The 68,567-nt window shown below is 63.6% G+C and overlaps 2 protein-coding genes, 1 long non-coding RNA gene and 1 other non-coding gene across 9 annotated transcripts in view; 1 reads left to right on the top strand and 3 right to left on the bottom strand.

The window, feature by feature from the left end:
* Nucleotides 1–19,865: 19,865 nt before the first annotated feature.
* On the bottom strand, nucleotides 19,866–36,553 carry PDGFA (platelet derived growth factor subunit A). 6 transcript variants are annotated; one of them, XR_004968241.1, is made up of 9 exons: nucleotides 36,177–36,553; nucleotides 35,170–35,299; nucleotides 33,671–33,767; nucleotides 29,430–29,534; nucleotides 27,642–27,829; nucleotides 23,107–23,233; nucleotides 22,489–22,556; nucleotides 21,899–21,995; nucleotides 19,866–20,908 (listed from the first exon to the last, which is right to left on the bottom strand). XR_004968241.1 is itself a non-coding variant. In XM_036313403.1 (8 exons), exons 1-7 carry the CDS (start codon nucleotides 36,518–36,520, stop codon nucleotides 22,501–22,503), a joined length of 1,047 nt encoding a protein of 348 aa, XP_036169296.1. In that variant the 5' UTR covers nucleotides 36,521–36,553; the 3' UTR covers nucleotides 19,866–20,908; nucleotides 22,489–22,500. The 6 variants fall into 6 exon arrangements, 4 of the variants coding, with proteins under 4 accessions (XP_036169296.1, XP_036169299.1, XP_036169295.1 ...); XR_004968240.1 differs by having other exon boundaries at nucleotides 21,899–22,147; XM_036313403.1 differs by lacking the exon at nucleotides 21,899–21,995.
* A 241-nt stretch (nucleotides 36,554–36,794) lies between these two features.
* Nucleotides 36,795–40,359, top strand: LOC118658214. Its single transcript, XR_004968242.1, has 4 exons — nucleotides 36,795–36,950; nucleotides 37,441–37,570; nucleotides 38,084–39,443; nucleotides 39,794–40,359. It is a non-coding gene; the product is annotated as an uncharacterized LOC118658214 (long non-coding RNA).
* A 10,079-nt stretch (nucleotides 40,360–50,438) lies between these two features.
* The window catches only part of PRKAR1B (protein kinase cAMP-dependent type I regulatory subunit beta), a 58,218-nt gene continuing 40,089 nt past the window's right edge, over nucleotides 50,439–68,567 (bottom strand). The window contains exons 8-11 of the mRNA XM_036314779.1: nucleotides 64,278–64,338; nucleotides 62,865–62,986; nucleotides 52,199–52,280; nucleotides 50,439–51,856 (exon numbers count right to left, since the gene is read on the bottom strand). Of these exons, the coding sequence (XP_036170672.1) occupies nucleotides 51,684–51,856; nucleotides 52,199–52,280; nucleotides 62,865–62,986; nucleotides 64,278–64,338 (438 nt within the window). The 3' untranslated portion in view covers nucleotides 50,439–51,683. The remainder of the gene's footprint in view (nucleotides 51,857–52,198; nucleotides 52,281–62,864; nucleotides 62,987–64,277; nucleotides 64,339–68,567) is intronic.
* Nucleotides 58,035–58,147, bottom strand: LOC118659552. The gene has a single exon (XR_004968637.1). It is a non-coding gene; the product is annotated as a U5 spliceosomal RNA (small nuclear RNA).

The following is a 68,567-nucleotide window of genomic DNA, read 5'->3' on the forward strand; positions in this document are numbered from 1 at the left end:
CCAGCCGCAGGCCAACCTCCGTGGTGCATCCACGGTGCCTACTGTGTGCCTGACGAGGGCTGGCGCTGGAGACCCTCCAAGACAGAGGCCCCGGCCGAGACGAGCGCCTGGTACGTCCTGAGGGTGGGCTTTGACCTCTAACCGTGAACACACAGACAGTCTCCGCCCAGCGAGGGTGGGCTCAAGGCAGAGAAGCCCCAGGACAAAGATGAGAAAGACACAGCGGGCGGAGGAGCCCAGACCTGAGGCACCGTCCAGGCCCCGGGAGGCGGTGCAGGGAGGCTGGTGGGTGTGGCCCAGACGTCCTCCCCGCTCCCAGGTCTCTGGCCAAGGCCTGCAGCCTGCAGCACCCAGAGGTGCTTAGGGTGGTTCAGGCCCCTCCGGCGGAGTCTGGGGCCACCCTAACGCGTGATCTCCAGCATCAACCAGCTGACGTGGGTCCCTGCTTGTTGCTAAGACCAAGCCGACGCTGGACGGGAAGTAAGCGCCCTGGAGAAGCTCCACAGCGCAGGAGCCCACGGCCATGAAGGGAGTGGCAGCCGGACGCGGTGCCCACACAACCAGAGACCCTCCTGCCCCCTCTCTGCCCCGCCTCTGCCTGGGCCTGAGTCTGCCAGGAGGGACCCTCCCCTGAGGTCCTTAACAGCAGGCACCCAGCCGAGCCCTGGATGTGGGGGTGGAAGACCCTCAGAGGGCAGGGCAGGGCCTGGGGGCATTGGGAGAGCCAGGAGGATGGGCCTGGGCCAGAACTTTGACTCTCAGTTGCCGTTTCCAAAGTGTGTGCCCCAGGCGTTCCCGTCCCAAGAGCCTCCTGGGGTCCCCTCGCCTGGAGTTTGTACAGCCAGCCCAGAAGAGCCGTAGCCACAGCTGTAAATGGGGTGACTGCAGCCCTTCTGGGGGGTCTGGGGGAACCTGACCTTGTCCAGAACAGCATCATCCTGATGCCAACAAGGGAGGAAAGCCCACAGCCCCCATGTGCTGCTCCTCCGGCCACAGCAGTGACCAGGGATCTGTGCAGCACGGGTGTGGGGGGAGGCTCAGGAAAAGGGGGGGCGGAGCGGGGAGGGGGCACCCAGCCTGTGGTTAACACGGAGGCGTGAGCTCAGCCTGGGACGGGCAGTGTGGCTCCATCTCATTCGAGTTTAGTGATTTAACGGCCGAGCATCCGTGCAATATTCATGCCATAAATATTTCCATTTGGGGGTTTTAATATGTCATAGGAGGCTCCTCCCTGACCCCAACCCCCAAAACAGAATCCTGGGAAAATCTCTTTCCACAGTTTCCCATAAGGCCAGGTGCGTGCAGCCAAGGCCGCGTGCAGACAGCGGTTCCCAGGGACACATGGGGCGGCTGTCGCTCTGCGGCCGAAGGGGGCTGGCAGGTGGCTCTCTGCGGCCCCGAGCCCGGAGCCTGCAGCGCCTGGCTGTCAGCTCCCGGGGGCCAGGACCCCAGCTCTGGGGGAGGGCGTCAGCCCTCAGGACGGCAGCCAAATCCAAACCAGAGAACATGGGAATGCAGCTCACAGAACAGCGTCCACTCGCAGAGGGTGAGACAGTGGGCGGGGCTCCGGCAGGCGCGGACACACCCACCCTGAGCTGAGCACTCCAGTCCAAGGCTCTGGGACCAAACTCCAACCCCAGCGTCAGAGCAAACCACGACTGTGATAAACCCCTTCCCACCCAACCGCCCCCCTGCACCCCATCTGCCTGGGGCCTGAACCAAAGGCCTGCAGGGCTGGGTTCGGGGTGCTGGTGGGCAGGGAGTGGGGAGCACGAGGACAAACCAGGCACAGGGGAAGCCAGACCAGACCCCCAGCTGAGCGCAGGGCCCTGGCCAGTGGGAAAGGATGTCCATTCCTCCGTCTTCCTGGCGGCCCCTCCCTCTGCGCCTGCTGTGGCCTGCTGTTGGTTAACCTGAGGTAGGAAATGTATGGAGTTCCCATGAGGCAGCTGGTCGCCAGCCTCCACCCTCACACTGAGAGCAGGAGAGACCCTTCCCCACAACCACGACAAGGTCCCCCGGCCTGAGGGAAGCGCGGGGCTCAGACCAAGCCTCTCCCAGCCCCCACCCCCTCCCCTGGCCCCCTCTCCCTCCCCCAGCCCTCTCTCCCTCCCCCAACCCCCACTCCCTCCCCTGGCCCCCTCTCCCTCCCCCAGCCCCCTCTCCCTCCCCCAGCCCCCACTCCCTCCCCTGGCCCCCTCTCCCTCCTCTGGCCCCCTCTCCCTCCCCTGGCCCCACTCACCCCCCCCCCTCCCGCCCCAGCCTCTGGGCCCTGCTGGCTCTGGCTGCTCCTGCAGAGCTGATGTGGTCATTGGCCTGGGGCCAGGGACAGAGCAGGTGTCACAGGCCCATCCTGGGCCCAGCTTCGTAGATACCGGCAGCCGGACTGTGCTGATGGCCAAGGGCCCCGCCCGTGTGCATGCGTGCACAGGAGAGGAGACCGCAGCCAGCTCCTCCCAGAGCCCTGGGCGCTGAGCAGCCCGTCCGACCACAGGCTAGTGCCCCGACCTCACGTACAAGTGGCCGAGGCCACCGATGGTCTTCAGGTGCTGCCTCCGGGGCAGCCAGGGCTGCCTGCCGGTAGCAAGCATGGCTTCCTCTAATAAAACAAGTCATCGAGGCTGGGAAGCCACAAGAGGAAACAGCTGTGAGCTGCTGGCTGCGAAGGCGGGTTCGACACCCATCCTCAGCTGGCCAGCTCCTCCTGCGGAATTCTGGCTTCTGGGCCATTTTCTTACAGTTGAGTGCTCTGGGCCGTGGAGCGGAGAGCAATAGAGGCCGAGGGACGCATGCACGGAGTCACACACACACACACACACACACACACACACACACACACAGATCGGACCGGCCACCACTGCTGAGTCAGATATCCTGGCACAACTGTAACCACAGACACAGAAGAGGCCAGAGGTTAAATGCCGGATGTCCACAGATGTATGTAAGGACATTCCTACGGGTTCTACTCAGAATGGCCCCAAACGTCCAAATGTCCTCCACCATCTCCATCCTCACTTCCATCACTACCTTCACCTCCATCACCACCTCCACTATCCCCACCTCCATCACCACCATCATCATCTCCATCCTTACCTCCATCACCACCTCCACTATCCCCGCCTCCATCACCACCTCCACTATCCCCACCTCCATCACCACCATCATCATCTCCATCCTTACCTCCATCACCACCTCCACTTCCATCACCACCTCCATCACCATCATCCCATCACCACCTCCATCACCACCTCCATCACCACCTCCACTTCCGTCACCACCTCCATCACCATCATCCCATCACCACCTCCATCGCCACCTCCACTTCCATCACCACCTCCATCACCACCTCCACTTCCATCACCACCTCCATCACCATCATCCCATCACCACCTCCATCGCCACCTCCACTTCCATCACCACCTCCATCACCATCATCCCATCACCACCCCCATCACCACCTCCACTTCCATCACCACCTCCATCACCATCACCCCATCACCACCACCATCATCACCATTACCACCACCACCACCCCCCCCCCCCCCGGAACCTATTTCCTTTGAGATGTGGGTGAGGATTCTGGTCCCTGGGGTCTGCAGATACTAAACTCTGAGACAGGTCTTCAGACTCTGCTCTCTGCTCTCGTTCCCCCAGCCCCCCAGGCCCTGGCCAAAGCCCCGTCCCAGATGCTGAGATGTGTCCACTGGGAGCCCAACTAAAGGCCATCCTGAGACCCGTTCCCAAACTCTCCACAAACAACACGCCTGGATGCTCCTCGTGCGTCTTAAGGACCCACAGGTGTTAGCTTTACGGTGATTACGCGACTCGTGTAAAGCTCCCGGCTCCCCTGGGAGCCAACAGAGCCCGAACGCAGACGTCTGTAGCCTTGTCCACATCTGACATGAGACCGGCCCCGCCGAAGAATGACTAGCACCCATAAACGTTTTATGAGGCCGGTGGTGGAGTCTGTGTTCAAAACGATTCTGTTAGCTCCGCGAAGTAAGTGCTTGTTTGGATTGGATGGCTCCCAGAGTAAAGACAGAGGTTTCCGCAAAGCCCTGGGCTGTAGACTGAAGAGAGAAAGCGGGTGTCAGGACACGGGGTCCAGCGATGCGCCCCGAGGACGCCCTCTCTTCTCGGTGCCGCCCGGCCCAGACACAGACACGGTCTCGAGGCTGGTCCATGGGAGTTCCCATGCAGGCACGCCGCGTGTCCCCCGGGCAGGACCCTCTCCCTGGGACCGGCAGCCACACAGCGTCCACAGCTGCTGTCCACTGTGGTAGCTTGTCACGTGTGGCCACGTACATTCAAACAAATTAAAAATAAACGCGATTTTAAACGTTCGGTCCTCAGTCACACAGACCACACTTTAGTGCACAGGAGACACACGTGGCCAGTGGCTCTGTCCATGTGATTGAACACATCCATCATCCAGAAGGTTCTATGGAAAGCGCTGGTCTAGAGGCGAGAAGCCGGACAGGAACCCCGAGGCATCCAGGCTGGGGGTCGGGGAGCCACGTCGCTACGACCCGGGTGGCTGACAGCCACAGCTGGCTATCCTCAGTGCTGGACATCACGACCTCCATCCCCACCTCCATCACTAGTGGGGGAACCTGCTCCCCACCCCCTCCAGCTTCCGGGGCCCCCACAATCCCAGTGGCCCAGGCTTGGAGACCCATCACCCCCATCTCTACCCCCACCACCGCATGGTGTCCGCCCCACGTGGCTGTGCCTACAGCTCCCCTTCTTTCCAGGATGAAGCCCCCCTCCTCCAGCAGGGCCCCTGAACCAATTGCATCTGCAAAGACCCTATTTGCACGAAGGCCACAATCACAGGAACCACAAGTGGATGTGACTTTTGAGGGTCACTACTCACCTCAGGAGCCCCCACCCTGCAGCACCTCTCGCTCGTCTCACCACGTGTGTCCAGGTGCTGACTATGCCCGCCTCACCACGTGTGTCCAGGTGCTGACTATGCCCGCCTCACCACGTGTGTCCAGGTGCTGGCTATGCCCGCCTCACCACGTGTGTCCAGGTGCTGGCTATGCCCGCCTCACCACGTGTGTTCAGGTGCTGGCTATGCCCGCCTCACCACGTGTGTTCAGGTGCTGACTATGCCCGCCTCACCACGTGTGTTCAGGTGCTGACTATGCCCGCCTCACCACGTGTGTCCAGGTGCTGACTATGCCCGCCTCCAGGTCATGAGCTCCTGGGGAGACACCTGTCCCGGTCACCAGGGCGCACCCAGGGCCTGGCTACAGAGCACGCTCAACAGACACCGCTGGCCAAACAGACGAACAGGGAAGGAAGGAGGGAAGGAAAGGGGGAAGGGAGGGAGGGAGGGAGGGAGGGAGGGAGGAGGAAGGACACAGGGCACATAGTGGGTCTGACTGTCACACCCCCCCACACGACAATTCCAGCTCCAGGGAGGTGACCGGGACGGAATCAGCCTGTGCCAGGCCTCACTCCACTGGGCGATGGGGTGGAGGGGGGCAGGGGGGCCGCTCACCAACTGAGCCCCACATTCTCATCGTACAATAGGGTGGGGCTCATCTCTCCAGGTCGACCTGGAGGGCTGGTACGTCGGTGGCCAGGCCCCCAAGATGGTGTTGGACAAGGACTGGCCTCACAGAAGGTCTTCTCGCCAGACAGCCCAGGAGCATGGGACCAAGCCGCGGGCCACTGCGTCGCACCGCCCTGGGGACCAGCCACGGAGCCGTCTGTCTACGGGGCGGCCTGAAGCCTGGGGACCCGGCGGCTCCTGCCAGCCCCGAGTCACGGGGGCTGGGATGGGACCGGCCAATGGAGGAGGCAGCTGGCCGCCCGGGAAGCTTCCGGAAGGCAGCCACGCCAGGCGGGTGCTGGGCCTCCTCACAGGGCCGCCCCCGCCAGGCCAGGGGGTGTCCCTCCCCCTGGCAGCTCCCCAGGCCTGGGCCGCGAGTTTCCAAGGAGCGTAAACTGTGTCTTACAAATTAAGATAGCAACTTCAGTGCCGTTAAAAATAGCCCTGCTTACTCAGGCCGCTCAGAATTCTGTGGGAAAGAGCCCGCTGGCTGGAGGGCCGGCCTCACGGGCCTCACACTGGCTCTGGAGGAAGCATGGGAGGAATTCGGGCGGCCGGTGCCCCGCAGCTGGTGGGCGACCTCGGGAGCCATGCGCCCTGGGTGACAAGGAGGGGACCACTCCGGGCCCGGCGCCTGCCCCAGGGGGTGCAGCGCTGCTCACAGCTCCCCTGGCCCCTCATTCTCTCACGTTCTCTCCCTCAGATGGCCTTTCCCAGCCTCCCCGCTGCCCGGGGAGCAGTCCCTGGGCTGCATTTTCATGTGAAGGGAAACTTGAACATGCAAGTACACGCGTGTGCACGCACACAGAGCTACTCACCAGTTAGGATGCTTTTGGCTGCAGGTACAGAACCAACTCGAAATGGCTTCAAGTGCAACGCTTCACGTGCCAGGAAGTGCCCGTCGGTGCCCTGGTTGGTTGAGTGACCTCACAGGACCTGGGGTCCCTCCTCGTCTCGCTCCACCATCCTCACGCGGCCTCAGTCCTCACAGCTCTTTTTCTTTTGGTTAATCCTCACTTGAGGATAATTTTCCATTGATTTCCAGAGAGAGAGCAAGGGAGGGGGAGAGACAGAGAGAGAGAGAACCATCAATGTGAGAGAGACACCTCCTCCATTGGCTGCTCCTGCACGCCCCACACTGGGGATGGAGCCCGCAACCCGGGCCTGTGCCCTGACCAGGAATCAAACCCCGACCTCCTGGTCATAGGTGGACACTCAACCACAGAGCCCCGCTGGCCGGGCAGCAGGAGGTGTCTGAGGCTCACAGGTTCCCACAGGAGAGTGAGGCCAGCACTGCGGGGGTCTGCAGGGAAAGGAGTGTGGACATGTCTGCAGGCGGCCAGCGTGGCCGGGGCCGGTGTCTGCTCCCTGGGAGCGCGGTCCCAGGGGCCTGTGTGCCGACCCTCCACGTGGCTGAGCATCTTCACGATTCGGGGAAAGACTGAAGCTCCGTTGTTGTTTTTATTCCATTAAAACAGAAAATTAATTCATCCGCCTCTCCTGACCTGGAAATGTCGGAGATGAATTATTCATCTCCCCAAATGTGCAGAAATGCATGGGGTCCCCTGAAGCGGGGCTGTGCGCCTGAGGGCTGAGAGTTTGGGAGATAAGACCTCGCCCGCCCGCCCGCCCCGCCCCCAGGTCAATGTCCAGGGGAAGCAGCGTGGGGACAGCGTGTTGTCGGGAGGGACCGGCGTCCCGGACCCCAGGTCTGACTGCCCTGCGGCCCCATCACCCCTCCTCCCGCCAGCACCCACTTGTCTGGTCTGTGAGATGAGTTTGCTGAACCGGACAAGACCCCCCGAGGGCTCCTGCGGGCTCTCCCCGTTCGCCTGGGAGGGCCATGCTCTGTCCTCTCAGCCGACAGCACCCTTGGGGGTGGGAAGGTCAGGGTGACCAGGAGCTCTTAAGGGGGGGCGGAGTCTGTTTTATTGGGCCCCCTCCTCCCTGTGCAGTACCTCCTTGGGGTTTCCGTTTGCCTTTCTTGGTGGCTAATGGGGTCGGGCACCTCCCTCTGTGCTTCCCTGCACCCATCCATCTTCCTGGTGAGGCGGGAAGTGGCGTTTGGGCACTTCCTGTCTGTCCCTGGCTCAGGAGACCCCCACGAAGACGGGGAGACCCCTCCTCTCCCAGGGGTCTGCTGCCCAGCAGAGGCAAGCGCCTGACGTGCGACCCAGTTTGGGAAAAGGCGACAGGGCGAGCGTTGGCCGAGGGCGGGTGGGCAGCTCTCCTGCCTGGACTCCCACCCGGTCCCACCCCTGGGGCAGTTCCGAGGGGCCAGCCAAGCCCCGCGTTCACATGAGAATCATGGCCGCGGGGCCCCCCGTAGCCCATGGGCCTCAATAAACGCCGTGAGGCCTGGGCCAGCGCTTGTCCACGCGCCCAGGCGCAGGAGCCCCGGAGGCGGCCCCGGAGAGGAGGCCCCGGAGAGGAGGCCCCTGCCTGCAGCCCCCACAGAGACAGCAGCACCTCACACCATCTCCAAAGATGTCAGGTTGGTTTATTTTGTAAAAAGCCAGGCATGGGGCCCCTCAGCCTCCAGGGCAGGGGCTGGCTGTGGGGGGCCAGGCAACCGCTGGGTGGCTCCGGCCGCCTGGACCTCACCCGCTGGGAAGCCAGGGTCCAGCTCTGTGTGGCCTCGAAATGGGTGAGTCAGAAACCGAGCTCAGGGACTGGCCAGGGACCCACATGGGCTCGCTGTGGAGGGTTCACCAGCAGCCTCTGCCCCCCACTTTCCCAGGATCTTAGCTGCAGTTTGAGGAGCACTTTCAGATGCTCAGCTGAGGGCTGCCGGGGACCGGGGGTCGGTCGGAGGCCAGCTTACAGCTGCTGGGCCGGCACGAGTGGGTCCAAGACCAGGGGGCAGGTGGGCGCGGGGTGTGGGTCTCTATGCATCCAACACCTCAGCCACTGGATGGGCAGGTGGATAGATGGATGGACGGGCAGTGGGTGAGTGGACACAATGCATGCAGGGGCACCAGCCCGGCCAGGGCGCCGGAGGGGAGAAGGAACCCTCCCTCTAAGAGCAGCACCCGGCGCTTCCAACCAGGTGGCAGCAAGAAGCCCAGGGCTGACCAGCTTTGCCAGGGGGAGGCTGCCCTGCCCTGGGGCCGGGAGAGGGCAGGCCTGCCCATTCTGGGAGCTGAGACCACAGGATCGCAGGCACCAGATGGAAGGCCAGGGCTGGGGTCAAGGGCTGGCCTCCTCGCCCTCCAGGTCGCCCCTCCCTCGCACCTCTGCCCAGGCGACAGGCTTCCGAGCCTCCCCGCGCAGCCCGGAGCAGCCTCTCCTCCCCGCAGGCCAGGCCAGGCTGCAAGCGAGGGTGGGGGCAGAGGAGGCATTCCCCCCAGGTCACCGTATTTGGTGGGAAGGAGGCACGGCAAGCCCAGCTGGGGGACAAGAAGGAGCAAGCCCAGGACAGGACCAGAGGGGAAGCAGCGAGTTGGCCAACTCCACGAGGAATCGGAGACGAGAGCAGCCATGTCCACGGCAGCCCCCTTCCTCTGTCCTCCGGCCACGGGAGGCAGCCACGGCTTCCCACAGACATCAAGCCAGGCCACCGTTTCCCACAAACCCCAGTGGAATGGGCCTGGCAGCCACAGCAAGCCGGGCAGGTCCCTGGCACAGGAGCTGGGCCGTGTCCCCACCCAGCCTCTCATACGCTGGCCCCGGGAGCACCAGCAGAGGCAGGGAGGCCAAGGGGGGAGGCGTGGCAGCAGGAAGCTGGCACCTGACCCGCTAATTGACTGGTTCCAACAGCTCTGAGGAGCAGCCGCCTGCCCCCCGCCCCCCGGAGTGCGGCGTCTCCTCTGAAGAACGGCTTTGTCTAACTGGTTTCCAGTGTTTGGAGAAGGAAGGCCGACCTCACCTAATCTCTCCATCTTCTCTCCTCACGCTCATTAGCAGAGCCTGATAACAGGTGGTCTGGGTCGGGAGCAGAGGAGGGGCAGAGGGAGAGGGCAGCCCCACGCCCGTGCCCGTGCCCCACCTCCTCCTCCACACCCCGGTCAGCACTGCTTCTGCTGGTGCTGAAGGCTGCCCACAGCTCGTCCTTCTTCCTAGGAGACCCTTCCCCCTGCTCACCCTCCCTGCTTGTCCTGGGGCTCCTGCAGTGGATGTCTCCCCTGAACCCACCAACAAGGCGGGGTCCCTCCCCAGGCCCTGCCAGCCCCCGAGGCAGAAGACCTTCATGGCTAAAACCCAGTCTGGCCCAAGTTCAAATTCTGACTCCTGCACTTACAAAACTTGGGGCAAATTCCTTTCTGAATTTGCCCCTCATTTTCCTCCTGTGAAATAGAGGTGGCTCATGGCACCTACCTCATGGTGGTTGTGAGAATTAAAACATTTAGCATCTGACATAACCCAGCGTCAGGATCCAGGCAGGCCTACCATGGCTGCCCCTCCCCTTCAAGCCCTTACTTCCATCTGCAATGATGTGATTCGTGTGGTTAATCCTGGACTTTCTCCCTTAGTTGCCATGAAGACAAAGATTCAGGAGTGCTGGACACAGCAACAGTCCTCTGGAAGGTGCCAAAATGTTTGTTGGGTGAATGAATGATAAATGGGTGGGTGGATGGATGGATGGATGGGTGAATGGATGAATGGATGGTGGATGGGTGGATGGATAGATGGATAGATGGATGGATGGATGGATGGAAGGCTAGATCGATAGGTGAATGGATGGATGAATGGTGGATGAGTGGATGGTGGATGGATGAGTGGATGGATGGATGGTGGATGGGTGGATGGTGAATGGATGAATGAATGAATGGATTGATGGATTGACGGATGGATGGGTGGGTGGGTGGATGGATGAATGAATGGATTGATGGATCGGTGGATTGATGGATGGATGGGTGGATGGATGGGGAATGAATAGATGGATGGATGGATGGCTAGATTGATGGGTGAATGGATGGATGGATGGAAGGCTAGATCGATGGGTGAATGGATGGATGGATGGTGGATGGATGGATGAGTTAATGGTTGAGAGACTCATGGAACCAGAGCACAAGCTCCATCATGTCCAACTGCGGTTCATGCCAGGGGCACCTAGCCCAGGCCTAACAAGAGGACTTATCTTTCCGTCTGCACTGACCAGTGCTCGCTGTGGAATCGGCTGACCCGGGAGCACAGCTGTGTGGAGTAGGGTTTCCAGCCTTGCACTCCTCCAGGCTACTAGCCAGCAGTCCCGTTTCCAGGACAACCGAGCTCTTCCACTTCCCGCGCGTTTCTCAGGAGAGGACGAGGAGACAATGTTCCCCCGACAGGCAGCTGGAAGGCATGACAGGTGCCCGGAGGCCCTGCCGTGAGGGCCCGGGACCACGGTACTCGGCCCTGGTGCGGCCTGGGCCACGTGTGCTCAGGACAGAGTCCGTGCTGCTCTTCAGAAGCCAGACCAGTCAGGGCGGGGCAACCCCCTGCCCGCCGCCGTGGGCTCCCCGCAGCCCCTCCTCGGCCCACCTGGGGCCCCTTCCCAGCCACGCAGGCCGGCTCACGCTGGAGTCACCCAACACTGTGGGGAGAAATCCTTGACTGTCTCCCTGCTTGGGAAGCGATCATCTCGAGGCTGCAGCTTCCTAAGGCGTTGCCATGGAGATGAATTTTCTGTCATAAATAAAAGTATTCTGGGGTCAGGAGAGCTCAGGCAGAACTAGGACAGATTTTGAGGAGGAAAATGCCAGCGTTTCTGAAGCACATGAGACGATCGAGCTGCTTCTTCCCGGAGGCTGTTTGTCAGGCTGTTGTGAAGCTGGCGCCAGGCCCGGCCAGCCTGACGGACGGGGGTCTGTCCAGCCTGGTGGTGGGTCCATCCCGTCCCGCCTCTGCGCCCCCTCTTGTTATCCGTGAGCCCCTCCCACCTGGTCAGGGGCTGGAACGTCTCGACCTGGTGCTTGAATCAGGCTACGTTCTTGGGGTGAGGGCTGTGGGAACCAAGGATGGGCAGGTCCCTGGGGTCCCCCAGGCCACAGGACGAGCCCGTGGTGTCGCTGTGTCTCACACAGGCTGCTCTCCCTCGCTGGCCCCGGCCCAGCCCAGCCCCGCCCAGGATTCCTGGCGAGTTCCTCCAGCCTCAGAGGTGCTCGGGGCACTCAGGTGCTTCCTGTGGGGCTGGGAGAGGCGTGGCTTCCCAGGTGCCAACCCTTCCCCACAGACACCAGCTCCCTTCCCACCAGCCCCGGGGAGTAGCTCTCAGGATGTCCTTGGTTCAGGGTCACTGCAGGTCAGTGCTGAAGAGGTGGGAGGCGGGAGGAAGGCATGCAGGGCTGAGGGGCCTCTGGACGCCACCCAGGCAGACAGGCCCACAGCCCAGGCTGCTTGCCAACAACTCCCCCACCACAGACCCAGACAGACACACAGACACAGACAGACAACACACACACAGACCCAGAAAGAACACACACACACACACGTATCAGGTAAGCAGAGTCCTCTGCACCCCCCACCCCCACCCCGGCCCCACGCCATCCTTGCACAGAAACTCCAGAACCCTGGGCTGGGGCTGCTGCCCGGGTCTCTGGCTGGGAGGGAGCAGCGCTGGGTCCCAGGTCTTCCCAGGGCAGCACCGTCCCCAAGAAGGTGGCTTCCAAAATATGAAGAGGGAGGGAGGGTAGGGGAGGAGGGGGAAGAGGAGAAAGGGGGGATGGGAAGGAGGGGGAGGGGGTGCCCTTGGCTGTGGACACTCAGCTATGGCCCCATTCCCACTTCCCAGTGAAGATGCCCTGGGCGAGGCCGTAAGGTGTCCAGTGGGAGTCCCTACAAAAGCCCCCCTTAACCTGCAAATACTTTGCAAAACAGGGCCCCTGGTCACTAGGACGGTGCTCAGGCCCAGGGGCCGAGGCTGGGCCTGCTCCTGTCCACCCCCCAGACCTGCTTCCATCCCAGTCGGCCTTCTGATGAATTGTGACACTTTATTTATTCAAACTCCTCCGTGAGGACAAGACCAACACAGAAGGTGGCTGTGACCCCTGAGCCATGTGCAGAGCCGCCAGGACACGACCATCCGTCACCGTGGGCTGTCTCCCACCGCCAGGCTAAGCGAGGCCATCTGGGAGCAATGACCCCCCAGCGCCACGTCCGCTGGCATCTCACCAGCACTGGCCGCGAGCCCTGGTACTTCCTTTCCTGCAGAGGTTATGTCTCCACATGCTGGTGCTACCCATTCCACTGAGAAGGGATGCCAGCTTCTGGAGGGAGGGAGGAGCAGGATGTGACAAGGACTTCTACGTAGGTGCGTCCACTTCTAGAAAGACCGCGTGCCCAGGAACTCAGCCAGATCCTGGGAGCGGGAGACAGGGGTCCTCTCACGGCCAGAGTCGGACTCCTGGAGTCTTCCCAGGGGACTCCTGGGAAGCCAGTAGAAATCATGGGCTGAGGGATATTTAACAGCCTGGGAAGGTGCTCTTTCCACAAACAGGGGAAAACCACACAGAAAGAAGTACACACAAGGAATGATCAAGAGAAACCTGAAAAGCTGAGGCAAAAGAAAAGGAAAAAAACACCAAAACTTATGGGATGCAGCTAAAGCAGTGCTCAGAGGAAAAATTATAGCTGCAAACTCCTGTATTATAAACAAAAGAAAGATCTCACATCAATAACTTAACTTTCCCTCTTAAGAAACTGGATCAAGAAGAGTAAACTCAATCCAAAACAAGAGGAAGGAAATAGTAGATTAGAGGATAATAAATAAAATGGAGAGCAGAAAAAATAGAGAATACTAATAAAGCCAAAAGTTGTTTCTTTGAAAAGATCAACAAAATTGATGAACCCTGACCAATGACGAAGAGAAAAAGAGAGAAGACTCAAATGAAAAATGGAATACTACAGAAATGAAAAGAATTATCATGGAATACTTTCAACCATTGTTTGCCAAGAAATTAGATAGATGAAATGGACAAATTTCCAGAAACACACATACTACTGAAACTGACTCAAAAAAAAAATGACTCCAAGAAAAATCTGTAACCGGCAGAGATGGAATTTATAATCAAAAAGCTTCCGACAAAGAAAAGGCGAGGGCCAGACGCCTTCCCTGGGGAATTCTACTGGATGAATACCAATGCTTCCCACACTCTTCCAGAACACAGATGAGGAAGGAACGCCTTTGCATAGACTCATCTTTGTGTGCTAATACCAAAACCAGAGATGTCACCAGAAAACCACAGGCCACCGTCCTCCATGTACAGACATGAGAATCTCGAACCAAATATTAGCAAACCGACCCGGCAACATATGAATATAATAATTATGCCCATGACCAGGTGGGATTTATCCCAGGAATGCAAGGTTGGTTCAACAGACAAAAATATTGATTATTAATAAAGAAAAAACATATGATCATCTCAACTGATGCAGGAAAAGCATTTGACAAAAAACCAGGCCCCTTTCATGGTAAAAAAAAAAACAACAACAAAAATACTAAACAAATTAGAACCAGAAGGGACTCCCCAGCCTGGCAGAGGGCATGGGCACAGCCACGGTCAGGAGAAGGCCCTGCCACGTCCATCCCGTGATGTCCTGAGGCTCTCGCCGGGGCAAGGGAAGAAGAGAAAGAAAGAAAGAAAAGGCGTCAGACTGGAAAGGAAGAAGGAAACCACTTATTCGTGTGCAGCAAACCCTCAGGAGCAGCGAGGGTCCCGGACACAGACCGATCCATAAAGGCCAGTCGTGCATGGAAGACTGCGCCCCAGCCACAAGCCACCCAACTACCAGGACAAGCTTCCACGTGCAATGGCATCAGAAAGAATGAACTCCTTGGAAATACATGCAACAAAAGAACCGTAAGATTTGCACCTTGGAAATCACAGAAACAGCACAGAACGAAATTGAAGACCTTGGATGAGCGGGAAGCCGCCCTGGGCTCGCTGTTGGAAGATGACATCGAGGTGGCCAGCCTCCCCCCCTGGACAGAACCCAGACCATCCCTGCGGCCCCAGCGGCTTGTTGATGGACACGGACAAGCCGACCCTAACATTCCGACAGAAAGACAGTGAACCCAAAGTCACCAACACAGTGTCCAGTCCTGAAGACAGGGTGACCTGGAGCAAGGACAGACCAATGGAGCCGGACAGAGCCCAGGACCGTTTCAAAAAATGAACAACCGGACAGCCACGTGCAGTGGAATGAGTCACACCATGGACCAAAGACCCAAAGAGAAGAGCTGAAACTATAAAAGCCTCGGAAACAAACATTCTAGTCCCTGAAAACAGAGAAACGACCCACCCGCCAAGGTCACATGGCAAGGTCATCCTAAGTCATAAATGCCCACACTGCACTGCCCAGAATCACCTTGTGCACACAGCTGAGGGCCTCTGGTCTCCCGTGGTCGAACCCACAGCTCAGCCACCTGACAGACGAGGACACAGGCACTGTGTGAGGTCCCGGCTGCCAGAGCTCACCTCCCCGGACGCGGGGCTGCACCTCGGTGTGCAGGGACCGAGAATGGACGCGTGAACCAACCAGCCAACCAACCTACCAACCACCGAATGCACCTCTTGGAGCCCCGGCCTCAGCCCCGGCCCTGCAGGCTGCCCCGGCGCCGCATCTGGTGCTCCATCGCTGGCCCTGGAGGCAATCCGAGGGGGGCTGCGGGCACTGCCAGGCTGTGACCGGGACAGGGTGAGGGCCCCAGCCCAGAAAAACACCGGGGAAGTGCCTCCGAGGTCAGGCAGAGTTCAGGCGCCGGTGGGGCTGAGCCGACACTGTTGACAAGGCGCAGCCTCGGCCCAGGTGGCAGCCACCCTCCCGCCTCCCGCTCACAGGTCCTGGCAAGTCGGAGGCGGCCGTCTCCCTCCGGAAGCACAGCTGTGGGAGGCCCGGGCCCCTCCCTGGGAACTCACAGAAGCCTCCGGACCCCAGTGGCAGGCGTGGGGGGCTGTGCTCCAGGTGCCACCTGCGTGTTCTCCCTGCGGGCCCTGCGGGGACGGGGACCCTGGAGGAGCCCAGCAGAGGCCCAGCTGCCCAACAGACGTCACCTCGGCACCCGGAGAAGTTGCCCCTTGTCCCACGGAACCGCCCCGAGACGCACAGCCCGTGAGACAACCGCGCGTCTGGGCGGTGGGCACAGCGAGAGAGCGGACGGACCCAGCCCTCCCTTCCAGGGCCTCCGATGGCCCGACCGCAGAGGCCACGGCCGCCGTGTGCCCAGGGGCTGATGAAGGCAGGCGGCCACGGGCTGTGTGTTCCTGCCAGTCAGGACATGGGGTCGACAAGGTGGCCTTGAGGGCCCAGAGTCCCCCAGGGAGGGGTTGGGGGAGGGGGGCCCACAGCCCATGCTCCGTGGGGGGAGGGGGGCAGGAGTTCTGTGGCCCAGGCCCAGAGCCTGCCATGTGCCTCGCCCCCCCACCCAGCGCCTGCCTGAGACAGTTGGAGGGGGAGGTGTTTCTGTCCCTCTGTCTGTCCCACACCCCACACCCCAGGACCACAGGGGCCTCCCAGGCAGTGCGGAGCCGGGTGGCAGGGAGCACCATGGGGCGTGCGGGGCGTCCGTCCTCCCAGGAACGCTGCCCACTGATCGGCGGCCAGGGGCCAGACGGTGAATGCTCCGCATTTTTTGGCAGCTCAAGGGCCTGGCTGGAAACAGTCACCGTTTTATTCTGAAGAAGCCACACGCTCTGCGCCCCAGGCCCCTCAGAGTGTGGGGGTGGATTCCAGCCGCTGCCAGGGTAGGGCGGGGGGTGGAGAATGTGGAGTGACAACGACTCTGCGGCCAGGCGGGGTCCTGGCCCCCAACCTCCTCAGTGCAGTGATAACAATGGGGTTCGAGGCCCCCAGGGGCCCCCGAGGGCCCAGGCTCGGAGCAAACAGCCTGCTGCCCCCTTCAGGGGCCCCTTGGAGACCCACGTCCGAGGAAGCCCAGCCGCGGTGGAGCGGAGGCAGCAGCCTCCATCCTCTCGTCTGGGGTCACCTGGCTCACCCCTCATCTCAGCTCCACATGCACCGGAGGAAGGAGGGGGCACACTCTCTCCTGGTCAGGGAAGCTCCTGGAGGTGGGTGGGCGGCTGGGTGAGGCTCAGGCCTGGGGTCTGGCTTCAGCCCCCGGCTCACGCTCCCTTGTCGAAGGAGCAGCTCCAACCTCGCCCTTCCGTACGGCAGAGGCGGGGTGAGGAGACCCCAAGATTCCTCCCAAGCGCAGCCACAGAGAAGTGACCCCCCTGCTAAGGTCACAGGGCAAGGTCCTCGAAGGTCACAGGAGACACCCAAGGCTGCAATGCTGGGCAGCCCAGGGCAGAGAAGAGCCCTGCAGAGCCCCCTCCCCCACCCTCTGGGCTGCTCGGCAAGTGGCCGAGGGGTGAGCAGACCCGCCCGCCTGCCCGGTGGGATTGAGGGGTTCGCTCTGCTCTCAGCCGTGGGGCGTGAGGCTGGCAGGACGCAGCAGGAGGTCCCACGCTGGCAGGGCCATCCCTGGTTCCCAACTTCATCCTCAGGGCAGGATTCTAAGTGTGTGTGTGGGGGGGGGGGGGGCAGTGCTAGGAAGTGCAGGTGACACAGCTGTGGGGACACGCCCTGCACGGGGTGTGGGCATCCGTGCCCACAGCGCCCGCCCACGCGGGTGACCCTGGTGGGGCACTGCCTGAGCCCTTCACTGTCGCGGTTCATCCAAATCGACATTCTTCTAGGCTACACTCTGCATCCCTGTCCGAGCACGGGAAGCAGTTGGCTCTTTAATAATCACTCAGGAGACAGACCCGTCCCGGCCAGGGAACCGCCCCCTGCCGGCTCCTCCGCTGGGATCCAGGCCCCCAGACAGAATGGCCCTCGGAGACACCTCTGCCCACCGCCTTCACTGCTCGTCGGCTCAGGACCCCCCTAGAGGGTCAAGGTCATGCCAAGGGCACAGCTCCCTGTCTCTGGACTGGACGTGGAGGGATGCGAGGCTGAGCACACCCAGGGGGTCTGAGCCTGGCCCAGGTGCAGGGGCTAGCGCAGCCGTGGGCAAACTACGGCCCGCGGGCCGGATCCGGCCCGTTTGAAATGAATAAAACCAAAAAAAAAAAGACCGTACCCTTTTATGTAATGATGTTTACTTTGAATTTATATTAGTTCACACAAACACTCCATCCATGCTTTTGTTCCGGCCTCTGGTCCAGTTTAAGAACCCATTGTGGCCCTCGAGGCAAAAAGCTTGCCCACCCCTGGGCTAGAGGGTGAGACCAGCCCCTGGCGGCCAGGCTGTCTGCTCTTCAGTTGGGTCCACTCACTCCCGGGCCGGGCACGGGGGCCTGGAGAGAGGGAGACGCCCCACACTACCGGGCATGCCCAACGCCTGGCACCTGACCTCCCAGCTCCTGACAGAGCCTCCGACGCTAGCAAGGAGGGTGTGCCCAGGAGACCACGGGTCCCCACGCAGGTGCACGGGCGCACCGGGCACTGCCCCGGAGGTTCTGTGACGCTGGGCCCAGAACCGCAGGAATGAGGACACACGGAGGCAGGGGTGACGAGCTCCTGCAGAAGGCAGACAACCGCGACCCCAGCGGGCCCCCACCTCTGCCTTCGCATGGCTGACCCTCGCTCTGCCCGAGCGCAGCCCACACGGAGGCCCGACTGAGGCCTGGCTCAAGGGCACAGGCTCCTGGACTGCAGAGCCAGCCGGCCACACCCAGTGCAGCCCAGGGTGGCAGTGCCGGTGCCGGTGCCGGTGCCAGTGGGAAGGGCCGGGAACGACGGCAGCCAGCAGGCCCGACCCCACAGGCACCGGGCCTCTCCGGTGGCACCTTCTCCTCCCCAAGGTCACATGAGGCTCCGGGCAGACCATTCACCCGCTGGTGTCACGCAAGAAAAACAGCAGTGTCCTCGGCGTCTCACAGAACAAGCATATGCGTGACATGTTCATATATGACGTGAGGCACATTCTCAGGCACAGCGTCAGGCCCATATCGAGGAAGCACCCGCACGAGCCGGGGGTGCCGCCCTCCAGGGGTCCCAACCCATGTGCCCACCCCTTGCCCCCCACACCTCCTAGGGGTGTCGTTCCAAGAACCACATGGAAAAAGCCTGTGCTGGAGGAATCCTATCTAATAAAAGTGTCACATGCAAATCGCCCGGAGAGTGGAGTGACTGTCGGGGGCGGGGCTGGCGAGCCTCTGGCCTCTATATATAAAAGGCTAACCTGCTAAGTGTCCACCCGAGTCATGACGTCACGTGGCACCGCCCAGCCTCGTCTCCCTAGCGACTGGCCTCCGTGCAGTCTCTTCAGCCCAGGAACCCGACTTGCTCTACAGCCAGGTGCAGACATGGCACACTGTGACCAAATGTCTGTGGAGCGTTTCCCTGCCTCATCTCATTTGATCCTCACAGAAGTCCTGGAGTAGGCAGATAGGAGACTCGGTGGAATCCTATTTATTTTCACTAGCCAGAAAGCAGAGATTTAGAAAGCTTAGAAACTTGACCCGACTGAACAGAAGCAAGAAATGGTGGACCTTGACAATGACGTCAGGTTTTCTCACTGCGCAGAATATAGTCAGACACGGCTGCATTAAATATTTCACCCTTTGTTCTCCCTGCGTGATCTACAATAATAACCTGCTTCGTGTTGATATTTCCTGCTGTGTTGCTGACAATTACCTGAAGGAGAAGTTGGGTGCTTCGCTGGGCTGGAAAAAGTTTAGCTGCATCGGAAAGCAGGTCTAATGAAGCAAGCTTGTTCTATAAGAGGCTAAGTTGACTCACGCATGCACCACACACATAGAGCTCGCGCTGGCGCCGATCGCACGCGTGTGTTTCCATGTCATTGTCGATCGTGAATTTGTTGACACTTCTGTTATAAAGGGCGGAGAGTGAAGTTACAATATTTCTTCTAATTTCCTTTCAATGTGCACAAATCCGTGCACCGGGCCACTAGTTTCTTTATAAAAACCCCGCCACACACACACAGACACAGGAGACAACCCTACAGGCAACTGGGGTATGGCCTCAGGATGGGGAGCGAGGTCCCACCTCTGTATTTCACCCTCCTCATCCATGTGGCTGCTCTGAAGGGTGGACGCCTCCATCTCCATGGCTACAGGCACCGGCGAAGGGGCTCCTCTGACCCATGCCCGTCAGGTTCCAGTCCTGAGAGCAGGCTGCACCCCAAGTTCTGCTGGGGGGGGCCAGCCAGGGACACCCCAGGCCCAGAGACTATGACCTCCCCTCCCAGGAGCACTGGCAGCCACCACGGGCCGAGACCAGAGATGAAACCAAGACTCAGTTACCCACCGAGAAAAATGTGACCACGAATTGCGTATCATGTGTATGGGTTTTGTTGGTGTTTTTCTTTCCCTTTTGGTTAAAAAACAAAAACAACAAAAAACGTAACAGGCTCTCAGGTATATAAAACTGGTAATATTAGATAAAAATACAAACGTCACCTTTACAAAACAAAAACGAAAAGCAACACACACACGTTTCTCTTGAGTACACGGAAGCGTAACATCTTACCAAAAATAAAGAATTTGGGTTGTGTCCTGACACGGGCAGCGGGGAGCCGCCTCCCCGGCCACGCCCGGCAGGAGCGGGGAGCGCTGGGGACGGGCGGCGGGCAGCGGCTGATTGGTTCACGCATGGTTCTCTCAATGTGGCTTAAATTAAAAAGCAAAACGAGGTGGGGCCAGGGGAAGCACGTGCAGCCAGAAACATCTAGGAAATGCTTGTAGGCGGGTATACCATGTTTATTTAATACATCGCATTCGCTCGCATCCTGCTGGGAAAGGTACCGTCTCGCTGTCCCGGCGGTTACAGCAGCCTGGTGTTACCGGTGTCAATGTCATCCAAGAGATAATTTAAAAAAAAAAAAAAAAAGCTAGGCAAAGAGTAAAAAGGAAAGCTTAATAATCACTTTATGGTGTAAAAAAAACCCACTTAAGGCTCTCAGGAAGGTTCGGGATAGACTTAAACACTACAGAAGGAGATGCGGCTCCTACGGCCGCGGCGGCCCCGAGAGGCTCCTGTGCCCCGGCAGCCGCGGCGCCGGCCTGTCCTCCGCCAAGAGCAGGTCCACCCGTGTCCTTGGCAAAGCACCTGTGACCCCGGACAGAAGTCCATCCGCGTGGCGTCCGTCGCTGCCGTCCGCAGGCGCCCTCCATCCCCGCGGGGGAAGCGTGTCGGAGCCGCTGGGCTCTGTGCGCTGTTTTGGACAAGGAAGCTCTGAGCGGCTCACCCAGCGCCACAATACTCGCTTTGATGTCACGTTAAACAGACGTACACTGTCTCTTTGTTCTCCAGGGTGCGCGCGGAGACAGTTTTTCACGGAGGAGAACAAAGACCGCACGCCGGCAGTAAGCACCGTACATAGTAGGTTCAGGAATGTAACACGCCATGTACATCCGTGTCCCGGGAAAGGGCCGCTAGCTTATCCTCACCTCACATCTGCAGGGAGAGGGAGAGAAAGACACTGAGAGGCGGACCCATGAGCACACGCAGCGAGGGCACACACACATGAATGCGCACATGAACGCGCACACGTGTGTACACACACAGCGACAAGTCTTAGCATTTGACGTTTTTGTCAAGTTTTCAAACCCCCTAGGGCTCATTACTCTTTCGGTAACATCCTACCAGAGCTGGGACTAGACTCTCAGATCTCACAAAAGAAGAAGGCTTGGGAGCAAGCCCCATTCTCCCACTGTACACATAGGGGAAACAGAGGCCCAAAAAGGTTCTTTCGTCTTTCTCCTCACCTTCCTCTTTCTTCCAGCCTAGGGCATGATGTGATTCCTGGAGCTCTGGCAGCCACATTGGGCCATGAGGCAACCCTGAGGATGGAAACCACCAGCCAGACAGAAGGGGTCTCTGTGACCAGGCAGATGTACACTGAGCTCTGAGCTGAGAGCAGCTCACCCCATGCTACCTCACCTGTCCACTGCTCATTCTAACACCTGCACCACACCCAGGCCCAGAGCCCGAAGGCAGAACACCTGCCTCTCACTTTAGGGTCTGCCATCAGCTGGCCCACGGGGCCTGTAGACTAGAGGCTCAGACAGCCCCTGCACCATGCCCTGGGGCCTTTCCTCCCCAGAGACTCCTCACAAGTGCACCTGGCCCACAGGCCTCACGAGCTCCTGCCTGGCAGCTCCCTGCAGCCACACTGCCAACCAGACACCTGTCTCCAGGAATTCCTCTTGCCACCACTTGTCTGGATGCCCTGGGCCAGAGGAAGGACCAGGCTCTCCAGAGCCGAACAGGCCAACACCAGGAAGACTTGAATCTGCCTCCTCCGTGCTGATGCTGGCTGCCCAGACCCCGTTTTCTTCGGCAAGCAGTAGGCGCCCCTAAGACTCTGCTTCTCAGGTTCCTTTGCTGCTGGGGGGTGGCCCATGCAATCAGCGTGAGCCCCTGGGTGAGATTTCTTCTTCCCACCTTACTCGTTCTTTCAGTCTGGAGTGTGGGTGTGATTCTGGAGCTTTAGCAGCCATTCTGGGCCATGAGGCACCTCTGAGGATGGACAGCACCGGGCCTGGACGGAAGAGGGTCCCTGCTGACACCTGGAGATGCCTTGCATGCTCTGGTCTCCCTGTCTGTCCACGAGTCACAAACGTCTACCTTCAAAGACCTCCTCAGCCTTCGGCAACCCTTACCTGCCACGTCTATCAGCCTCAGTGTGTTCACCTGTCAAATGGAGCAAGTAACCTGCCTGAGCTGCCCCCACTGCTGCCCAGGGAACTCCAACCACTCCACTCAGGAGACGCCTTTGCCCCCCAGTCAAGGAAAAGACTAAAGCCAGAGCAGGGCCTCCGGCAGAAGGGCCGTGGAGGAGGCTTCCATGTGGCGGGAGGGGCGGGAGCAGGGGACCCACAGCCCAGCTGGACACCAAGCTCGCAGAGCAATCACAGCCAATCACGGCCAATCACAGCCAATCACGGCCGCGGCCTCTCCTCGCAGTGATTCGCCCTGTGATCAGCCTTCGCCCTCCCCCCGCGGGACGTGGCCCGTCCAGCCACAGCTCCTACCTGGTTGGCAGGTTAGGTGGGTTTTAACCTTTTTCTTTTCCGCTTTTTACCTGACTCCCTACGCCTTCCTGTTAACAGAAGGGCAGGGAGGGTGAGCGGGCCTAAGAGGGCTGTCCGGCGGCGGGCACTGCAGGAATGGGCACCCGAGTGGCTTGTCTCCTGGAGGAAACCTAACCCATCAGCGCCACCGACCTCCTGGCCCCCCGGGCGGCCACACGACCTCCTGGCCCCCCGGGCGGCCACACCGCCAGGACCCCCCTGGCAACGCTGCAGCCAGCGGCCCAGCACCGGCCTTCCCACCAGGGTGGGGACCTTCCTCAAACACGTCTCCCCGAATTACCCCAACCGGGCCGGAGACTTAGCATGCACACCCCACCCCACCCCCTCACTGCAGCCTGAACCTCCTGCCAGAGCCACACGTCTGGGCCCACCTCCCGCCGATGCCCACGGCGGCAGAATCCGACCCAGCAGGGCCCCAGGGCATGCTGGCCATCAGCAAGCGTCTGACTGAGCTCACAGCAGCCCGATCCCACCGCCCCCAGAACCCTGCTCACCACAGCCCCAGCAGCCAGGCGCCGGCCCGGGACACGGGGAAGAGAGGGAGGGCGCGCAGCTCACCTGTCTCCTCCTCGCGGAAGTCGGGGCTCGGGCCGGTGGGCGTGCAGGTGCACTCCAGGTGCTCCTCCAGCCGCACCTGCACTTCTTTTAACTTTGGCTTCTTCCTGATGTACTCCACCTTGGCCACCTGCCGAGACAGACCCCGCGTGAGCAGGAGGGAGCCTCTCCTTCCACCTCCGACCTCTGACCTCAACACTCCTCCCAGCGGAAAGGCACGAGTTAAAACAAGCTTCAGACAGCGTTTGTGGTCTGGTCCTCTTTGACCTTAAAATAAACCTCACAGCCCTAGCTGGTTTGGCTCAGTGGATAGAGCAGCGGTTCTCAACCTGTGGGTCGCAACCCCTTTGGGGGTCCAACGACCCTTTCACAGGGGTCACCTAAGACCATCGGAAAACACATCTATAATTACATATTGTTTTTGTGATTAATCACTATGCTTTAATTATGTTCAATTTGCAACAATGAAAATACATCCTGCCTATCAGATATTTACATGACGATTCATCACAGTAGCAACATTACAGTTATGAAGGAGCAACGAAAATAATTTTATGGTTGGGGGGTCACCACAACATGAGGAGCTGTATTAAAGGGTCGCGGCATTAGGAAAGTTGAGAACCACTGGGATAGAGTGTTGGCCTGTGGACTGAAGGGTCCCGGGTTCGACCCCGGTCAAGGGCACATGCTTGGGTTGAGGGCTCGATCCCTAGTGGGGGGTGCGCAGGAGGCAGCCAATCAATGATTCTCTCTCTGATGTTTCTCTCTCTCTCCCTCTCTGAAATCAATAAAAATATATTTAAAAAATAAACCCCACAGCGGCCAGTGGGTCTGAAGGATGTGCTGCAAGGTGGGAGCTGGGGTGGGGGGCAGGAGGGGCGGGGAGAGTGGCAGTGAGGGAAGGTGTTTGATTCCGTGTTTTAGGCGCATCTGGGGCAAAGGGCAACGCTCCCCAACGTGTCCCTGGTTATTATGGGGGGAGCCTTGGCCGAGCAGGGCCTCTTGCTCCCGGGCCTCCCCCAGTTTCCAGTGTGGGGCTGACTCTGGGACCCAGCTCAGCCGAGACCCCGAGACCCCCAGACTCCTGGACATAATGGGGCAAGGCGTCCTCCACCACAGGGGGTGGGTGGGAGGTAGACATTCCAGAAACACCTCCTGCCGGTCCCCTGGTGAAACGCACACAACACTGACCACTTCCCATGCCCGTGTTTGTCCGAGAGAAACAAGCAGCGATTTACGACGCACCTGCTTCTGGGCCTGCTTGGGTGCCGGGTGCCCGCACCTCTGTCCAGGCAGGAAATGGCACATGTCCCCCCAAAAACATGCTGTGAATATTAAATTCTCAGAAGCACCCTCCACACCAGCCAGGCCCACAGAACGAGACATTTACGCCCTAGAGCCCCCCCCGCCCCCGTTCCCGTAACCTCAGCCCCCAGACTCGCACACTGGAGCCCAAGTGGGGTCCCCATGTCCCTCCTCCCTTCCCCCTTTGTTTGCACCGTATAAAACAAACATCCCAACTCCCCACGACTGAGGGTGCCTGTGTAATGAACCACAGGCCAATGCACCCCAGAACCCAGCGGGGACGTCACCCCCTCTAGACAGGGGAAGCTTGAGCTCTTGCTGCTCACCAGGAGGGACTGCCATGAGGCAGGACGCCCCCAGGAGGCCTGGGGAGAGCCACGCCCGCAGGGGACGCCACCAGGTTATGTCCTGACTGACTGGCAGAGTCAGGGCAGAGCACCCTCCGTGATGCCCAGCACTGACCGAACCCCTTGTGTGAGTCACTGTGAGGCTCACAGCCACCGAGGGCTCAAGCACGCCCACTTTACAGATGAGGAAACTGAGGCAGCAGACAAGGCTTGTTCTTTTGCTGGGAGGGGGCCTGGACCTGGAAACAGCAGGGGCCCCGAGCTGGTCCTTAACCAGGGGACGTCCTAACTAGAGGAAGTCCATCCCTCGGGTGAGACGGCCCCGGGCCCTGCAGTTCCAGGCACCCCATGTCCCAGCCCGGCTCCACAGCCATTCAGGACCGAAGCCAACCCCAGAGGCTCCTGGGCCCGATGGGCAGTGCCCCCGGGGCCATGGGCAGCTTCCCGAGCCCAAGCTATTCGCCTCCCTGCCCGCCACGGCCTCCAAGGCTCTCGCCGGAGACCTTCACCTCCAGGCCCTAAACTGGACCCATGCAGCCATGAGGTCCCCAAGTGCCGCTAACCCCGTCCACAGGATGCAGAGGCCGGTCCCGGGCACCACAGGAGGACCACCCGACCTGCCTCCCAGAAGTCCAGCAAAGCAGAGCTGGGTCCCAGCCGCTGGAGCCCTGGGACGGCCCAGGCTCGTGACTGAAGGACTTTGGCCCGTGCTCTCAGACAAAACGGGCGCCCCAATCTGCAGCTCCCCTCCCCGAGAGGGGCTCACAGCAGCTCCTTCACCCTGACCCACCGTGGCCTCTGCTGGGGGCCGGGGCCTGAGCCGCTGGGCACACCACCAGAGTCCTGGCCACCACCGTCCCGACCCCGAGGCTTGGACTGGGGACAGGGCCCGGGGTCGGCCCACACGGCGGCTGAGGAAGGACAGGCTCCTCAGGGAAGCCAGTCAGGGAGCGGACAGCAAGCACTGACCACAGCAAGCCCAGCTCAGGGAAGTCGACTCCTGGGCCCCAGCCTGCCTCTGAGGGCAGCTAGGGTCCCTACCTATTCGGGGGGGCCTGGGGCCCCTGCTCCCAGGTGCTGCCATCAAGCTGCTGCAGGGGAAGGGGGGCCAGGTCCCTGAGGAGGGGTGAGCCCGGCTCCAGGCCCACATGGGGCTGGCCTTCGACCCCAGCACGTCCAGACACCCAGGGCCTGGGGCCAGTGGGCAGGCTTCGGCCAAGTTCACTCTCCTGGGCCTCAGGGGGTGACCACGCCCAGCCAGGCTGTTGTCTCCGTTTAGAAGACGCCTTTGTGACTCCAGAGGCTGGGAAGCCAGAAAGCCAGGGAGGAGCCACCCCCCAGGACTCCCACCTGCCGCAGCCCATCCAGGACTCGGCCTCCACCCAGATGAGGCGGAACGGCCCCCTCACAATGGCCCCCTGTTCCCACTGACCTTTTGTCCCCTTTCAGCCAGAACCCCAGTGTCTGCGCCGGATGTTTTCCTGCCAGCCCTCCAAGGGTGGGCAGGCAGAGCAGGGCAGGGCGCGGGCGGAACCAGCTGCAGGATGGAGGCCCCGGCCCCTCCCGGGCTGACCATGACCCCGCTGGGGCGATGAAGGCCCCAGGGGGGGGCCCTGGTCCAGCTCTGCCACCCCCCCCCCCCCCGAGCCCCAGGCAGAGACGCGCCCTCCGGGAGGGCCGGCCCCACCCACCCACCCTGCTGCCACCCTCCCTGCTGCCGGGTGTCTGCGCCAGGACCCCACCGGGAGAGTGCGAGGGGCCAGCGCCGGCCGCGCTCCCGGCCTCGGAGCACCTTGCGTGTGGCCGTGGAATGTGCTTCCTCAGCCTCCGCGGGGCCCTGGGCCTCGAGGCCAGGGAGGCCCCCGGTTTGGGTCTAAAGGGCCTTCTCATGTGACAGGTGGCCGGCAGAGCCGCGGTCCTCCCTGAGGAAGTTTCCCCCTGCACCTCACGCGGGGGTGGGGGCGGGGCCGACACCAGGGGCGGACAGCAGGGCACCGAGGGCTTGAAGTAACACGTAGTCAAGGAGTGAGTTCTACACACCCCGACGGACACCTTCCACCCAGGAGGGTGGGCGCACCTGCCGGGGAAGCTTAGTGGGGGGCGCAGGCCTGCTGCCCAGGAAGGACCCACACCCCAGAGCCCAGACAGGAAGCACTGGCCTCACAGCCTCAGCCTCACCCCCGAGAAGCCAGGCGGCGCCCCGAGTCTCCCTCCAACCCTCTCCCCTTCCTAAAGGGCTGGCTCTCTAGTTTCCCAGCCCAGACACCCAGTTGCCCAGCTTCAGACCCATTTTACAGATGACGTTAGTGCAGCCGGAGGGGGACGCAGGTCCCAAGAGGAGCTGCCAGCCATTGGCCACCTGGAGTGACCTAAAGAAGCAGCATTTCCCCCCAGGGCTCAGGTGGGGCGCTCAGGGAACTCCTACGTGACCTTCCTGCACCGCCCCCTCAGTGCTGCCCTGGAGGGCACCTCCGCCGGCCCAGCCTGAGGAAGAGGGGGCTCACTCAGGCTCCCAGCGAGAGTCGGCCCCAGCCACCGGTCCCTCCTGAAACAAGGGAGGCGTGGCCTTGCAGCAGCCCCAGAAGGACCCTCCCAGAGAAACACTCCATCGACACCATGAAAGGGGGGTGCCCTCCCCGATTTACAGGCAACATGCCCAGGTCCGTGCAGGCTGAGGTGACCCAACCCCACCTGCCAAGCACCCAGCCCCCACCAAGGTGCCTCCGTGAAGGAAGACTCTTTCCCCCGACTGTTTCCTGTGATGGCGGGGGCCCCCGGACACCCGCCCGGAGCAGGAGACGAGACCCTCGGCTGCGCAGCCCTGCCTCCCGGTGCGGCCCAGCCCCTCAGGTGCTGCAGGTGCCCGGGCAGCCGTGCTGGGCTCACCTTGACGCTGCGGTGGTGCACGCGGGACGGCTGGCACTTGACGCTGCTGGTGTTGCAGCAGCCGGTGCAGCGTTTCACCTCCACGCACGGGGGCCAGATCAGGAAGTTGGCGGACGTGGGGTCCACCTGGCTCCGAGGTATCTCATAAATGACCGTCCTGGTCTTGCAGACAGCGGGGACGGCTTCCTCTGCAGAGGGAGAGCCTGGTGAGTGTGGAGGCCATGCCTGTCCACTGACCGCCACCCCTCCCCCAGCCAGGGCTGCAGCCCCTCCGGGGGTGGGGGCTGGGGCTGGGGCTGGCCCCGGGCAACTGGGCGTGCAGCTGCTGCTTCCTCCAATGGGACATGTCACAGCCCCAGGGTCCCCACACCCCACAGGGGTCGCTGAGCTGTCCCAGGATGAGCAGGGGCTAGAGGGCCCAATGGGGAGAACCAGGGAAGGAGGGGTCACATGGCCGGCACAGCAGGAAGGAACATGGAAGACCCAGGCCTGGACACCCAGTCCCCGAGTCCACCAAGGAGGACCTGGATCTCCTCTGCTCTGTGCTCCTCACACATCCACGGTCCAGCCCAAAGCCTTACGGACAGGACACCGGGGAGGGACTGACAGACGAGAAACCCACCCCTGGACCCCAGACACGTGCCCAGGGAGCCCCGCCAGCAGGGTCTGCCACCACCCACCGAAGCTGCCTCCAGCAACACTCAGGGCCCCCGGGACCCTAGGGCCGGACTGGAAGGAGCCTCCCCAGCGTGCAGGGCCTACCACGGCCCCAGCACCCACTCGCACACCCCGGGCTCGCACGAGCCCAGCGGCCCAGCACGGAGGGGGCGCGACCCTGCAGACAGAGGACCATCCTCTGCCTCCGCCCGTGTCAGCTGCTACACCCCTCCTCACACGGGTGGGAAGACCTCGGGGAGCCTGGGAGACCCAGCAGGGACCTGCGCCCCGAGAATAAGCCACCACTGCTGCACCCCCTGAGGGAAGCACAGGGGAACCGGACCAGATGGGCTGGGAGTGGAGCCAGGAGAGGCCTTTGGCCAGCTCCTTATTTTACTCAAGGAGGCCCCTCCTGGCTGGATCGGACCCACACCCTCCAGGGAGCCCGGCTGCTGCAAGGACGTGACCTACGTGGTCACAACACCGAGAACATCACTGGGGAGAGGCCGACTGCCTGAGCCAGGAATCACGCCCACACCCCATGCTCAGCGGTAGAACCCACAGGACCCTTCGTCTCGGAGGGACTAAAGCTGGGGTGGGGTCACCTGCCCAAGGCCAGGCAGAGCCCACAGGCAGCAGCCGCGGGAAGAGGGCAGCCCCGTGGCGTGGGGCGGGATGGGCCACGGCCGACGGCACCCCCAGGGCAGGAAGGTGCAGAGCCCCTCCGAGCTCCAACGTGAGCAGACCTGGGCTGCTCTGGGAGACGGACAAGAACCAACACCCCCAAACCCAGGCCGATGTGGAGCCCCAGGAGCCGGGGGAAGGGGGGTGCGCGGGGGGAGGTGGTGCGGGCACGAAGGGGCCTCCGCGCAGCCAGGAGCGCCCGGGCTCCGCATGACGAACTGGAAATGGAACTGGCGTCTTCCAGCGCGGCCTCCCGGGAGCAGGCCCCAACAAGACCGGCACTTAAGGAATTTATGACGGCTCCCTCTCCAGGGGCTCTCGGCGGGCTGGGCAGGGAGACACCCCTGCAGCAGGGAGGGGCCCCTGAGCAGGCTGGGCCTTTGTTTGGAGGAGGAAGGAGGGAAGCTGCCTCGGGGCCCCTCTCCGGCCCCCCAGCCCCTCACTCACCGATGCTTCTCTTCCTCCGCACGGGCACAGGCCGCTTCTCGGGCGTGTGCTTGGGGGTGCGGCCCCCGTGGGCCCTCAGGCTGCTTTCCAGAGCATCCTCGGCCCCTGAAGGTACAAAGAGGACACGATAACCTGCTGCCCCCCAGGCCTGACCACAGCACCTCCTGCAGCTCAACCCCACCCTCATTCCCCAAGACAGAGGGTCCCCTGGGAGGCTTCCATTCCCTCACGGGGTTCCCTCACGGGGAATGTCCGGATGTGCAGGGTGTGAGGGACTCCCAGCTGCCCGGCACCCCCCGACCCCGCAAAGCCTACACGGAGTCCCCCACGTGTGGTGCCCTCACCGCACTGCGCGGCAAAGCTGTGGACTTGTGGGGAGGGCAGGGTGTCCGTCTCCTCCCAGGAGGCCCAGGTGAGGGCTGACCAGGTAGGGAGGCCCAAGGCCGGCCCTCTGAGTCCACAGACCCAGAGCCCACAGGCGAGTGGCTCCCAGCTGGGCCCACCTCCCAGATGGCCCCTTGGAAGGGGCTGAACGGAGGACAGCAAGGCGGGTGCTGCTGGACGTGCCTGTGTCTCTCGTCCCCGCCCCCACCCCGCCTCACCCGACCCTCACGGAGTGTCCTAGCCTTGGAGGCACTGGAGACAGCAAACCCCACTGTTCCCGAAGCAAGTCCACTGAGGCGGAGACCCCCCAAGAAACACCAGAGGGGAGCGAGCCCCCACTGAGCTGAGTGGGGAGCAGCTGCAGGACTGAGCGGGGAGGCCTGGTGACCGACAACACAGGCACTTGCAGGAAGAAAAGGCCTCGGCTCCCCAGGGCCCCCAGGTCTCTCAGAGGAATGAGGGAAAAGGTGGGTCAGCTGGTCTTCCTGCCTTTGCCGAGACCCAGCTGGGGGCTTTGCCACTCCTCCCCTCCGTCCCCCTCCCAGTAGGTGACCAGGGGCAGGGTCCTGAGAAGTCAGCAGCGGCACAAAGATCCCCGCCGGCCCCTCCTCGCCCTCCAGGCGCACCCTGGCCCCAAGAGGCCTGGACATCGCCCACTCGTTCTAAACCCAGAACCAGCACCATGCCCACGGGGCCAAGGGCAAGAGCCGCGCTCTTTTGAAGTCTGAGCGGAACCCAACTTTCCACTTAAAGTGACTCAGTGTTCCACGACCACTATTTTTCTGAGACCCAAAATAAGACAGAACAGAACTACTCATGCTGTAAGAATTTCCCAGCAGCAGCTGCTACAAGAAGCGCTCTTTCACGAAGAGAGGGACATTCATGAGTCACGTCCGTGGTGGCCCTCCTGCTATCGCTGAACCGAAGAGCAGGGAGCAGCCGGCCCATCCTCGGCCGAGAGAACTCAGCACCGTCCCCGGCGCCTTCCCACAGCCCATTGCTGACCGCTGACCGCTGACCGCTGACTTCAACACGCAGTTCCCCCCGTGTGCGCAGGGGGCACTGCACCCCTCTGGGCCTAAGGAAACGGAGGCCCACGAGGAGGCATGACAAACAGGGGGCACCTCCGACAGGACGCTGTGTCCCCGCTCAGCCTCACCGCCGCCCAGGCCTCCTCCAGCCCCAGAAGCAGAGGACGGGGCCTCCCCGCTCACCCACCGGCGGAAATCTGACCCGGCTTGGAGACAAGAGGCGGCAGAAATGGCTCCTGGTCAGACAAGCCCACCCTCCGCCCAGCACAATGTGTGGTTAGCACACCCGCCGGACTGCGGGCACAGGCGGCCTCCCTCCCGCTGGTGGCTGAGAGCGGGCAGAGAGGGCTGCCCCACTGCTCCCAGGACAGGTAACCTGTGGCTTCCCTGGTCTTTTAGGCAGAGCCAAGGAGTCCTCAGGCCTTCAGTCCCGGAGCAAAGTTAATGGCCCAAGAGGGGATCTTTATGTATCGCTTACTCAATGACCCTCGGGCACTGGGCCAGACAGCTCAGAACAAAGCTCCGGCCACTGGACAAACAGGCCCCAACTGCACACACACACTCACTCACACACACTCACACACAACCGCGCACGTGAGAAATCGACTCCCCTTCCCGCACACTCAGAATGAATTCACAGGCTCAGTGAGGGAACCTCTGCCTCAGGGCCTCCAACCACACCTCCCAGGAGCTGCAGGCTCAGTGTCTCACCTGTGAAATGGGAACGCAGCCCGGTCACTGGGAGGAGCCCAAAACCCCACATGCCAATCACAAAGCTCCGTCCACAGGAGGGAGGAGCCACTTTGTTTAAAAACACTCATTTCTGATTCCTGGGGTTTGGCCTCCCATCTGGTCGACTTGGAAACACCCCTTGGCGAGGGGGGGGGGTCTCCACACCCAGCCCCTCCGCACTGACCCCAGCGGGGCTGGCAATGGCCTGCAGGGCAGCTTGATCCTCCACAGCTGCTCACAGCCTTCCCAGCAGCCTGCTGTGGCCCTCTCTCCACTCTGGGCGGGAACAGGGGTTGGGGGAACCCCTCCCCCCTCCCCGCAAGCTCTAGAAGCAACAGGTGCAGCCCTGTGCTCAGCCAGAGGCCATGGTCTTCTCTGGTTTTCAGCTCCCAGGTCTGAGAAAGGGGAGGAGGCGACCAGGATAAATACTCTGGGGTGTGGGTCACAAGGACCCCCTAGGAGTGCGATAGCGAGCAAGGGAGGCCCTGCTCTCCTCTCACCCCAAATCTCCCAGCAGGAAAGTCTGACAGGTAGGCCAGGGCAGGTGAGCCACCGACCCCCTCCTTGGGGGTCGAGGGGAGGGGAGCCCCTGGGGCTTTTTATGAGGGGCAATTCGAAACCAGCAAAAAACTGACTGTGAATCCCGGCTTTCCCGGTTGGGACCCCTCCCCTCGCCCCAGAGGCTGTGGGCCCGGAGTGCCGGCAGGACAGCCCCCCCCCCTCCCCGCACTGCATTCTCCGTGGGGGCGGGGAGGCGGCTGCACAGACCAGCATAAGAATGGGGCCCGAAGAGCGCTGATGGTCCATTTCCCATTTCCCCCCGTCCCACAGCCCTCCCGCGGGGACCGGCTCCGCAGGCCTTCCCATCCTCGAGCCAGAAAAAGAAAACAGAAAGCGGGGAGCTCTCTCTGGGGGCCCCACCCCCAAATCCACAGGGACCCGCCTTCCTGGCTCCCCCCAAAACAAACCCTTCTCCCCAGGGCTACACATCAAGGAGCAGATAACACTCCCCCAGCCCCATCTGATCTCCCAGTGAAACCCTACCCCTGCGATAAGGATCGGCCAGAGGATTTCCTGGGTCAGGAGACACAGGCCCCGCCGGCCGCGGGAAGACGTTCTTGGCACGAAATGAAAACAGTGCAGGCCTCTCCACCACAACTAGGTACAAATTTCCAAATGGCCGGCCCTTGTGGCTGCCCTCCATGCCCCACCCCTCCTCTTTCCAGAGAGAGATCTTCCCTGAGTCTCCCCGGCGGCTTCCACGGACACCGGGGCCTGTGTCAGTCCACGGCAGGCTCTCCGGCAGGAGTGTTGTTCCCACGCTGGACACGTGTCTTCTTCCTGGACCGGCTCTCTGGCCCCCACCCCGGCAAAGCCACCCAACACCCCCTGTTCCCCTTCACCAGCCACCCGGCCCAGACCTGTGCCCCGGTCCAGACACCAGAGCGTGTCCTGTCTGCCTCCCAGATAAACGTGTCTGCAGTGGCTGGGCTCCAGGGCCTAAGGGCCAGGCCCGAAATAGTCCCCAAACACCAGATGTGTCTGTCCCGGGGGCACCTTTTTATTGCCTCGTGAAAACAGAGAAGACAGGGCCGCCGGGACCAGAAAAGCGCAGCCTCGGGCAAGAGTGGGCAAGCTCTTGGGGACGCACAGGGACTCCCCCCGCACCCCCGGTTCACCCGCCCAGCCTGCGACCCCGCCCACCTCTAGGGCTGTGCCCCGGGCCGGCCGGCTCCCACCCCTCCTCCCGGCTGGAGGGCAGGCCCCAGGCGGGCGCACCTGGCCGGGCACCGGCGCCCTCTATGTGGCTGAACTCCCCGTGACACACGCGGCAAGTTCCTTAAAGGCAAAAACAAGCTCCGGGCGAGCGCGCAGCCCGCTGCGCGGCGGGAGAGAAAGTGGTGATTGGAAGAGAAACTCCTGACTCATCCGCCTGGGCTTTTATGGCCCGGGATTGGATTCTGACCTTTCGGTGCGCTCCTCCGGGCGCCCGGCCCGAGCGCGGGAGGCGGCCGACCCCGAACGCAGGAGGCCCCGCGGGGCGCACTCCCTCCCCGCGCCCTCCCCGCGCGCGAGGGCAGGGGCGCGATTTACCTACGGAGTCTATCTCCAGGAGTCGCTGGAGGTCCCGGATGCTGTGGATCTGACTGTGCGCCAGCCGCTCGATCACCTCGCGGGGGATCTCGGCCTCCTGCAAGCAGAGCCACACACACGGTCAGCCCGGGCCGGCCCCGCCGGCTCACGCCCCCCGCCCCCGCCCGAGCGCGCGCCCCCGCCCCAGACGGCTCCCGGCCCCGCCCCACGTGAGCACCTCGCACCAGAGGCCACCCGACCCCCGCCCTGGCCTGGCCGTGGAGCGGGAGGTCGAGGGTGGGGCAGCGGAGACCCCCAAAGTACCCGTCCCCATCCATGTCTGCCCTCTGCAAAAAAAAAAAAAAAAGCCCGCCCCTCCTTTAAATTTTCAAACCAAAGCCCCCCCACCCCCGATTCCAGCCCCTCCGCGCGGGGTGTCAGTTACAGGCGGCCTGGGGGCCGCGAGGGGCCCGGGAGTTTCTGATTCAGGAGTGAAATCAACATCCAGAAGCTCAAGTTGAAATGCGTCACGGATGGGCGACGGGAGTCGCGGCAGCCCTAACACTTTATCCAGCCGGGGCTTGGATTTCACCCCCGGAACCGGCGACCCTGCGCGGGAGAGGGTCTCCGGCTCCCACATGCACACACACCCGCCCACACTCACGCGCCCCACCCGCTCCGGCCCAGCAGCGGCCCTAGCGCCGCCGAGGACGCCCCAAATCCAGCCGGAGGCCGGGGGAGGCTGCAGGGATGTGAGGGTTAAATCTCTCCCTCCGGCGGCTCCCGGGTCCCTGCCCAGACAACCCCCACCCCTCGGCCTCCCCCACTCCGCCCCGCTTTTTAAAGGGCCTGGGGGTTGCTGGGGGTCTCCGGCACTAAGTTCCCACGACGGGGGGCTGGAGAGAGTCATTGATCCAGCGAGCTCCGGGATTCGGGATCGGAGATGGGGGGCGAGGGGTGGGGGAAGACGCCAGCTCAGGGCGGGCGCGGGCGCCGGCCCGGCTCGCCCTGCTCAGCCACCTGTAAGCAGGCCCAGGCGGGCGGGACTGCGCCGGCCCAGCGCTCAGCCAGGCTTGGCCTCCGGGTACCCGGAGCTGCGGCTCCGCGCTGCCCACCCGGACCGCCGGGGGCCCCTACCTGCTTCCCGGCCGCTCTTCCCCCGCCCCGGCTCCACCGGCTCACACACACCCCCTTCCGCGGTCCCCGCACCCCGACACTGCATTGCCCGCCGCGCCCGGGTTCCCTCCCCGGAGAGGAGCCCTCGCCCCCCGAAGTTTCTCCCCGCTCGTCCACCCTGCCGCCCGCCACTCGTCCCCCCTCGGCAGAGCGACGCCACACGCTGGAAACTCACCAGCACACTCGGGCGGAAAATAGAACCCAGTTGGGAAAATTTAAAAACCGAGCACCCAACAGAAATCAAAACGCGCCCTGCAGCGCCGAGCCAGGGGCGCCCCGGCCGCGGGCGACTGCAGGGGGCGTGCGCCCGGCAGTCAGAGGGTCCGGGGCGGGGTGGCACCCACCTCGGCCAGGGCATGGGCGAGGTATCCGCAGCCGAGGAGCAGCAGGCAAGCCCAGGTCCTCATCGCGTCCCGAGGCGCTGGCGGCTCGGCGAGGAGGCGAGGCCGCGGGGCGGGCACTCCAGCCGGGCTCCTGTGGCGGCGAGATTCAGGACCATCCCTCAGGGAGCGCGGCCCGGAGGGTGGCGCGGAGCGGCGAGCAGGCGGAGCGCGCCCGGCGCGAGCAGCGAGTGCAGAGGAGGCAGCGCGGCGAGGAGGAGGAGCAGGAGTGCGCGCCCGTCGCGCCGGGATCCTCCTGGGCCGCCGGTAGGGGGTGGGGACGGAAGGGGCGGAGGGCGGGGGCTGGGCTTCTTCCTTGGTGTGTCTCCGGTGCTGGCCGCCGCCGCGCTCGCTCCCGGGCGCAGCTTTAGGAGCGACCTGGCCGGGAATTCTGCACGTTTGCGGGCATCAGCCCCGGGAGGGAGCCCGGAGCGAGGCCGGAGCCGCCGCCGCCGCCGCACCACCCATCACCTGTCTGGATGCCGGGCCAGACTCGGCCTCGGGCTCGCGCGCTCTGCGGGCTGCGGGCGGCCCTGCGCGCCCACCGTCGGCCCCGCGCTTGCCTCCGGCCTCTTTTCGGCGCCACCGCCGCCGCCGCCGCCGCCAGGCCGGGCACGGCGCGGCCCAGCACAGCACAGCGCGGCCCGGCGGCCTGCGTGCGCCCCTCCGCGGCGCGCCCTCGGCTCCGCGCCGTGCCCCGCCCTCCGCCGGCCCGAGCCGGGCAGCCGCCGCCGGCCGCACGGGGCCTCTCCGCGCGGGCCTGAGGGCGGGCGCAGGACCGAGCCGGGCGGCAGCCGCCACCGGCAGAGGGACAGGCGCGGACAGGCCCGGCTCGCGGGAGTGGTGCGGGCTCCTCGGGGCGCGCGTGTGGAGCCGGCCGGCGGCGGGGAGGGGGTTATAGCGCCGCCGCCGCGCCCCTCCCCCGCCCCCTCCCTCCCGCCTCCCCCGGATTCCAGGCCCGGGACCCGCACCTCGGAAGCACGCGGGGGCCGCACGGGCCCGGCCGCCGCCACACGGAGCACACACACGCGCTCACGCGGGCGGGGAAACCCATCCAAACCTTGCGCCCGCTCCGAGCACTGCCGCGGGGGCCGCGGCCCTCCCGCGGCCTCGCCCACCCCCTGCGCCCGCTGCGGTCCTGCGGTCCTGCGGTCCCGGCCCGGAGGGAGGAGGCCGCGCAGAAGCCGACTCGCCTCGGCCCCAGCGGCAGCCGAGGGCAGCGCCGGAGCTGCGACGCCAAAAAGGGCAAAAGCGGGCTGCCCCGATCGGCGCTCCGGCCTCTCCACGCTGGGACCCAGGCGCCCCCGCTCGCCATAAAAGGAGGGGAGTGAGGCCGTGGTGGAAAGTGGGGCGGGGTTCGGGGCGCTGCTGGGCACTCACCTGGCGGCGGCCACGCGCCCCCGCCCACGACCCGGTGCCGGGGGCGTCTGAATGCGGAGCCTCCACCCACATCCCGAGGTGCGGGAGCCCCCCCAAGTCCCCACTCCCGCGTGGAAGGCCGGGCCGCGGCCTGAGCCGGGAACTCGAGGGGATGGTGGGGAAGGGAGCCGCTCCTCGGGAACCCCGGAGAGAGTGTGGGCCTCAGGCGACGGATCCGCGGGGCGCACAGAGCGCCACCTCTCGCCTGGGCGCGACTTGGAGGTGCGGGGGCAGCACCAGGGGAGCCGAGGCCAGTGCGCGGCTGGACCGCTCGCCTCCACGAAGGGTGGGTGCGCCCCGACCCGGAGGACTCCCGCCTCGACCAGGTGGGTTAGGACCCCGGCGGGCCCTGTCGCCCGCCAGTGCTCGTCCCTCGTCCCTTGGGCGGGAGCCGAGTTCAGGACCAGAGCACGAGCAGTGAGTGAGGGGCGAGCGACCCCAAAGCTCTAGAGCCAGGACCCCGGCGGCTGGCCGACGACCCGCCTAAGGGCCCGCCCCGACCCCCAGCCCCGCGGTGGAGGCGCAGCCCGCTTTCATCTCGGCTGGGCCGCACCTGGCATTTCAAAGGCCGAGTCCGGAGGGGCTTTGGGGCGCTGGCCTTTCCGCAGATTCCTGGGCGTGGGGAGCTTCTCCTGCGGGTCCCAGAGGACCTCGGTCTACGTTCCTTCCAGAGGCTTTCACGCCCCTGCGGCCTCCCCACAACACGGGGCCCTGCAGACCCGCAGGCCCATGGAGGGTCGGGATGGAGGGCCCAGGCAGAAGCCGGGAACTTGGAGACCATGAGGAGCACGTGAAAGCCACCCCTTGTCTGTCCAGGTGGAACCTTAAATAGCTTCCGAGAGGGACCCTTGGAAGTTTCTGGAAAGCAGGCCTCTGGCTGGAGCCGGTGGGAGCCGTCTGCTGCCCACACATCTGAGAGTGACCGCACCACCCAGCTGAGACCCTGGTATTCGGCAGGCAGGGCCCAAGGGCATTTCCCTGGGGTGATTCAAGGACTCAGCTTGGTACCAGGGGTGGAAACAAAGGAGAAAAGGGCCCTGCACAGGCCCAGCTCCTGGGGGTCCATGCACCCTGAGCGGCCTGGCACTTCAGGGACACCCCATTCCAATTTGGGGCCAGCAGGGAGGTTTGGGGGCACGGATCTTCTCCGACCAGAGCGGGAAGGGGAGCAGGGTCAAGCCTGCCCCAGACTGGAGAGCTTTGGGGGGAGCAGGCGGGCCTCCCTCCCTCCCTCCCTCCCTCTAATCTCAAGCCGCTATTAAAAATAAAACCCGCTCACGTCGTCATAGCGACCACAACAACAGCGACTGTGGCTTCCTGAGGGTGGCAAAAACTTCTGCAGCCACGCGACAGCCGCCTGGGGGGAATTGGGGCACCACACGGGGTGCAGCCCCAGGCCTGCCCTGGGGTGGGACGGGAACCCCAGCACCCAGCCCGCCCCACCCTCTCCCGTCCTCAGAGGGAACTGGCAGCCGCTGTTTCGAGAACTGGAAATGGAGACTGGAGGATTGACTGGACCAAGAGGTCACCAGCTTGGGGAGAACCACTCCTGCACGGCCCCTTCTCCCGGACCTGGGTTCCTCCTCAGCACCCCCTATTCAGACTCCAGCGCCTGGAGCAGGGGCTGCGTGGGGAGGTGGTGGTGGGATGCTCGGCTGAGGGGGCATCTGCCGCCCGATGGCCGGCCCAGGAGGGGCGTTCTCCACAGGTAAGGCGTGGTCGGTGCTGCTTTCCCCGGGAATGGAGTCGAAGAGGTTCGCACGGATCCCTGCAAACATTTGATAAAGAGGCTAAATACACTTGAGCAGGAAGAAGCAAAGGCCTGGTTCCGGGTTCCGTGGGTGGGGACCCAGGAAAACCCAGGCCAAAGGTGTGTGTCGGAGGCCAGCGGGAGAGACCTGGTGGAAGAAGGGGGCAGGGGTCCCCAGGCTGGGGAGCTGCTGGTGGGAGGGAGGGTGCCCCTAGGCAGGGGATGCCAGTCGCCTCCGGAGCTCTCTGCCGCCCCGGCCTTGCCCGAGGCCCATCATTAAGGTGAGTCAGGTGTTCCAAGTAGGTGGGGAGAGGCCACCGCACAGCTGAGGTGACTGGCTGGGCACCCGCCCCTGGAGGCCCCTCCTGGCACTCGGGAGGGTCAGGAAGGCCTGGTCCACCTCAGAGCCAGGCAGGGCTAGAGGCGGGCAAGGTGCCTTTATGAAGGGCTGTCAGCGCCCTAGCTGGTGTGGCTCAGTGGGTAGAGCGTCGGCCTACGGACCAAAGGGTCCTGGGTTCGATTCCAGTCAAGGGCATGTACCTCGGTTGCAGGCTCTTCCCTGGTCAGGGCGAGTGCAGGAGGCAACCCATCGATGTGTTTCTCTCAGATGGCTGTGTCTCTTCTTTCCTTCTCTGAAGGATCGATGGAAAAATAACCTCAGGTGAGCACTAGCAGAGAGCCCAGCACGCTGGGTGCTCAGCCCACGGCACCCTAAAACCCCCGTGCAGAGGTCCCAGAGCTGATGGGGGCCCTGCTGGCTCCAGCTCCCGTGGTCCCGCTGCTCGGCACAGGCTGGTGAGGCGCCACGGTCACTGGGTGGCATCTGTCTGCAGCTCGACAGGACTGTGAAGGGTGCTGTCGGGAGAGTCGCCTGCAATCCTGGGGCCCAGGCCCACCTGATCCCTGGTCCAGAGGTGCCAGGAGATGGGGGGCACACCCAGGCCCGGCGGCCCCAAGTCTCGGTTCTCTCATCTGGACAATGGAGGCCCGTCACCCTGCACGCACAGCTGCCTCCGCAGTGCACATGCCCCTGGGCACACAGGCAGAGCCCTGGCACCCAGCTGTGCAGGTGAGGGCCAGCTGGGCGTCCAAACCCAGGCCCCCGCTGGTGCCAGAGCGGATTTCGGAGCAATTTGTCATGATGAAACCCCTCGGTGCCCTTTATCTCTGGGCAAGGCTTTCTCAGTTCAGGGCAATTAATCCAGCAGCAGCCTCAGCCGAGTGGGCACCACTCCTTGAAGATCAAAAGTGCCCAGGCAGGCGTTAATTAAGTCATTATCTCGAGGCCCCGGGCCCTGTGACTAGTCCAGGCTCCCCAGAAAGGGAGAAGCCGCCAGCAAGCAGGGAAGCCATTCTCTATAGGGTTGTTTATAACTCCCTATTAATTGTTTTTATTTTATTTTCAAAATTTACACACAGAAATGAAGTTTACAATACCCCAGAATGCCTGATGGGCGTGGCTCAGTGGTTGACCATCAACCTATGTGTGAACCAGGAGGTCACAGTTCGATTCTAATCAGCGCTCATGCCCGGGTTGTGGGCTGGATCCCCAGTGGGGGGTGTGCCAGAGGCAGCCGATCCATGATTCTCTCTCATCCTTGATGTTTCTCTCTCTCTCCCTCTCCCTTTCTGAAATCAATAAAAAAATATATTTTTAAAACCCAGAATTGATAACTACTTTGTGAATGAAGAGCCATGTCACGGGCACTGGGTGGCTTCACAAAGCGAAGGCGAGGCCTGGACAGTGGGCACTGGAAACCGGCTGCCCCAGACGGGTGCGCTCTGCGGGCAAAGCCCACAGCCTCCGCAGGCCTCATAGGAAAGTGAAGAGCATAACATGTCTCGGTAATTTTTATATGAACCACATGTTAGGATGATACCATTGAGTTAAATAAATTATATGATTGCAATTAATTTCCCGTTTGGTTCTCCTTTGTTTCGTGTGGCTACTAGGAAGTTTAAAATGCCGTGCTGCTCAGAGGCTTCCACCGGGCCATGCGCGTGTAGGCACCAGAGTTCACACCTACACGGCAGAGCCAGGCAGGTGCGTGGGGGGTGGGCAGGGCCTGGGGTCTCGTGCTCCCAGCCGCAGGGCTGTGCGACCAGGGGCTGTTCAGCACCTCGGAGCCTCAGCGACCTCCCCTGGGTCACAGTGGGCTCAGAGGGTTACTTTCGGAAATGCCCCCTCGCTCCTTCTACAAATACGACATGCCAGGCCCTGTGAGAAGACGGCCACCCCACGGGGCCGGTGTCTGCACGGAGTCCCGAGCATACACTCTTCCAGAAGAGAAGTCAGGTGGCCAGGGAGGCCTGGAGAGCGAGCAACTTTGAGACGATTTAGACGGAGCCTTCAGGACAGAGACAGCAGCCGCAGGAGCAAAGGCCCTGGGGCAGGAACCGGCTTGGCTTGTCCCAGGAACAAGGGAGTGGGTATGGCAGGAGGCAAGGAGCTGGGAGAGGTAGGCAGTGGGGCAGGTCGCTCAGACCTTGAGCACAAAGTAAGGAATTAGGGTTTTATTTCCGGGCGGATGGGGGGAGACAACCTGAGTGGAGGAAGGGCCGTGGGGTCAGCACCCCATTCCCAGAGCTGGTGCCGTCCAAGTCAGAGCTGCCAGCCGGCGCGCTCAAGGAGCCACTCGGGTGGCCACGGCCCCACCTGGAGTCCCACGGCCGAACGCCTGGCAGAAGAAACGGCCACGTGCTCCAAGGTTCCGAGCACCACAACTTGAAGTCACGAGCCTGGGAACAGCCAGGGCCCTCGCGCTGTCCTGTTGTAGGGAACGGCGTCCGTGCGGGGATGGCTGTTTGTTCAGGCCCAGCGTCCCCAGGCGGCGTGCGGTCCGTCCTCTAAGCTGGGCTCTGCGGAGCGGGTCTGGACGCAAGGCTGATGGGCGGTGCCTTTCGCCCGGTGTCCGGTGGTCTGTGATGTGTTCATATTACTTGTCTAAGAAACTCAGTCACTTCTATTTTAAAACAGACATTTGGGGAACAGAAGCCACGGGCTCTGGGCTGGAAGGGGGGCAGGTCCCCTCCCCTCTCCAGGCCTGAAGTTCCCTCTGAGCCAGCGGTGTAGCCCTGGCCTGAGAGCGCAGGGGGAGGGGCTCCGGGGAGGCCCCTGCATCCGGGCCAGGGAAGCCCTGGGCTGGGCCCGTCCGGAGGACCCCCACTCCCTGTCACAAAGGGAAGCACAGCTCACCCCACCCTCCAATTCTGTGGTTGTGACAAGAACCCAACTCCAAGTGGCCCGAGGGAGCAGAAGGTGTCCACACAATCACCAGGCTCTGCAGGGAGCAGCTCCAGGTGCGGCTGGATCCAGACACGCCCGGCCCCTGGCCACATAGCCCAGTTGGTTAGAGCGTCGTCCCGGTACGCCAGCGTTTCGGGTTTGATGCCCAGCCAGGGCACATACAAGAACCCACCAATGATACGTTTGCACCATGGAACCTATGCAGCTGTGTAAAAGGAGGGCCTCTTACCCCTTGAGACAGCAATGGAGGGACCTGGAGACTGTTATGCTAAGCGAATTCAGCCAGTTCGAGAAAGACAAATATCACATGATCTCACTCATAAGTGGAATCTAAAGAACAAAATAAACCGATGACCAACCTAGGTCCAGAGGCATGGGTGCCGGGGACAGAGTCACAGGCCCTAGCGGAGGTGGGAGGACAGGAAGAGGTTAACAAAGAGCATGTATGCGCATGTGCACAGCCCCTGGACACGGACAGTAGCATGGGGAGGCCTGGGTGGGGCAGGGGCTGGTGGAGGGGGGCAAACAGGAGACAATGAGAGACATCTCTAATACTGTCAACAAGAAAATAAAATTAAAAAACAAAAAACTTCACACCCTAGCCCTGACTGGTTTGGCTCAGTGGATAGAGCGTCGGCCTATGGATTGAAGGGTCTAGGGTTCGATTCCAGTCAAGGGCATGTACCTTGGTTATGGGCACATCCCCAGGAGGGGGTGTTCAGGAGGCAGCTGATCAATGTTTCTCTCTCATCGATGTTTCTAACTCTCTATCCCTCTCCCTTCCTCTCTGTGAAAAATCAATAAAATATATTTAAAAAACAAAAAAACAAAACTTCACACCCTAAAAAAAAGAATCAACCAATCAATGCATAAGTGGAACAAATCTCTCTCTCTCTCTCTCTCTCTCTCTCTCTCTCTCTCTCTCTCTCTCTCTCTCTCTCTCTTTCTCTTTCTCTCAAAATCAATCAATAAATTTTTTAAAAGACACAGCCATGTCTTCAGAATCAGCCCTCAGCCTCATCTCCCACTTTCCCCACCCAACAGCCTCCTGGCCGCGAACTTTCCCGGGCATTGAGGCTGCTTGTCACAGGCCCTGTCTGGGGGACACAGGGCTCCCCGGCTGGCCTGGCTGGACCCAGTGCCCGGGCCTTGCTGGGTCACCCTCGGGCCTCCAGCCGAGGAGGCCACCACGCCCCGGCCAGCATGAAGGGGAGGCGTTGGGATTCGGGGCTCCCTCTGTCCTGAGTGACCCTGACAGTGTCTTTCTCCCTGGGGACTCGCCATCTGCCCTTTGACCTTGAGGAGGGGGTTTGGGCCCAGCAGAGGCTGGACTTGCAAACCCTCCCTGCTCGTGACTGCTGGAGAGGCACTTTCTTCGTGGCTGTTTTTCTCAACGGGAGAGAGCAAAGTACTGTCAGATAATCTTATCCTTGTCCTGCCGTGACCCCGGCGTCGGGGGTGGGGGTGGGGGGCGCAGCTCGCCTCCCTCTGCGCAGACAGTGCGAGGTGAGGGGCGTGTGGGCCTCAGCACCCGCTCCGCGCCCCCCGCGAGGGGCCGGCACCTCTTAGGGGGAAGGAGCCCAGGCCCAAGGCCAGCAGGACCGGTCCTGGGTTCGAGGACCACTCCACCCCTGCTGGCTGTGCAAACGGGCAGGTAAGTCACCTCTCTGAGCCTCAACGACGAAAGGGGGTCTAAAGGCAGAATTCGCTGCCCGTGGGGCTGCTCCAGGTTGGCCTAGGACGCGCCCAGCCCAGAGCCCGGCACCGCCCACGTGCCCACCAGGTTTCACGGACCCTGTGGACGGGCTGTGTGCTCACACGCCGAGCCTGGCAGGCAGCAGGCGCTCAATGTGCGGAGGGTTCCACCCTCAGAACACAGCACCTCGCGGCCTGGCACCCCCGCCTGGTTGGGCCGCCCGCTGCGTTTGCGCGGCGCAGGGCTGAGCTCGGCCCTCGGAGCCCTCACCTGCAGCCGGCGAAGCCCGAAACGAAAGCACCCGGCGCCCAGACCCGGCTGTGTCACGGGTTGTGTCGACCTCTGACCGCGGTCCTGGGGGCTGGTCGCACGCAGTGTCTGTCTCGCCTGCTCCGACAGGGCCTGAGGCGCGTCCATGCGACGGCACGTGTCTGCGTGCAGGCGCGCTCATCACCGGGGACACTGTGAGCCACACGGACTCTGCCCTCGCGGCACTGACCGGACAGCGGCTTCCCTGCCCGCCTCGCCAGCGCTCTCGGCCTCGGGAACCGGGACTGGCCGGCACAGGCAGCCCGAGCCCCAGGTCCCAGGGTCCTCCCCACAACAGCTTCTTTCCGCTGATGGCCTCATGGTGACAAAGCGGCTGCCAGACACAGCTTGCCTCCCTGTCTCCACTGAGCCAGGACGGCTCAGCGGCCCATTCCTGCGTCCAGCCCACGCGGTGATGGCCAGAGTCCTAAGCTCGCGATGTGAGGGCTGGCCAGGCCTCGGGTCTCTGGCCGACCTAAGGGCAGCGCTCAACCCCGCGGTCATGCCCTCCTCTGGACTCGGCCTTCACCCGCTTCCAGGATCCCCCTTGCTGACTTCCTGAATCCCCCTGGCTGCGCAGTCTCGTCCCCACAGGCCCTTTGCCCTGATGGGCCCAGGGACTCCATCCCCGCCCTCCCCTCCCCGGGTGCACTGACCGGCCTCAGGGCTGCCACGCCCCTTGGGGCTGACCATTCTGCAGCAGGACCTCAAGCCCAGACCTCTGTCTTGAGCCCCAGATCCCCAAGTCCAACCATCCACTCGGCACCTTGACCTGGTGTCCAGTGGCCTCGTCAACCTTCCCACGACCGGGGCAGACCCAGACCTGCGCTCAGCCCATCCTCCCATCCTCCGCGGCCGCTCGCCCGCTCGCCCAGCATCGAGAGCCAACTGGAGTCTCTCCCACCCACCGTGCCTCCCTGTCGACTCGCCCGTCAGTGTCTCCCAACCCTGGCCGGTCCCCCTGGACCCCCACCTGGCCCCGCCCCGCCCTTCCCTCGGCCCAGGTCCCCCCACGGCTCCGGGATCCACAGCCGATGCTCCAAGGGCCCCTCCCTCACACTGCGCCTCCCAGGCCGGCCTTCCTGGCAGCCGGTTGTCGATAACGCTGCGCAGGCCGGGCTCCCTGCAGAGCTGAGTGGGCAGGAGCTGACGCAGCCGCTGGGGCCTGGGCGCTTCCATTAGCAGCTCCGGCCTGGCCCCAGCCCAGCGGCCTCCCCTGAGATCCGGGGAGTCAGGGCCGCCGCTCTCCACGCCCTCCAGGTCCCAGCTCTGCACACACCTTCAGCAGGCTGCGGGCCCGTGCATGCGACAGGCCGCAGGGTCCAGAGCCGCCAGGCGGAGGCCGCAGGTGTCCTGGGTGATTCCATCGCGGCCACAGGACCCAGGACGAGGGCAGCTCAGCCCCAAGGACCAGCTCCAACGTCAGGCTCGGTCTCTTTCTAGCATGTTCCATGGATACGTCATGTGACGATTCTGGACCTCAGTTTTCGGTGGTGAGGACCAGCTACCCCCAGACTGGGAGCGTGAAGCCACACGAAGACGGGCACCCCTTCTGCAGGTCAGGAAGTCGGAGCGGCCGGGCTGGGCGGCCTGTCCGTGAGGCCGCGGGGGCTGATGGGAGTGGAGCGGCTGCCAGGTGGCTGCCCGGGGCTGGAGGCCTCTGGCCCCACGCGTGTCCCTGCCCCGGGGAACCTGGCTTCCTCGAGGGCCACTTCCTCGCCGGCGGCCCACAGAGGCCCTCCCTCGCCTGTGCGGGGGTAAGCCCGCTCACCAGCAGAGTGCCCGGCGAGGGGCAGGGGCAGCTGGGCCCCGGCGTCCCCTCGCCACTCAGGAGACAGCCAGGGGCCGAAACCCTCCCGGCCTCCGCGAAGCAGCCCCTGAGTCTTGCGGGCGCGGCCGGAGCAGTGGGGCCGGCTGGGCTGTGCTGAGTGAAGGGACAGTCCCTCTCGGTGGGGAAGGTGTTGGGGGCTGGCTTATCACTTCCCTGAGGTTCCCTCCCAACACCCACCCAGCCAGCTCCCGGCACCCGCACGCCCGTCACAGCTCTGCCTTTGAGAAGGGAGCCCCCTACTCTCCCCCGAGGCCCCGAAGGGCCCGCGAGAGGGGACAGCCCACCGGGCCTGCCTGTGTCTCAGCTGCGAGGGATCAGGACCCCAGAAGCCCACCGGGCCCTGCCTGTGTCCAACGGGAAGGAAGCCAGGCTCCCAGGCCAAGGAGGAGTCCCAGAAGGCTTCCAGGAGGAGGTGGCATTTGAGCAGAGCTTGAAGGAGGGCAGCCAGCATGGGGCTCCCCAGGCCAAGAATTCTCCTTCCAGCCGGCCACACCCGTCTTATCTCGCTCTCAGGGAAGCAGCTCCCAGGGGCCTCCCCAGGAAGGCGGCTCCCCTCCCCCTCCGCGGGCGCAGAGCTACGTCACCCGCCAGGAATGCACTCAGTCCCCCTCCCCCCTCCGCCCTTCCCCACCTCACCCCATCCCTCGGCTTCCCCTCTCCTCCCCCTTCTGTCTCCATCCTGGTCCTCCCCCCCCACCAGCCCATCACTCCGGCCCTGCCCCTGGGGATTTCCAGGATCCCGCCACCCATGGGCGGGGCAGGAGGGGGTTGGCACCCTATGCCAGGGGGTGGGGCTTCCTCAAGAACCTACCCCAAACCCTCCAGCCAGAGGGGAAAGGCAGCTCAGCACCTCCTCTGGGCCTGGGGCCTGGGCAGCGGGAGCCCCACCCCCTGTACCTCAAGGCCTTTCTCTTCGTGGGGTTCCAGCTTCAGGAAGCGGCTGAGCCAGGGCCCCAGGAGGTCCTGTGGCCGCCCTGGAGGAGGGGCATGGCTCTCCCAGGCACCCGCTGCCTCGCTCGGGTCTGGGGCAGCACCTGCCCACCGTGTGCCCCTCTCAGGCTCAGGCTGGCCCGGCTCCCACAGCCTCTCTGTCCTTGGCTGTGGCCCCGACGGGGGCTGGACGGGGTGTGGCCCACAGGTGCTGGGAAGAGGACAGAGTCCACAGGAGGCCACTTCCTCCCCAGGAGCTGCCCTGCCCTTCCCACCAGCTTCCCAAGGCACAGCCTCTCCTCACCAGGCCGCGCACCTGCCGTGGCGCACCCCCCGCCCCAAGTCCGTCCCAGAGCCTCCCTGAGGGGGTCAGAGCCCCCCAAGTGCTGCATGTCCCTGGAAGTCGGCCCGGATGCCCCCATGGCCCCCCTGCCCCAGGCTGACACCCCTCCCCGCCCACGGGCTCAGGCACCTGCAGGCAGGTGAACACCCAGAGGCCAGCATCTCTACGAGGAGCGGGGCACCCGGTCAGCTCGGCAGCCGCTGTGCAGAGCTGGTGCTGGAGCCTTCAGCAGGGCTGAACCCCGGGAGAGCCGGGCTGGTGGGTGTGCAGGGGCCATTCCCAGGGTCCACCCACCCTCAGGCAAGGCCTGGGGTCCCCCTGCTGGGTCCCCATATGCACACGACAGTGCTCTTATTTTGAAATCTATTTTTACTGACTTCAGAGAGGAAGGGAGAGGTTAGGTCTGGGGTCAGAGCTCCAGGCAGAGAGGCAGGTGGTCAGGCGAGGCCCAGAGGCCCGACTGGTCAGGCTGCAGGTTCCCAGGGCCCATCTGGGCTGGACTCTGGGGAGGGCGGGGATGGGGGAGACAGTGTAGGTGGTGACAGACCCAGGGCCTGCAGTTGGGGGGTGGCTGGAGGTGAGCAGGAGGAAGCCAGAGGCAGAGTCCGAGACGGAACATGCGGGGGTGGCAGGCACAGGGAACTGGGACGGCTGGTCTGGGCGAGGTGCCCACAGCTGGAGAGGAAGTGGCCTTGGCAAAGCCCTTCTGCAGCTCAGGGTGCTGGGTCTGCCGATGTCCCCGGGTCCCCCCTCCCGATCGGCCCTCAGACCTCCCATCCCCAGACCAGAGCATCCAAACCCCAGTAGCCAGGGCATGGCCATGGCCTGGGCAGGGCACCACCTGGCCGCCAGCACTGAAATTGTCTGTCGCCCTTCCCCCCCTGCCCCCACCCCCACCCCCCAGGTGGTCACTCGCAGAGCAGCGGTGTGGGAGCTCCGCGGAAGACGGACGGATGTGCAGGAGTCACACGGGGACCCCACGTTCGTGGACTGGCCGCCCCAGTGCAACACGGGCGATCCCAGAGTTCCAGCGCGACCAGGGCTCTCTCCGCCAGGGCACGCACGTTTGCTGGGCTCTTTGGAAGCACGGACGGCCTCACACAATCAAAATAAAGGTGTCTTCGGGCTCGGGCGGTGTGGAGGCGTGAGGGGCCGGGGGCGGCCTGGGGGCGGGTGGGATCCAGCCTCGGCTCTGGCATCCCCTGCGCCCAGTAGACGCCTCGCCCAGCCAGGTGCCCGGGCGCCTCCACGCAGCAGCACCATCACTCAGATCCAGGCTGCGCCTGCGAGGGTTCGTGGGGTTTCGTCAGTCGTGCCTTCGTGCAACCAACGTTTGTGTCTCACTGTGCACCGGGGCCGGGGGGCAGCTGGGTCCCTGTGCTGGGGACTCCGGGAGGGGCACAGGCCCACAGCTCGATGGCAGAAACAGCAAAGCCCCCGAAGCTTCCGGGGCCACGGCCCTGACCCAGGCGCTGGCCAGGGCATGGAGCAGGTGACACTGTGCTGCGTCCCCTGGTCCTAGGGATGGAGACCCACCTGTCGTAGGTCCTGTGGGGCGGGGGAGGGGCGCTCAGGCCACCCTGCAGCCAGAGCGGCCGGACACACAGGCTCCACACTGGACCTGTTCGGGGGCCTCATGCATGTGACATGTTGGCATTGCCCATGCGGCAGCTCCCGACCGGCACTGGCCACCGCTGACTCCGTCACAGCGCGCCCAGGCCCAGGAGGTGGGGGTTAGCTTTCCCACTTCACCGGGAGACAGGTGAGGCTGAGGACGGAAGGAGCTGCAGATGCCACAGAGCTCATGGGACGCAGGGCCCGGACACGAGGTGCGGCAGGTGTTACACCTGTGGTCTGGCCCGTGGCACTGGCCCAGTCACGGCCGGGGCTCGGAGACGGCCAGGCCCATCGTCCAGTGAGTTCCAGAAATACACCAGCCGGACGCCTCCCACAGCGGCAGGAAAGGAGTCTGACTAAGGAGGGGCAGGGAGGCCTCCCAGGGCATGACCCGGCCTCACACCTGACCTTCCTCGAGGCGAAGAGTGCCCCCCCGCCCCCCTCGCCCCCGTGGACTTGGCAGCCCTTGGGAGACAGGCCAGGCCGCCTGGTAAGCAGTCCCCATGGGAAGGTGCTGAGGGTCCTGGGAGCTCCAGCTCGAACTAGCCAGACGCCCCTGGACCACGTCTGCCCAGCGAAGGGGTGTCTGGGGCAGAGAAATGAGTCAGCAACTTCCCAATTTGCTCACATCCCGGGAGGCGAGAGGGCCAAGAGGGGAGAGAGGTCGGCGTGGCTGGTGACATCGGACCGGCTTCCTGGAAGGGGGTGGGGACGAGCTGCACACTGCTGAGGCCACGGCGACTCGGGGCCCGTCTGGCTCTGAATCTCGGGGACCAGCGCCCCGCAGCCTGCAGCAGCCAGGGGTGGGGGGGTCCTGGAAGGCAGGACAGGGACCCCATGTCAGGCCAGGCCACTGCCAGGGTCTCGCAGACAAGGAGTCCCCCCTCCTGGTCCCGCCGTGGGCCTGCCCGTATCCCAGGCTGGCAGCGGGAAGCCAGGAGGGAAATGCCCAACCTCAGATGAGTCACCGCCGCCCTGATTCAGCCACCCCAGGCGGGAGGGAGGCGAGACTGTCCCTGGCAAGGTCCTCCCTGCAGGCCCCGCCGCCCGCCTAGCGGGCACCACCGAGCAGCCGGACCCTGAGCTGTTGCCGGCCCAGCGCACCGTCACCCCTGTCCCCGCGGGCAGCAGGGTGCAGAGGCACCCCTCAGGGCTGCGCCTGTCCACCCGCCTCCTCGTGGGCTGTGCTGGTCCTGGTGAGCTCTGAGTCCTGGGTACTGCGGACGGGAGTCTGCGTGGGGCCCGGGCGACCGCCTTCCCCTCACCCTCGTCTCGGCGTCTCCTCCACCAGGCCCTGGGCGGGCAGACGTTCCTCCTTCCGGCAACTCCTGTTTTCCCAATTCCCCTTCGTGGACTGCGCTGCAGGGGTCCATGCTAGGAACAATTCCATCCACGAGCCGTTTAAGTAACTTTTACATCAGATGTGAGCCTTTGGTCAAAGTTCTTTTTGTTTGGCCCATGGAAGCCAGAGCCCGAATTTCCCAAAATTTCCCTCCTTCAACCCCCGATTTATTCATGTTCTAAAATTTATTCAAACATGTTGGGAGCTGACTCCATGCCCGGTCCCGGCAGGTAAGCAGCCCCGCACCTGCCTCTGGGCTCCCGGAAGGCACTGCCCCCGGCCTCACCCTGAACCCCCCCAGAAGCTGCCTGGGGAGGGGGGTGTCCACATCAGGCCCCCAGAGCAGCGGAGAGGAACGGGGACACCCAGGGACCGAGGCCAGGATGCCAGGGTGGACAGTGCCCACCAACGCGGACCCTTCCCGAGCCTGCTCCCTCCAGGGCCCCTGGCACGGCCCTGGGCCCGAGATGGGCAGAACAATCGCCCGGCTTGTCTCGGGGCACACAGCACGCTTTCACGGCCCACAGACAGGGTCTGTGCCCGCCCGGTGCCAGAGGGAACAGGCCAGTGCCCAGCTGGGGAGGGTGCTGCTGCAGCCCAGGCCCCCACCCCCCACCCTTAGACAGCACACAGGGGCTTCCTGCAGCTGCCAGCCCGGTGGGGGGCCGAGGAGGGGGCCTGCCAACCCCGGCCAGGGCCCCGGGCGCCCAGAGAGGAGGCAGCAGCAGCTCAGGGGGTGGTCACATTCGAGGTGGCCGAGCTCGCGGCTCCTCCCAGCTGGGCCCCTGCACGACTTCCCATGGGACAGGGCCTCCGTCTGGGATGACGGAGAGTTCAGGGATGGACCGTGGGGACGGCCGCACAGCGGTGTCCACATACTTAACGCCCACGAACTGGACACTTAAACTCGGGCTGGCGGTGAGTTTTATTTCTTCACAACACGAACAAGAGCAAGAGCTGCTTCTGTGAGTGACTGACACACCAAGCAGGAGGGACTTCATCGCACGTTTAATGGCACATGCAGCACGGAACACAGATAAACACGCGGGTACACGTCACAGTCTCCCACGCCACGGCCACACGCCGGCACCCAGACGGGCACAGGCAGGAGCACGTCGGGCTCACGGCACTATTTCCACTGTTTCCGGGGCCACCAGAAGCTGCCAAGCGGCCTACAGTGGCCGAGCCCCCCTGGCCTGGTGGGGTGTTGCTGGATTGAAAATGCATCGATGGGGGGTGTCCGAGCCGGTGACTGGGGGTGTGGGCCCCGGGGCCTGAGCTCAGGTGGTGGACTGCGCAGGGCGAGGCCCCCGCCGTCTGGGACCCCTCCCCCCTCGGTCTCCCAGGAGCGGCTCTGCAAACGGGACGCAGACCTGGCTCGGCCCGGCTCCGAGAACAGCGCTCACTGCCCCGGCAAGTCCTAAACTCACGCACGCGGTCTCCTCCGTCCTGGGCGCCTCGGCTCGGCCGGCCGGGGCGACAGTGGGACCGACCGGCACCTGGCGAGTGCCCCAGACCCGACAAAGGCTTTCCAAGACAGGTGAGCACCCGCCACTCCTGTAGGTGGGGGTCACCTGCAGGCGGCTCCTCCTTCCTGGGCGGCCCTGACCCGGAGCATCTCCCACAGGACCCCCTGGGGGCGGGCCCTCTCTTCCCTCAGCCTCGACTTCCCGCCCGGAGCCCCGGGGCCTGCCCCCGGTGACCTGGTCACAGAGGTGGCCGGGCCCGTCCTCCCGCCACGGGGTGAGCACGCAGGAGGGTGGAGGGATCCCTAAGATGAACCCACACAGCGTGGAGAGACGGGGTGCGGGGGGAGGGGCAGCGGCTGCTCCTCAGTCGGGGGCCCGTCTGCCCTTGTCTTCAAACGCACAGGGGACTGTTTCGTTCCACACGGGAGTCCGGAGGGAGGGCGCGCCCACCCCGTGGGACCCCAGCCCCTCGGCCCCCGGACACGGAGGAGCCACCACGGGCGGGAAGCGGGGCGGGGGCGGGGCTCAGACGGAGAGGGAGATGAAGCTGTTGTAGCGCTGGATGTTGCGCTTGAGGATCTCGGAGCAGGGCCCCAGCACGCGCTCGAAGCGGGGCCGGTCCAGCTTCACGCACTTGAGGGGCCCGCGGGCCACCACGGTGGCCGCCCGGGGCCGGTTCAGGAGCAGCGCGACCTCCCCTGGGGGCGAGAGGGGGTCAGGGCCCGGCCTGCGGCCGGCTGCTGATTTGGGAAAAGCAACCAAAAACCCAGGACCCTCGCTTACAACTGACATCAATAAACCAACAACCCTTTGGGGTAAGGACGTCCCACGCGGTGATGGGTGATGCTAGTACTTCTGCCGGCAGGTTTCCTTGGACGTGACATTCACCGTTAGCACCCCTGGGGGGTCCCACGCTCCCCGGGTCCCCCCCTCAGCCAGGACGGGGGTCAGTCGAGGCCTCACAACGCTGGGCCGCCTCCCTGCACGTCCCCATCCCTGTACCCGCCCAGGCCCCGAGTGTGGGAGCCGCTCCCACTCACCAAAGTAGTCGGAGGGCCCAAGACGCCCCACTTCCACGTACTCCTCGTTCGGGGACCGGCGCTGCAGCACGGAGGCTGTGCCCTGTGGACGCCAAGGGGACAGGTGAGGGTCGCCAGGCTGAGGTCACCCACCAGGGGGTCTCCTCTGACGGGGCTCCCCCTCCCACCAGCCCCTTCCCACACCCCAACCACATTCCCTGCTCCCTCCCCCCGTGGACGGGGGCGTGGGGCTGAGCCGTGGCCCGTGATCGCTGATGCGCCTCCCAGCCGGCCGTGTCTAGTGGGAACCCAGGCGCCTGCGCGTGGCTATTAGCCGACCTTCGCGAAGGCCCAAGGGCTGGGAGCGCGTCACGCCCGGCGAGCAGGAGAGCCCCCGTCTCGGGGTCGCTGGGCCCTCCCGCACCCCAGCAGGCAGCATCTGCGGCCTCGCGGCTCAATGATTAACAGGAGGCGTGGGGGCCAGACAGCCGGAGCCGTGACCCCGTGACCCCGAGTGCCTCTGCCTCGGTGGCAGGATGCCTGGGCAGCATGGGTGGGAGGGTCCTGGGGGGGGGACACTGGTGTGGGGGCTCCACCCAGCCCCTCGCCTGCGGGGAACTGGGGCGCCCCTGTTGGTGGGACCCCGATGGCCTGTCCTCTGGAAGCAGGCACCAGCTCATGTGGACGGAGAGCAAGTTATGGACGGCCCAGCGCACAGCGTCCCAGAGCTGAGCCCCTGCCAGCTGGTGGCCATCGCCTCCCGATTTCCATTCTGAGCCCCCGGTGGGTCACAGCTCCCTGCCTCCCACCTCCCGGGGCTGCGTCCCCTTCACAGCCGAGGACCCGCCGCGCCAGGCACGTCCGGCACGCCCGCCACCCATGCAGCACGGGGAGCGTGACCTGGCTTCCCGTGGGCTCCGCTCTGCTCACCGGACCCAGCCTCCTCCGCGGCACCGGGTTAATGTGTAACGCCCACCGTCTGGGAGCGAGCAGGTCAGGGGACCCCGTGGTGTCGCCGTGCCTGGCACAGCTCCCCAGGCCCTTGAGCAGGACGGGCACATGGATGACCGTCTGGACTGAGCTGAATGCTACACCGAGACGAGGAGCCCAGAGAGGAGCCCCGGGCCCTCCACAGGGCCCCCCATCGTCCTGGGTCTGGGTTGGCACAGGCCCTGGCACAGCTCCAGGCTCAGAGCCACGCGGGGGTCCAGCCACCGTGGAGCCCCACGTCAGGAGCCACAGGGCCCAGGACATGAGCCGCTGCGCCAGGCGTGATGCCGGACGCCCCACACAACCCGCACCTTCTTACTCACGACACACGTGATACCTTCCCGCCCACCGCAGAGCAGCTCCGTCCCACAGGGGACCCCTCGCCTCTGAGGACCAGGGGAGCTCAGGGCTCCTTGGCCAGACTCGGGCTGAAGGCATCGCAGAGCCCCAGACGACAGACGTCACCACCAGGTTGTGGGGTGTCAGAGGCCGAGCCCCCAGTGCAGGGGCCACGGGGGACACAGCGAGCCCCGAGGACCCACTGGACACTTCACACTGACCGACACGCCCCAACAGGGCGTCCCCTTCCTGGGACCGCTCTGCCCCTGCACGTCCGTACGAGACGATGCCCCCGACAGCCAGGAGGGAGAGAAGCAGCGGGTGTGCCAGGAGGGGGCTCCCACCAGCACAGCCGCGTTCCCATGACACGGGGGACACGCGTGACCACAGGGGCCCATGAAGCCACGCAGGCCGGGACACAGCGCTGTCCAGGCCGGCTCCCCGGCGCTGTCCAGCAGCACAGACGCCTCAGGGACTGGGATTCTTGCCGAGACGCCAGACCATATTCCCCGTGTTCCAGTCGCTGGCTCCAACCCGGCTCTAAAAGCAAGCAGGTCCCAGACCCGGGGCCGAGCCCGAGGACGGGAGGGAGCAGCTCCTGCCTGCTCTGGGGCGGAGGGCACACACCACTTTCCTTTCAACGTTTGATTTTTAAACGTTTTTCGACAAAATCAAAAACAAAATTGAGCCCTAGCCAGTGTGGCCCAGTGGATAGAGCTCGGCCTGCAGACCAAAGGGTCCCGGGTTCGATTCCAGTCAAGGGCACGTATCTTGGTTGCAGGCTCCTCCCCAGCCCGGGCCCGGGTCGGGGCACGTGCAGGAGGCAGCCCGTGGATGATTCTCTCACACGGACGTCTCCCTCTCTCCCTCTCCCTAAGGATCGATGGAAAACATCTCAGGTGACGACTGACAGCGGCGCCTCGGGACCTAAAAGCCACTCGCTGTGCCTGACGCTGGACGAGGAGGGTCGTTTGCTGGTATCTTTCTGTATTTAAGCAGCTACAGACCCCTAGTACCGCGTACACACACACACACACACACGCAGGCAGGCAGTCACACGCACACCGTGCACTCTCATGCACACGCGTACAGACCCACAAACTGATGTGCTGGACAGACACATGCACCCAGACATGCACGCGCACCAGTGCACACACATGCAACATGCGTGTGTGCGCACAGATCACACAGCCTGTGCCTGTGAACAGCTCTGGGTTTCCTTGGAACAGATGGGCCTGTGCAGACACTTTGAAAGGAGCCGTCATCGAGGCAAAAGCTGTTTCTCCCCGTGGAGTCGCGTCCCTCCAGCCCATTCAGGTCCCAGGGCAGCCGTGTCCCTGAGGGCTCCCCGCCTCCCGTGGCTCCGAGCGGCCGCGGAGCTGCCCACTGCGGCTCTCGGGCTACGTGACCCCTGCAGGCCCCGCCCACCTCTGCTGTGCGCGTCCATCACACGCTCGGGGCTGCAAACCGTCGTCAAAACAACTGCAAAAACACCCTTGGCTGGCGACGCGCCCGAGGCCGGCTCTGTGCCAGCCTTCACTGGATCGTCCACGAGGTCGGGGCCTTGGCGCAGGCACAAGCCGGCGGCTTCCGTGGGAAACGGCACAAGTGGCACCGGGGCCGGGGCAGGAACAGGTGGCCCCGGGCTGAGAGCCTGCAGGGCCGCCTAGCGAGCGCTTGCTGCACGCTCAGGGGTGCCCCGTGCTCTGAGGGAGGCAGGGCCCCTCGGGGGCCGGACAGGGACCCCTGGGAGGAGAGCCAGCTCCTCTCTGGGTGACGTGGGGGTGTGGTCTGGGATAGTGACCAGTCCCTCAGCCCAAAGGAGGGGGGGTGATGGAGGGGCAGTCACGCCGGCTGCCACGCCCTGGGGCTGGGACAAGGCTGCCCCTGCAGAGCTGCTGGGCATTTTGGGGTGTCCCCATCTCTGATCGGGGTAGTCCCACGCTCGAGAGCTCCCTGCCTGCCCCACCACAGCAGCTGAGGGACAGGCGAGAGGCACCGACAGGTGGCAAATTATTGTTATTCCTGAATCGCGGTTTAAAACGGTCAGCCACTCCCCGCCAGCTAGCTGAGAGGTTCAATGTCGCCCTAGGAACCAGGAGGTCACGGTTCGATCCTGGGCAGGGCACAGGCCTGGGTTGTGGGCTCGATCCCAGTGCGGGGCCTGCAGGAGGCAGCGATCCATGATTCTCTCTCATCACTGATGTTTCTCTCTCCCTCTGCTTTCCTCTCTGAAATCAATAAAAGTATATTTAAAAAAATAAGAAGAAGAAAACTGTCGGTCCTGGTGGGCTTTTCTGGGCTCGGCGGGACCAGGCGGGTGAGTGTCCGGCCGGGAGTCGCCCGCGGCCTGGGCTCTGAGGTTCCAGAGGCAGATGTGAGCGTGTCAGGCGTGAGGGTTCGGGGCTGGACTCCTCGGATGCTGGGAGGGTAACGGCCACCACTTGGGGGCTCCTCGAGTCAATGGGCTACACGGGGGTGAGTGACACGCTGAAGGCGCCGAAAGCGCTCGAGGTCGTCGCCCACACTGTCAGCCGTAACACGGGGGGCTGTTTGGATAAACACAATGTGGCCCCTCCCTTCGTGGAGCATCACTCAGCCTTGAAAAGGAGGGACACGCTGACCAGGTGGACGGGCCCCGAAGACCTGCTCAGGGCGTCAGCAGACGCAGGAGGACAGACACTGTCCGACTCTACTTGTGTGAGGCCTGGAGGAGCCAGACTCATGGACAGGAGGACGCAGCCCGTGAGCTGCAGGGGCTGACCAGCCGGGGACGGCAGCGGGCTCCTCGCCAGCCAGGCTGCCTGCAAAAGCGTTTCTCAGCGCAGCCCAGGCGGGACGTTTTTATTTTTCTGCGGAGAGGCTGGACCGAGCAGGCGCCCTCAGCACTGACCCGTGGCCAGTGTGGGCACTGCTCTACGTTCCCCTGGAGGAGACGGCCTGGCATCAGCCACGAAAATGCAACGCTGACTACTGGACGGAGCCCAAGACAGCCTGACCCTGTGCAGATACCGGCCTGTGGCCGCAGGGAGCAGACGTCCACACGTGTCCCAGGCACGGGGGGCGGTGGCCCAGCAGGCCTCCCCCGCCTGTGTCTGCGCCCCCCACGCCGGCGCCCCCCGCCCCCCACACCTGTGTGCCTGCCCCCTCCTCCTCCATCTGGAAAACTCCTATTCACCCTTCAATACCCAGCCCACCTCCCCCCCACACCAGCCCCACCGGGTGGGACGGTCCCTGCTCCCTCCGGGGCCGAGTCCCTGGCCTTCCTGCTTCGGCCTGGCCTCTTCTCCAGCAGGACGCCCAGCGAATCTCCGGAAAGGGGGTCAGAGGGTTTCCTTCCTCTGCAGGTACATAGCCCAGCAGCACCCGTGCCTCAGGCTGGCGCACAGTGGGGGCGCAGCAGGTGCAGGCAGAGGGCCCATGCGTGGGGTGGGTGGGCTCCAGCCTCCATGTCCCGAGATGACGGTGAAGTCTGCGCACGCCCCCTGCAGCTGTGCCAGGGGCAGCTCCTGGGCCACCGTGGCTCCGAAATGGGCAGCTCTGCAGCGGTGGGGTGGATGTTCGAGACACAGTGTGCCAAGGAGACAAAACCCGCCCAGCGTTTCCATGGCGACGCCTCCGGCGCAGCTGGTGCACGAGCAGTGGAATTTCCCTCCCAGATTTTATGGGAACCGGCTGGTGGGGTCCGGCTGTCCCCAGGCCGCACGGAGGTTCCCGTGGGCACAGACACGGGCCACGCACAGGACGTGGCAGAGGGAACCCGAGGCTCAGGCCTGCGCCCCCCCCGCCCTGCCCCCCGTCAGCGGCCTGGCTGTTCCGGAAGAGTCGGGGGGCAGGAGTGGGAGTCAGGATTCTCCGGAGAAACAGAACCGACGGGGTGAGTGCAGGGAGACCTCTATGCCAAGGAACGGCTGCTGGGACTCCTCCGGCAGGACCCCCTCCTCCGGCCTCAGTCCTTTGCCGTTGAGGAACCCCGTCAACTGATGGGGCGAGGCCCACCCATGCCAGAGGGGCACCAGCTCTGCTCAGAGTAAGTGAGGTCTGTGTTCATCACACCTGAGAACAGCTTCACAGGAACATCCAGGCGGGTGTGTGACCTGACACCTGGGCACTGCGGGCTGGCCCCGTGGACCCATCAAAGCGACCGTGGGCCGGCTGGAGTCATGAGCCGCAGAAGCCGGGTGGGTGATGGTTAACATGTACAGACGCACCGTTAGCATATCTTCACTTCTTGTCAGTCCTCCCCAGAGGATATTTTCCCATTGATTTTTTTTAAGAGAGTGGAAGAGCAGAGAAAGAGAGAGCAAAACCTCGATGTGAGAAAGACACATCAATTGGTTTCCTCCCACACGGGCCCCAACCAGGGCTGGGGATCAAGCTTTGACCGGAATCGAACCCGGGGCCCGTCAGTCCGCAGGCCGACGCTCTGTCCACTGAGCCACACCGGCTGGGACGCCGTGAGCCTGTTAAAGAAAACAGCTCCCACCAGAGTGGCCCCGCCCCCGAACACCTTCTGCAAAGCCTTTCTTTTCTCATAAAAACGAGGCTTCAAAAAATCGAGTAGGAACTCACGATGGCTTCTCTCCACGGAACCTTCAGTGAAAGGCGGAAGGCTGATGCGGTCGGAGGAGGAACTAGTCTCTGCAGAGTCTGCTGACAGAATAGAGGCGCCGTCACGTCGTCCCGGGCCTGTGGCGCTCTCCCTCCTGCAGGATCACCAGCCGGCAACACGGAGGTGCCAGGTGCCTCCCGAACCACAGGCAGCAGCCCCACGGGGTGGGCAGCCTCGAGAGCCACTCGCCAACCCGTCCACAGAAGCTCCGGCAGAGAACGGGGCTGCGGCCGGGCCAACCCCAGTGTCTGGCGGTGGACACAGGACGGTGTGGCCACGGGGGAAGCTGCAGCCGAGGCTGCAGAGTCTATGGAGCTGCGTTTCAGTCTGAGAGTGTCTGATCCCCGAGAGCCCCAGGTCCCGCTGTGACACCAAATTTGGTTGATCACAGAGGAAAAGGGGGAAAAAATCCAAGTTGCCACGGAGACCACTTCAAACACACGTCACAAGGCTGTGAACACGATACCTTCCCAGAGGGCTGGGTGACTGTCCGCAGGCCTGTGCGATCACTGTGGACGGGAATGGGCACCCCACACAGGCACTCTGTCCCCCGTGGCGGACTCGCCTGCAGAGCCCGAGCCTGTGCCAGGCCAGGGCGTCACCATCGCTGGGTCGCCCTCAGGGGTCGCCCTCGGGGCCGTTCCTGGCGATGGTTCTGTGCCGGCAGCACAGGAGCTGGAGAGGCAGCTGGTCAGTGCCCCGCGTGGCGGGGGCCGGTGGGTCTCTGAGCATCAGCCGCCCATGACCACGTGGCCTCGGCACCAGGAGTATCTCAACGTCGGCATGAAAACGACTCTGACGGCCTTTAATGGACGAGCAGCAGCAACGCCCGGCCCAGAGCCAGCAGCAGCCAGATCTCCACCGTCAGCCAGAGGAGGGGGGTGAGGAGGGATGTGGGAGCACAAGAGGCAGCAGCTGTGTGGACCCCGCGCTAGGACAAGAAGCTCGAGATGCACACACACGCGCACACGGTCACACACGCACAGCCACACGCGCACACGGTCACACACGCACAGCCACACACGCACACGGTCACACACGCACAGCCACACACCACAGCCACACGCGCACAGTCAAACATGCAGTCACACGTGCACACGGTCACACACGCACAGCCACACACCACAGCCACACAAGCACACGGTCACACACGCAGCCACACACCACAGCCACACATGCACAAGGTCACACACGCACAGCCACACACCACAGCCACACATGCACAAGGTCACACACGCACAGCCACACATGCACACACGCACAGTCAAATGTGCAGTCACACGTGCACACATGCACAGCCACGCACGCAGTCACACGTGCACACGGTCGCACACGCACAGGAACTGCCCAGCAAAGAGTGCAGGAGCAGAGCCTCCGGGACGTGGGAGGGAGATGAGCTGACCGTGGGCCTGGCCCTTGCTGGCCGTGTGTGTCCTTGGGCAAAAGACCAGCCCTCCTGCCCAGCCTCCCTCACGGCGCAGCCAGATCTCCGGACCGGGGGTGAGTCCAGACAACGCCTGGCACATCTGAGCTCAGGCCCCGTTATCGCGGTCGACCACACTCCTAGGGTGGGGACGCCCTCCTCGCCCTGAGCGTCGGTGAGGACCTCTCGCCGTCCACGCCTCTCACACGCATCTCTGCGATGCTTCCTCCGTGGCCTTGGACCAGCTGGGAGGAGGCCGGGCCACCGAGAATAATGGACAATTGTCTGCGCTGGCCAGTGGCTGTCCCTCCACTTCCAGACCAGCGACTCTGAGGCCGTAGAGCCTACGGCCAGGCCACCGGGCCGGGTGGGGACTGGGGGACGGCAGCGTCCGCACCAGGGCCGCCACCCCTCAGCCTCCCTCCCGGCTGTGGCCAGGCCATCCAAGGGGCCAGGCACCAAGAGCAGAGATGCAGGTTTTTATGTGAAATATCCTGATTTTTAAATATCGGCAACTTATTCACTCAAATGATGAAAAACCCCATGTGCGGGCGAAGACAGCGCACCCCTGGGCCAGGCGGGCCGTGAGCACAGGGCACACGAGGGCAGGGCCATGAGGGCCCGCCTCTCGGCCGCCGCCGCCCTCTGCCCACCTTGCAGTGTTTTGGGGCCACCACGCTGGGAGGCGAGGGGGTCCTGGGCTGGCCCCGCCGGCCAGCGGGTCCCACCTGGATCTCTGCGGCCACAGGTGCTGACAGGGCTGCTCCCCGAGACTCACTGGCTGGACGTCCACGTCCACGGTGAGGGCGCGTGACCGGCGGCTGGAGATGAGCCTCGTCCTGTGGGCTCCGCGGACAGGGAGGGCCTGGGAGGGTGCCCAGCTGCACCTCCCAGCCATCGCTGCCCCGTCCCACCGCCCGTGGGAGAACCCAAGCCCAGATTCAGGGGATTAGGCGCCACTTTCCCACTTTCCCCCTGGGAATGCCGCGAGCCCCGCACCGCCCTCAGCCACGCCGGTGTGGGCAGGCATCTACGAGCAAAGGCTGAAGGAGCCCCACCCCAGAAAACCTCCTTCTCTCCATGGGAAATGCCAGGCTGACACCGGAGGGGCGTCTGTCCAAGGTCCCTCTCATGGCCGCCGCCGGGGCGGGAGGTCAGAGACGGCGACGGGCGCCCTCCCTGCAGGGTGGACACCACAGTCTGCAGGGCAACGCGGGGCCTGTGCCCGCCCGGCCCTCTGCCCCTCCAGCCTGGGCTGCACTGGGAGGGGACAAGCAGCGCCCTCTGCAGGGCCTTCCCAAACCCGACAGGTGCCTCCTTCCAGGCCTCAGGGCACCCAGCAACACACACCAGTGCCGGCCGGCGTGGCTCAGGGGCTGAGCATCAACCTATGGACCAGGAGGTCACAGTCCGGTTCCTGGTCAGGGCACAGGCCTGGGTCAGGGCCCAGCGTGGGGCGTGCAGGAGGCAGCCGGTCCATGATTCTCTCATCATTTTTGTGTTTTTGTTAATCCTCAGCCAAGAATATTTTTCCATTGATCTTTTCTTTTCTTTCTTTTTTTTTAGAGAGAGAGTGGAAGAGGAGGGAAAGATAGAGAGAAACACATTGACTGGTTGCCTCCTGCACCCGACCGGGGCCTGAGCCGGGAGGAGCCTGCAACTCAGGTCCGTGCCCTTGACCGGGCTCGAACCTGGGACCCTTTGGTCTGCAGGCTGATGCTCTGTCCACGGAGCCAAACTGGCCAGGGCTCATCATTGATGTTTCTCTCTCTCCCTCTCCCTTCCTTTCTGAAATCCATAAAAACATTAAAAGAAAACACCGCACAGGCCTTGGGTCCCCGTCCGGTGCTGCAGCCAACGCCTCGCTGTGCTGAGCCAAGACCTCCCTTGGTCCTCAGGTCGCGGTCAGGAAGGCGGGGCCCTGAGCAGAGCTGGCCTCCCGAGGTCGGGCGGGCGGGGCCTTGGGCAAAAGGTCTCTGAAGTCGCAGCCCCAGGCGGGGGTGGGGGGTGGGGTGAGGGGGAGAGTTGGGGACGAGCATGTGGGCGGGGACCTCACCCCCCTTTCCGTGACTGCTCTGCCAGTGGGTTTATTCTTGCTTCCGCGTTTCCTCTCAAGAAAGATGAGGGTTGAATGGTCTTGGGGACCAGCTGGGGCCTCCCCAGGCTCTCGCTGGCCTTCAGGTTGCAGAGGGCCTGTCAGTCACACCCCAGGCTCGGGGCTGGGGGAGGGGCCAGGTGCCGCCCCGAGGCCCGGTGGCCCCAAGACCCTCCCCCGGCCTCAGACGCCCAGACACGGCTGCCCTCCCGCACCCTGCCCACTGGCACAGCCCGCGGGGGCGGCGCAAAGGAGGCCTGAGCACACGGGTGGCACCTGCATTGCTCCCACTTCACGGAGAGAACGCAGCCACGCGTTCTCCTACCCGGCGGCCAAGCCAGGCCGGACGTCCTGCTGTGAGGACGGCCACGCCAAAGGCTCCATTTCCCCGACGGCCAAGCACGCGGCTGACAGACGAGCTGCTGTAACGAGCGTGTGAGATGCGAAGGGGAGATGAGCCGGGTCCTCCCTGTGCTCCGTCGCTGCGTGACCAGGAGGGTGGCCGCGCGGCCCAGCAGGCACTCACTCCTCCTGGCTCCTGCCCGGGCGGCCTCCTCCCTGGGACCCGGCCGAGGCGCAGCCCCAGGGGGGAGGGGAGCGGGACGCCGGCCACAACAGCTGCCCGCCGCCATCAGCGACAGCCCCGTGTGGCCGCTGGGATTCAGGCCCCAGAGCCACCTGTCTCTGTCCCTTGCTCGGCCGGCCTCGCGGACAGGAAAGGTGAGTCACGCGTGCGCAGCTGAGAAGCCTGCCGCCATTTTCTAAAACCAAACCTCTACCCCGCGATCGTCACAGACCACACGCTGCTGCACGGAATAACACGGGAGACCCCACGGGCCCTCACTGGCCACGCACCACGAACACCCAAGTGCCTCCTCGCGCCCAGATTCTGAAGAGGAAGCAGCCGCCGACTGCGCCCAGAGCCCATCCTCACGTGTACTGTGCGTGTCATCACACACGTGGGGACAGGACACCGTGTGCAGAACAGACTTCAGGTTCCCAGGGGGACTCATTGGAGCGGGTGTGGGGCTGCCGCCGCCCCGGCTGCAGAGGGTGAGGGTGCGAGGCACAGACGGGTGCTGTCCCCACCTCCCAGCTGCACCCACAGCCACGCACCCACGCCCACGGCCACGCAACCTGCAACCCCCCCCCCCCCGTGCCCATGGCCACGCGACCTGCACACACACACACACACACACACACACACCCCGCTTTCGGCAGGACTCACCTCCGTGATGATGAAGAAGTCGTCACCGGGCTCCCCCTGCACCACGATCTTCTCCCCGTCTTCAAACTGCACGGGCTCCAGGGCGTCGGCCACCGTAAGGCGCTCCCACTTCTCCAGGGACTCTGGGAGGGGGCGGCAGCGTCACCCCAATGTCACCTCAGACACCCCGCCCCCAGCCCACGGTGAGATCTGTGCGAGGGAACCGGAGGAAGAGGGGCCGGGGCCGGGGGCCGGATGCACAGACCGGTCTCGCGGGACGTGGCTCAGATGTGCTGCTCCAGCACACACCACACGCCACATGCCCCACCCCCGAGTCTAAGCTCATGAGTGTTAATTACTCTCCGGGTCTCCGGACAAACAGAGCTGCCGCACTTTGCAAGCAGAACCACGGCTCACGTGAGGGCTGCTGGGTTTGACAGGACCGAGCGAGGCCCCTGCTCGGACAGCGTGCGCCAGTGCGCAGAGGACGTGGCGGTTTACGTGGCCACACTGAGGCCCAGGGCGCGGCCACACTTCAGGGCAAAGCACCTGGTTGCAAAGCCACGCGTGCCTTCAAGGCTTGCAGGCTGGGTGCACCTGTCCACCCCCCCCTACCCCCCCGCGTGATCCTCTCTGACCCTCAGGAAGGAAAACCCCACGGACTCCCTTTAAAGGAGATGCCATCGCCTGATTAACTGTTTTTGGCAAAAGAAACTTCCCGGCCTGGGCTTACAGGCGCACGGATGTGGGTCAGCGGCTAAAAATACGATGCAAAGCCTCTATTTTAGATCTGGGTTAGGGGCCCACTCTCTCCGCTTCAGAACTCCTGTCAGTGCGACACGTGCAAAGGCCACCCTTTCAAGCAGCCCTGGGTCAGGGGGGTGTCCTGGGTCAGGGGGGTGCCCTGGGTCAGGGGGTGTCCTGGGTCGGGGGGGCCCTGAGTCAGGGGGTGTCCTGGGTCAGGGGGGTGCCCTGGGTCAGGGGGTGTCCTGGGTCAGGGGTGTGCCCTGGGTCAGAGGGGGCCCTGCGTCAGGGGGTGTCCTGGGTCAGGGGGGTGCCCTGTGTCGGGGGTGCCCGGGGTCAGGGTGTCCTGGGTCAGGGGGTGCCAGGAGCTGTTGGCACGGATGCTCAGAGTTGGAGGATGAGCTGGAGACCATAGCACTGACCGTGGAGGGACAGACAGACCAGCAAACACGCCTGCAGACAGAGATGGCTTGGTTCTGACCAACAGCAGTGTGCTCACACATGTGTCCATGTGTTCATGTGTGTGCTCACATGCAGGTGTGTGCACATGCATGTGTGCAGGTGTGTGCGCATACTCGTGCTGTGCACAGGCACACATCTGTGAGCATGCTTATGTGGCTGAGACATGTGCGCCCGCCTTGCCCAGCACCCAGACCACGGAAGCCGCCGCCGGACGGGGGCTGGACTGACCGAGGATGGAGACCTTGCTGAGGAACTCCTCGTACATCTTGCGCTTCCGCAGCGTGCTGCCCTGTGGGAGAGGGAACAGAGGGGGGCTTTGTGCCCGGATCCCCGACACGGCCACATGTCCCCGAGCAACCCCGGCTCTTCAGAAGACCCCCTTCGAGCCCTTGCGCCCCCAAAGCCCCTCCGATGAGAGTCGAGGGAGCGGCCACCGTTTCCAATGCCCAGCACCTCATCCCCAAGATAGAAAATCATCCCACCGGCCCCTGCAGGACCGCCGACCACGTCCCCAGGACCACGTCCTGGCCACCGGGTGTGAATGGCCCTGGTGGGCAACCCAAGCACGTCCTTAACGAGGAGGCCCTCCCCCTTCCTGCTGCTGGCGGGACGTGGAGGCCGTGGCCGGAGCTGCGGCAGCACCTGGGCCTTCGTGAACGAGGTGCAAGCTGAGGGAGCCGACCCCGCCCACAGAGCAGCCTCAGCGTGAGCAGCCACCCCGTGGTTAGGCCACGTGAGTGTTTGTCACATGCGGCGTGGCAGCCAGGCCCTGACCCCTGACCCCCGCCTCCTGGGGCTCACGATCTTCGGGGAATAGGGCTGGCTGGTGACCCGAGAGCACATGAAGGGTTGACAGCTAGACTTCCGAAGTCACTCTGGCCTCGACGGCTCCGCCGTGGGGAGGCCCGCATTGGAGCTACGCTGTCGGGGACCCACCACCGGCACCCATGGGGTGAGCCACCGGAAAGGAGCCTCCACCCCATCACACCCCGGACTGCCCAGCCCAAAGAGGGCCCCACGGGGCACCAGCTGCGCCCTCTCCCAGACCCAGGCTGATGCTCTCGGCTCCGAGGCAGGTCCACCAGGGGTGTCTCCTCCACCAGGGCCCGGTCACCTTCCTCACATGGGAGCACGGGGCACCGCTGTGGGGCGGGAGGGAGAGGGAAGCAGCCGGTGGGAACGAGCCATGAGCAGCGAGCAGACGTGGCCCCCAGCTCCTCTGTCCCAGCCCCCTGGCTGCAGGGCCAGACGCAAAGCTGGGGGTGGCGGGGGGAGCATCAGACCCCTGCCCCAGCCTCCTGCCTGGAGGCGGGGAGAGGTGGAGGAGGGAGAGGATCAGGGGACGGCCACGTGCACGAACTGCCTGTCCCCAGGTAACTATGACAAAAATGCGACAGCAGGAGTGCGGGCAGGAATGCTGCCCCAGGAACGGGTTTCCCACAGATGCCCCTGCGGACTCCAGGGCACGGCTGGCCTCTCCCTCGGACTCATGCTGCTGGGCACAGAGTGGCTAGCCCAGGCCTCCCACATGTCCCCCGCGTGCCCCTCAACATCCAGAAACCCAGGAGCCCCTCCTGCAGGAGGAGACTGCACCCATGACGGGCACAGGCCTAAGGATGCCCCCAGCACAGAGGACACTCAGGCGGCCTGCCTGAGAGAGGGCACTTGTCAGCCGGACAAGGTGGGCTGGGGTTCCACTGTGTCCTGAGCCTCAGTGACATGCGGTTATAAACACCCACCTCACTGACCGCGGTGAAGGACAGACTCTCAACACCTGTTTCCTACAGTGGTGATGGTGGTAATGGTGGTGATGGTGGTGATGGTGGTGATGGTGGTGATGGTGGTGGTGGTGATGGTGGTGGTGGTGATGGTGGTGATGGTGGTGATGGTGGTGATGGTGATGGTGGTGGTGGTGGTGGTGGTGGTGGTGGTGGTGATGGTGGTGATGGTGGTGGTGGTGGTGGTGGTGGTGGTGGTGGTGGTGATGGTGGTGGTGGTGGTGGTGGTGGTGGTGATGGTGGTGATGGTGGTGATGGTGGTGATGGTGGTGGTGGTGGTGGTGGTGGTGGTGGTGATGGTGGTGGTGGTGGTGGTGGTGGTGATGGTGGTGATGGTGGTGATGGTGGTGGTGGTGGTGGTGGTGGTGGTGGTGATGGTGGTGGTGGTGGTGGTGGTGGTGATGGTGGTGATGGTGGTGATGGTGATGGTGGTGGTGGTGGTGGTGGTGGTGGTGGTAATGGTGGTGGTGATGGTGATGATGGTGGTAACGGTGATGATGGTGGTGGTGGTGGTGGTGGTGATGGTGATGGTGGTGGTGGTGGTGGTTATGGTGATGATGGTAATGGTGATGGTGATGGTGGTGGTGGTGGTGGTGGTGATGGTGGTGGTGGTGGTGGTGGTAATGGTGATGGTGGTGATGATGGCGATGAAGATGATGGTGGTAATGATGGTGATGGTGGTGATGGTGATAAAAATGATGGTGATGGTGAGCTGATGAAGATGATGGTGATGAAGATGATGGTGGTGATGGTGGTGGTGATGGTGGTGGTGGTGGTGGTGGTGATGGTGATGAAGATGATGGTGACAGTGGTGATGATGGTGATGGTGGTGGTGATGGCGATGAAGATGATGGTGGTAATGATGGTGATGGTGGTGATGGTGATAAAAATGATGGTGATGGTGAGCTGATGAAGATGATGGTGATGAAGATGATGGTGGTGACGGTGGTGGTAATGGTGGTGGTGGTGATAGTGATGGTGATGAAGATGATGGTGATAAAAATGATGGTGATGGTGGTGGTGGTGGTGATGGCGATAAAAATGATGGTGATGGTGAGCTGATGAAGATGATGGTGATGAAGATGATGGTGGTGACGGTGGTGGTGATAGTGATGGTGATGAAGATGATGGGGATAAAAATGATGGTGATGGTGGTGGTGATGGTGGTGGTGGTGGTGATGGTAGTAGTATTGCACTCTTCAATGAGTACAGGGAAGGAGGACTATGGGAGGGTCAGCACACTCTACCTCCAACCCCAGACTGCCCATGACCCCTCACTCCTAGACCCGTCTAGCCTTTCTGGGCCTCAGTTTCTCCATCAGGAGGGTGGCCTGGCACCACCTCCTCTGTGTCTACTCTGATCTGGGCTCCCCCTCCCTGCCTTGCTGCCAGCGCCCTGCCGATGGCATCTCCACCTCAGCCTGCTTCCCGCGGAGTGGCAGGGTCGGCCCTCGGACAACATGCCCGCCGCCTGACGGTGTTAGAGACCCACACACGGGCCGGCCGGGGAATGGACAGAGGAAGCACAGGGAGCCTTCCCGTGGCTGCCGGACACAGGTCCTCCCGGTCAGTGGCTTCCCCGGCCCCTCAGGCCTTTCCAGGTGTGGAGGCTCAGGGAGGGGTCCCAACCTGCTCGTGTCCACGCGGCTGCTAAGTGGTGGGGCCAAGGTGGACACAGAATCGATGCCACACCACAGAGCTGCACACTGTTCTGGAAACTTCTCCCCCAGAGGGGCAGGCACGGGCCCGCCCTGCACCCACGTGCTTGCCCTGTTCCACGGACGACCGCCCGCCCTCCGGCCTCTCTCCACCAGAGGAAGGGAGACCCACCCCGGTCACCCAGCCCGGCCACCCCGGTCCCGCCGGTCACAACAAAGGCATTTCTTTTGAACAACAATTTTAACTCACACTGACCCCGGCAGGTCCACCCGCTGGTGGAATGCAGGTCCGCCCGGGGCCCCGAGACGCGAAAGCTCAGTGCAAAGGCCCATCCGTCTCCCGCGCAGAATGACAGCGGAGGGCGGCCCGAAACCCTCGGGGAAGGAGACCCGCCCCAAAGGCTAATGGGATGCTCCCCCCCCCTCCCCCCCTCCCCACCCCCGGCTTCAGAAAGTTTCCTCTGTGGTAAGACAGCAGGTGAGGCTGGGTTGGGACTCAGGCCATGTGCTCGCTCCATGCGGGCGTCCAGGAGGCCAGCTGTGATCCTAGTGGCTCTGCAGGGCGTCTGCCGGCACCCTCCACCCCCCTAAGGTGCACTCACCCAGGCCCCACCACCTGGGACCAGGGCACTTCTCAGCCACCTGCTGGAGAAGTGGAGCATTTGTCACGCGCCTGCTGGACGGGCGCTTCACAGCCCGGGAGCCAGAGGCCCAGCCAGGCGGGAGGGTCCCGGTCCCTGGCTCAGGGCACCCCAGCCCAGCCTCTACCACAGAATTCTGAGTTCCAACCACTCGGCTCCCACGTAGGATTCAGGTGAACAAAGAGTCCTGAAGCTTAAAAGAAAGGAGACGGTGGGTGCGCCAGCCAGTGCAGGACGCCCGCCAGGAGCTGGCAGGGCCTCCCTCTGGGAGCTGTGGGGGGAAGACAGGGGACACTCTAGGGAACGCAGAATCGGAGCAAACATTTCGGGAGGCAGCCCCCTTCCTGGCGACACCACCGATGCCCCTCCCCAGCTCCTGTGCCCGCGGCAGCGTGTCCCAGCTCCTGCCCAGCTCGGTGCTAAGCAAACACATGGGACCCA

The sequence above is a fragment of the Myotis myotis genome, unplaced genomic scaffold (assembly GCF_014108235.1).
Source record: "Myotis myotis isolate mMyoMyo1 unplaced genomic scaffold, mMyoMyo1.p scaffold_m19_p_6, whole genome shotgun sequence".
NCBI classification, from domain to species: Eukaryota; Metazoa; Chordata; class Mammalia; order Chiroptera; family Vespertilionidae; genus Myotis; species Myotis myotis.

What these genes read in the sequence shown, in the direction of transcription:
- PDGFA (XM_036313402.1), bottom strand. Translation starts at nt 36,520, where the DNA reads ATGGCGAGCGGGGGCGCCTGGGTCCCAGCGTGGAGAGGCCGGAGCGCC. An exon ending in GGCCCCCGCGTGCTTCCGAG is followed by an intron (nt 35,300 to 36,176) that starts GTGCGGGTCCCG and finishes TCGCCGCCACAG; the next exon opens with GAGCCCGGCTGGAGTGCCCG. An exon ending in CCTGGAGATAGACTCCGTAG is followed by an intron (nt 29,535 to 33,670) that starts GTAAATCGCGCC and finishes TTGTACCTTCAG; the next exon opens with GGGCCGAGGATGCTCTGGAA.